The sequence below is a fragment of the Salmo salar genome, chromosome ssa16 (genome assembly GCF_905237065.1).
Source record: "Salmo salar chromosome ssa16, Ssal_v3.1, whole genome shotgun sequence".
NCBI lineage: Eukaryota > Metazoa > Chordata > Actinopteri > Salmoniformes > Salmonidae > Salmo > Salmo salar.
Window position 1 is genome coordinate 79,001,157 of NC_059457.1, and position 60,948 is coordinate 79,062,104.

The 60,948-nt window shown below is 44.0% G+C and overlaps 4 protein-coding genes across 5 annotated transcripts; 1 reads left to right on the forward strand and 3 right to left on the reverse strand.

The window, feature by feature from the left end:
• Positions 1–698: 698 nt before the first annotated feature.
• LOC106574867 (serine/threonine-protein kinase 16) lies at positions 699–11,509 on the reverse strand. Its single transcript, XM_045698049.1, has 7 exons — positions 10,897–11,509; positions 9,838–9,964; positions 9,377–9,596; positions 9,032–9,165; positions 8,594–8,810; positions 8,217–8,338; positions 699–2,569 (listed from the first exon to the last, which is right to left on the reverse strand). The coding sequence occupies exons 2-7, from the start codon at positions 9,921–9,923 to the stop codon at positions 2,431–2,433; spliced, it is 918 nt and encodes a 305-aa protein (XP_045554005.1). The 5' UTR covers positions 9,924–9,964; positions 10,897–11,509; the 3' UTR covers positions 699–2,430.
• An 872-nt stretch (positions 11,510–12,381) lies between these two features.
• Positions 12,382–19,682, reverse strand: tuba8l2 (tubulin, alpha 8 like 2). Its single transcript, NM_001139686.1, is given in 4 exon segments — positions 12,382–13,904; positions 14,088–14,236; positions 14,373–14,595; positions 19,596–19,682. Coding segments are annotated over 4 exon segments (1,350 nt in total). The 5' UTR covers positions 19,599–19,682; the 3' UTR covers positions 12,382–12,929.
• A 12,146-nt stretch (positions 19,683–31,828) lies between these two features.
• On the reverse strand, positions 31,829–35,945 carry LOC106574868 (nuclear receptor subfamily 4 group A member 2). Its single transcript, XM_014150994.2, has 8 exons — positions 35,684–35,945; positions 35,433–35,542; positions 34,315–35,207; positions 33,753–33,882; positions 33,454–33,605; positions 33,116–33,318; positions 32,795–32,973; positions 31,829–32,696 (listed from the first exon to the last, which is right to left on the reverse strand). The coding sequence occupies exons 3-8, from the start codon at positions 35,200–35,202 to the stop codon at positions 32,440–32,442; spliced, it is 1,809 nt and encodes a 602-aa protein (XP_014006469.1). The 5' UTR covers positions 35,203–35,207; positions 35,433–35,542; positions 35,684–35,945; the 3' UTR covers positions 31,829–32,439.
• A 440-nt stretch (positions 35,946–36,385) lies between these two features.
• Positions 36,386–59,964, forward strand: LOC106574870 (glycerol-3-phosphate dehydrogenase, mitochondrial). Of its 2 annotated transcripts, XM_014150997.2 has the most exons (18): positions 36,386–36,488; positions 38,214–38,326; positions 40,008–40,016; positions 40,893–41,064; positions 41,450–41,574; positions 41,859–41,956; positions 45,251–45,414; positions 48,266–48,430; positions 48,544–48,688; positions 49,500–49,693; positions 50,081–50,215; positions 50,662–50,837; positions 51,659–51,790; positions 52,002–52,160; positions 53,884–53,996; positions 56,393–56,471; positions 56,611–56,709; positions 57,692–59,964. In XM_014150997.2, the coding sequence occupies exons 2-18, from the start codon at positions 38,225–38,227 to the stop codon at positions 57,815–57,817; spliced, it is 2,193 nt and encodes a 730-aa protein (XP_014006472.2). In that variant the 5' UTR covers positions 36,386–36,488; positions 38,214–38,224; the 3' UTR covers positions 57,818–59,964. The 2 variants fall into 2 exon arrangements, with proteins under 2 accessions (XP_014006472.2, XP_014006473.2); XM_014150998.2 differs by lacking the exon at positions 40,008–40,016.
• The last annotated feature ends 984 nt before the right edge of the window (positions 59,965–60,948 follow it).

The following is a 60,948-nucleotide window of genomic DNA, read 5'->3' on the forward strand; positions in this document are numbered from 1 at the left end:
GTGAATATAAAGGTAGTGGACCAATGGGGGGTCCCTCTCCTCAACCCGTAAACACAGTCTGTGTGTAATGAATACTGTCCCAGGGGAGTCTGGACTATGGGTGGGCCGACCTGTATGGGGGTGTATTTGGTTGGGGAAAACGTTAATTAAAGTGTAATGAATTCCTCTAGTGTTAGTGTGTGTTTTCTTGTGTCAGTCGTTTCTGCTGTGGGTTATGTCTGTGAGGTTTATGACCGTCTGAGATTGATTAGGATGAGGAGTGAGGTACGACGTCACTTTGACCCTAGTGATCCACAGGGCTGTAAATCCAGGCGCAGTAAACAGTTTCTGATAATTGTTTCATACCTTGTAGTCCGCAAGACTGTGGCTGTGCGTACACACACTTAAAGCAACATATAGCGCTGTGGACACAGCTACAAGCTAAAGGTTATCTGGCCTGCACTCTGCACATTATCCATGCCTCTGTCATTGAGCTTCCAGCGCCACCTTCTGGTTCTCTCTGGCATCACGCTCATCCTCCTTTCTTCACTGCTAACAATCCCATAAGTGAAGTTTAAACATGTAATTGTAATATAGAACTTTAATTTCCAATGAAAACTGCTGGCCCTGCCCTTTTTATCAACAGCAAGGGAAGGTATTTGCAAATGTAATGTTATCATGGAATGTGGATGTATTGGAGGAAAAAGAGAAAAGACCAATCAGAATCAGTACCATTTTATTCCCTGGTGTTTATCAGAGTAGAGGTTTTGCATATGTTCACATATTGAGTGAGTCTTTCTCAGATCTACAGGTCTGGCCAAACTAAGTAAGACAACATTTTGAGACCCCGACTCCCTCTGCTTTGACCAACGTGTAGGACACGGCTCCCCCGTGTGGAATAAAAGCCACATTACAACGTCAAGAAAGTCAGCCCCTCAGACAACTCTAAAAGTATGTGAAAAGGGCCTCTTATATATAACAAATGAAGATGTACCACAAATGTAAAAAAATAAATTAAAAAAAGCCTATAAAACATCAATCTTATGAGAAACAAGCAAAGCCTTCAGTGTTGTATTAACAGTATTATGCAATTCCCTATTATTTTATCACAATATCTCAAATTCCTGGATGAGCTGAATTAGGCTACAAACAGTCCGAAATGGTCAACAACAACCATTTATAGTTCCAGTACATTCTACATTATTCCACTAAAATCATCAATAATGCCTGCATTCCAACTTCATTGGCTTACTTAGAACATTCATATAGCATATACATAGACAAATAAATCATTACTCCTTAAATAGATGCACACACAAAAATAATAGTTTAAAAAGAAACCATTAAAAAGTTCCTATCAAGCAACTGTAGTGAGAGTTAACTGAGCAAAACCTGTAGTGAGAGTTAAAACCAGATTAACTTATCTTCCTACTGACACTCAAAACAGAATCATGTGAGGTATTGCCAAACACATACAGGCCTAAATGAACATGTCACAAATGGAAAATAGAGAATTGTTACAGTATAGCATTATGTGATGATGACAAATAAATACAGTTATGATGGACTTGAGAGAAGTTCAGATGTGATAAGGATGAATCAAGCAGACCTGGGTTCAAAATACTATTTTAGGTATTTCAATTGCTTTTCAATACATTTCAAAACAATCAGATAACCGTTATTTGAAAAAACAAGTAGATGAATATTGGAATGTATTTGGAAATACACTTGGAAAGTATTTGAAAACACTCAAATACACTCCCATGCATTTAACCCAGGTATTTGAAAATAGTATTTGAAAATACTTTCAAATACAATTTGGTCGACTATTTGGTTTTTACAAATAACCATTCAAATACTCAAATAAATAAATAACATTTGGGCTGTGTATTTGAAAATACTCAAATATACAGAAAAAGTATTTAAATAAATACTCATGTATTGAACCCAGGTCTGGAATCAAGTTATTATTAAAATCCCTTTGAAGCTGATATAAGATATGGCCGAGTACATTTCCATGGAGACCGTCTGTCTGGAATTTACCATAGGTCCTTTTCCTGGTCCGGTGCCCACTTCAACCGTAGTGTCTGATGATAGTTTAACCCATGGGGTTTCCTATTCACTAGCAGTCATAAAATGGCTCCACCCAAATCCCAATGTCCCCAAGGGGAGCTGGATGTGGAGTTGACCGACACTGTGTAGGAGCATATTGTTGTACATGCATATGGAGGACAGTGAGGACTTGTGACGCAAGTCTATGTGGTTTCAACTGCAGAATAGCAGGTGTGTGTGTATGGGGTAGGATCCCCTGAGCTTCTAAGACTAGAGGAAAACGACGAGGTCAGGGTCGCCATTACAACAGTCCAGAGGTCATAAAGTTCAAAGTTCATCACCCACAGATGTTGGAACCAGAGAGGAACCAGGCTTGCCATGGTTCCTCAATCAGGAGCATCATACCATATTGGTCTGTGTGTTGGGGCTGGAACACGTCATGTCCTGTATCTGGTCCAGGATCCAGTTGACGTCGGGTCTTTCCTGGGGGTTGGACACCATGATGGAGCTCAGCAGGTTCTGCAGGCCTTCAGAGTAACTGGAGGGAAACAACAAAAACACCCATAAGACACTGAGAAACTACCAGAGCAACTGGAGAACAAATATATACTGAGAAACTACCAGAGTAACTGGAGAACAAATATATACTGAGAAACTACCAGAGTAACTGGAGAACAAATATATACTGAGAAACTACCAGAGCAACTGGAGAACAAATATATACTGAGAAACTACCAGAGCAACTGGAGAACAAATATATACTGAGAAACTACCAGAGTAACTGGAGAACAAATATATACTGAGAAACTACTAAAGTAACTGGAGAACAAATATATACTGAGAAACTACCAGAGTAACTGGAGAACAAATATATACTGAGAAACTACTAAAGTAACTGGAGAACAAATATATACTGAGAAACTACTAAAGTAACTGGAGAACAAATACACTGCTCAAAAAATAAAGGGAACACTAAAATAACACATCCTAGATCTGAATGAATGAAATAATCTTATTAAATACTTTTTTCTTTAAATAGTTGAATGTGCTGACAACAAAATCACACAAAAATAATCAATGGAAATCCAATTTATCAACCCATGGAGGTCTGGATTTGGAATCACACTCAAAATTAAAGTGGAAAACCACACTACAGGCTGATCCAACTTTGATGTAATGTCCTTAAAACAAGTCAAAATGAGGCTCAGTAGTGTGTGTGGCCTCCACGTGCCTGTATGACCTCCCTACAACGCCTGGGCATGCTCCTGATGAGGTGGGGGATGGTCTCCTGAGGGATCTCCTCCCAGACCTGGACTAAAGCATCCGCCAACTCCTGGACAGTCTGTGGTGCAACGTGGCGTTGGTGGATGGAGCGAGACATGATGTCCCAGATGTGCTCAATTGGATTCAGGTCTGGGGAACGGGCGGGCCAGTCCATAGCATCAATGCCTTCCTCTTGCAGGAACTGCTGACACACTCCAGCCACATGAGGTCTAGCATTGTCTTGCATTAGGAGGAACCCAGGGCCAACCGCACCAGCATATAGTCTCACAAGGGGTCTGAGGATCTCATCTCGGTACCTAATGGCAGTCAGGCTACCTCTGGCGAGCACATGGAGGGCTGTGCGGCCCCCCAAAGAAATGCCACCCCACACCTTGACTGACCCACCGCCAAACCGGTCATGCTGGAGGATGTTGCAGGCAGCAGAACGTTCTCCACGGCGTCTCCAGACTCTGTCACGTCTGTCACGTGCTCGGTGTGAACCTGCTTTCATCTGTGAAGAGCACAGGGCGCCAGTGGCGAATTTGCCACTCTTGGTGTTCTCTGGCAAATGCCAAACGTCCTGCACGGTGTTGGGCTGTAAGCACAACCCCCACCTGTGGACGCCGGGCCCTCATACCACCCTCATGGAGTCTGTTTCTGACCGTTTGAGCAGACACATGCACATTTGTGGCCTGCTGGAGGTCATTTTGCAGGGCTCTGGCAGTGCTCCTCCTGCTCCTCCTTGCACAAAGGCGGAGGTAGCGGTCCTGCTGCTGGGTTGTTGCCCTCCTACGGCCTCCTCCACGTCTCCTGATGTACTGGCCTGTCTCCTGGTAGCGCCTCCATGCTCTGGACACTACGCTGACAGACACAGCAAACCTTCTTGCCACAGCTCGCATTGATGTGCCATCCTGGATGAGCTGCACCACCTGAGCCACTTGTGTGGGTTGTAGACTCCGTCTCATGCTACCACTAGAGTGAAAGCACCGCCAGCATTCAAAAGTGACCAAAACATCAGCCAGGAAGCAAAAGAACTGAGAAGTGGTCTGTGGTTACCACCTGCAGAACCACTCCTTTATTGGGGGTGTCTTGCTAATTGCCCATAATTTCCACCTGTTGTCTATTCCATTTGCACAACAGCATGTGAAATGTATTGTCAATCAGTGTTGCTTCCTAAGTGGACAGTTTGATTTCACAGAAGTGTGATTGACTTGGAGTTACATTGTGTTGTTTAAGTGTTCCCTTTATTTTTTTGAGCAGTATATATACTGAGAAACTACCAGAATAACTGCAAAACAAATATATACTGAGAAACTACCAGAGAAACTGCAAAACAAATATATACTGAGAAACTACTAGAGCAACTAGAGAACAAATATATACTGAGAAACTACCAGAGTTACCGGAGAACAATATATACGGAGAAACTACTAAAGTAACTGTAGAACAAATACATACTGAGAAACTACTAGAGCAACTAGAGAACAAATATATACTGAGAAACTACCAGAGTTACCGGAGAACAATATATACGGAGAAACTACTAAAGTAACTGTAGAACAAATACATACTGAGAAACTACTAGAGCAACTAGAGAACAAATATATACTGAGAAACTACCAGAGTTACCAGAGAACAATATATACTGAGAAACTACTAGAGTATGAGCAATCGAGGGAGAAGGGCCTTGGTCAGGGAAGTGACCAAGAACCCGATGGTCTGACAGAGCTCCAGAGTTCCTCTACGAAGATGGGAGAAACTTCCAGAAGGACAACCCTCTCTGCAGCACTCCACCAATCAGGCCTTGATGGTTGAGTAGCCAGGTGGAAGCCACTCCTCAGTAAAAGGCACATGACAGCCCGCTTGGACTTAACCAAAAGGCACCTAAAGGACTCGGAACATGAGAAACAAGATTGTCTGGTCTGATGAAACCATGATTGAACTCGTTGACCAGAATGCCAAGTGTCACGTCTGGAGGAAACCTGGCACCATCCCGACGGTGAAGCATGGTGGTGGCAGCATCATGCTGTGGGGATGTTTTTCAGCGTCAGGGACTGGGAGACTAGTCAGGATCGAGGGAAAGATGAACGGAGCAAAGAACAGAGAGATCCTTGATGAAAAGCTGCTCCAGATTGCTCAGGACCTCAGATGGGGTGAAGGTTCACCTTCCAACAGGACAACAATCTAAAGCACACAGCCAAGACAACGCAAGAGTGGCTTCGGGACAAGTCTCTGAATGTCCTTGAGTGGCCCAGCCAGAGCCCGGACTTGAACTCGATCTAACATCTCTGGAGACACCTGAAAATAGCTGTGCAGCAACACTCCCAATCCAATCTCATAGAGCTTGAGAGGATCTGCAGAGAGGAATGGGAGAAACTCCCAAAATACAGGTGTGCCAAGCTTGTAGCGTCCTACCCAAGAAAAATCGAGGCTTTAAATCACTGCCAACAGTGCTTCAACAAAATCCTGATTAAAGGGCCTGAATACTTACGTAAATGTGACATCAGTTTCTTTCATTTTTTAAAATAATACATTTGAAAAACTTCTAAAAACCCATTTTTGCTTTGTCATTATGGGGTATTGTGTGTAGATTGATTGGGGGGGCAATTTTATCCATTATAGAATATGGCTGTAATGTTACAAAATGTGGAAAAAGTCAAGGGGTCTGAAAAATTTCCGAATGCAGTGTATACCGACAAACTACCAGAATAACTGGAGAACAAATATATACTCAGAAACTACTAAAGTAACTGAAGAACAAATATATACTGAGAAACTACTAAAGTAACTGGAGAACAAATATATACTGAGAAACTACCAGAATAACTGCAGAAGAAATATATACAGTTAAAGTCGGACGTTTACATACACCTTAGCCAAATACATTTAAACTCAGTTTTTCACAATTCCTGACATTTAATCCTAGTAAAAATTCCTTGTCTTAGGTCAGTTAGGATCACCACTTTATTTTAAGAATGTGAAATGTCAGAATAATAGTAGAGAGAATGATTTATTTCAGCTTTTATTTCTTTCATCACATTCCCAGTGGGTCAGTAGTTTACATACACTCAATTAGTATTTGGTCGCATTGCCTTTAAATTGTTTAACTTGGGCCAAACGTTTCAGGTAGCCTTCCACAAGCTTCCCACAATAAGTTGGGTGAATTTTGGCCCATTCCTCCTGACAGAGCTGGTGTAACTGAGTCAGGTTTGTAGGCCTCCTTTCTTGCACACGCTTTTTCAGTTCTGCCCACAAATTTTCTCTAGGATTGAGGTCAGGGCTTTGTGATGGCCACTCCAATACCTTGACTTTGTTGTCCTTCAGTCAGGAAGTTAAAGCTTGGTCGCAAATGGGTCTTCCAAATGGACAATGACCCCAAGCATACTTCCAAAGTTGTGGCAAAATAGCTTATGTCTTGAGATGTTGCTTCAATATATCCACATAATTTTCCTTCCTCAGGATGCCATCTATTTTGTGAAGTGCACCAGTCCCTCCTGCAGCAAAGCACCCCCGCAACATGATGCTGCCACCCCCGTGCTTCACGGTTGGGATGGTGTTCTTCAGATTGCAAGCCTCCCCCTTTTTTCTCCAAACATAATGATGGTCATTATGGCCAAACAGTTATATTTTTGTTTCATTAGACCAGAGGACATTTCTCCAAAAAGTATGATCTTTGTCCACATGTGCAGTTGCAAACTGTAGTCTGGGTTTTTTATGGCGGTTTTGGAGTTGTAGCTTCTTCCTTGCTGAGCGGCCTTTCAGGTTTTTGTCGATATAGGACTCATTTTACTGTGGATATAGATACTTTTGTACCCGTTTCCTCCAGCGTCTTCACAAGGTCCTTTGCTGTTGTTCTGGGATTGATTTGTACTTTTTCGCACCAAAGTACGTTCATCTCGAGGAGACAGAAAGCTTCTCCTTCCTGAGCGGTATGACAGCTGCGTGGTCCAATGGTGTTTATACTTGCGTACTGTTGTTTGTACAGATGAATGTGGTACCTTCAGGCATTTGGAAATTGCTCCCAAGGATGAATCAGACTTGTGGAGGTCTACAATTTTTTTTCTGAGGTCTTGGCTGATTTCTTTTGATTTTCCTATGATGTCAAGCAAAGAGGCACTGAGTTTGAAGGTAGGCCTTGAAATACATCCACAGGTACACCTCCAATTGACAAAAATTCTGTCATTTAGCCTATCAGAAGCTTCTAAAGCCATGACATCATTTTCTGGAATTTTCCAAGCTGTTTAAAGGCACAATCAACTTAGTGTATGTAAACTTCTGACCCATTGGAATTGCGATACAGTGAATTATAAGTGAAATAATCTGTCTGTAAACAATTTTTTGAAAAATTACTTGTGCCATGCATAAAGTAGATGTCCTAACCGACTTGCCAAAACTATAGTTTGTTAACAAGAAATTTGTGGAGTGGTTGAAAAACAAGTTTTAATGACTCCAACCTAAGTGTATGTAAACTTCCGACTTCAACGGTATACTGAGAAACTACCAGAATAACTGGAGAAAAAATAAACTACCAGAATAACAAATATATATACTGAGAAACTTCCAGAGTAACTTGAGAAAAAAGACATACTGTAAATTGTATAAATTCCATACAACCTATGAAAAGGTAAGATGAAAAATGCTTAAATCTATCCAATCCTTTTAGATCTGCAGGAGTGCCAAGGTGGTAGGCGCCTATTTGGAATCAATAAATTCTAGTTTGCTAGCCTTGAAAGCTGAGAGGGTGATGGATTGAAGAGTAACTAGGGGTTGACTAGCCAGGGGACTGACTGACCTGTAGGGCTGAGGGATGGTAACTGGGTTAGGGTAAGAGTTAGCTTGCCATGGGGACTGACTGAACTGCAGGGCTGAGGGATGGTAACTGGGTTAGGGTAAGAGTTAGCTTGCCAGGGTGACTGACTGACCTGCATGGCTGAGGGATGGTAACTGGGTTCTGGACAGCAAGGGCCACACTGTCTCCCTTCTGGAACACCATGTCATAGGGCCCCTCCAGGAACATCATGCTGTACAGTACACAGCCCAGAGACTGGAGAGAAAGAGAGAGAGAATACTGTCTCTACAAGGTCAACAAACACCAGGCATGATGGAGACAGAGAGATAGCAACCCAACATGTTGACTACATGGATGGAGTCAAAACAGCATCGCACAGTCCAATGGTAAAGACAATCTCTGTTATGACAAATTGGTCTATGTTATATGGCTTGTACAATACTGAGTTTCCACCGACCAAACTAAAGTGAGAAGGATGGGGGGGGGGGGTAGTACTCTAGTGTGCGTTACCCAGATGTCTGTACGGTCATCGATGACGCAGTGGCTCTCCACATTAAAAAGCTCAGGGGCGCGGTACGATATAGTACACCTCTGAGCTGCCCAGTCCTGTACTGTCATGGCCTCCCTGGTCCCCTTGACCTCCATCCTGGAGCGGTTCATAGAACCCAGGTCCATCAGCAGCGGCCTGTCATCCTCCTCTAGGAGTACATTGGTAGGCTTCAGATCTCTGATTGAGAGGAGAACAGGAGAGATAAAGAGAGGGGTAGAGATAGAGAGCCTCATTCTAATTTGAACCACTAACCATAATCGTGTGTGTGTGTGTGTGTGTGTGTGTGTGTGTGTGTGTGTGTGTGTGTGTGTGTGTGTGTGTGTGTGTGTGTGTGTGTGTGTGTGTGTGTGTGTGTGTGTGTGTGTGTGTGTGTGTGTAATAGCAGTAGCAGCCTGTACCTGTGTGCGTAGCCTCTGTCATGCATGGCCTTCAGTCCAGAACAGATGCCCTGTAGGACCTTCAGGATGCGTCTCTCTGGCATGAAGCTGCCCTTGTCCCTCAGCTTCTCTAGCACTGACCACAGACTGCCCTTCTGTAGGAGCACCCACACCCAGGCGTGAATACAAAGACGCATACTTACACACTTTTTCATTTCCACGCTGTAAAACAGTATATCGGCAGATGTATCGGTAACTTTTGACTCTCCCCCAAAAAAACAGTATCGGAACCCCAAAAAAATGGCCGGGCTCTAATACACACATACAGGCGTGAGTACATAGACATGCGCACACACGTACACGTACCTGAACGTAGGGCAGCAGTATCCAGGCCTCACTCTTGCCCCCCCTCTCTATGAAGGTGTGCCCTGCCAGGCCCAGGATGTTGGGGTGGCTGAAGAGACGGTGCATCTCCACCTCCGTCTGAGCCTCTTGGCGACCCTCCCGGTCATGGCACAGGATCCTCTTCAGGGCGTAGAAACGCCCGTCCTGCACCCCCTCCACCAGGTCCACATAGCTGAACCCTCTGGGATGAGGGGTGGAGGGAGGGAAGGTAAAAGAGAGAGAGAACGAGAGAAAATAGGGAACGACAGAGGGGGTAGATAACGAAAGCAGGAGAAAGTGAAGAGGCAGACAAAACCTGAGTCCTGATCAGTAAGATGTAACGTTACAGAAGACTGAAATACAAATACATGTGTGGGAGGGACAGGGATGATCGTCTGCCATGTAGAATAGGTAATAGTGTTCACTGATGTGGACGGTTTTACCCTTCATCTAGTTTCTGGATGAAGTAGTATCTTTTGTTGTCGATGGTGATGGAGCCGCGGGAACAGATACACAGGGTCTGACCCATCCTCTCTGGGGCATAACTCACCACACCAACACCTAGATGGACTGAGAGAGAGACACACAATCCATATTTATTTATTTTCCATTTTGTACTTTAACTATTTACACATCGCTACAACACTGTATACAGACATATGTCATTCAAAATGTCTTTATTTTGGAACTTGTGATTTGGCAATGTAAACATGTTTCCCATGCCAATAAAGCCCCTTAAATTGAATTGAGAGAGAGTGAGAGATGGAGTGCATACGAGGTAAAAGACAAGGTTTAGTGGAATTGAAAGTGAGAGGTCAAGTGGAAAGCCATGGGAGAGAGAGGGCAGGTATGGGATATATTTGTGTAAAAAACATACTGAAACATGAAATCCAGTCCATTCCACTATGTCCACGGATTGATGCAGTGTCAATTTCACTTGTCATAAATTATTCACTGTCACCTGTGCAATTGATAATAATTTGGCGGGTGTTTATATTTGTCCTATTTACGCATGCGTAAATAGGAAATGTGTTTTTTGCATATCACACTCTTCCTGAGACAACCTTGGAGAGTGGGGTTACGGCCAGGGTCTGACATTATCAACGGTGACCCTGGCGAAAGTATGACTAAGTGCCTTGCTCAAGGTCACATCGGCAGATTTGTTGACCTTGTCGGCTCGGGGATTCAAACGAGCAACCTTTCGGTTACTTCCCTAGCCGCGCTACAGCGACTCTTGGTTGTGATCTGCCCAAGTTATGCGTTTTGGTTCTTTACAGCAGTAGCAACACCACAAGCAAATATACTTTCACTAAACCTTTGCAAAAGTGTACGATTTTGTTTGGTAACGTGGCACACCGGTAGGAGAATACAAGCTAACGACAAGAGGGCAGCATGCAGATCAATCCTGATGAGCCAATATTATCTAATAGAGATATTGATAAACTGTGATGAAAATACATGGGGATATTTACGTTTGTTAGCAGTGGATATATAAAAATTACCTTCTGTTATCGTCCTGGTTTTTTTCGGCTGGCTACTTCCGTGTACATAAAACGCGTAATGATGACGCAGGCCTGTGATCTAATGTTACGTCCCAAACTGGGAACTCGGAAAAATACAAGGTAAAATCATGACGTCGATGATCTTCAGGTCGCTCTCTAGATTTAGAGCTCATATTTTTCCGAGTTCCAAATTGTTTTGAACACACTGAAGGCGGCGATTTCCTAGTTACTAGTTGTTTCGAACTTGGCACCAATCGAAGTGTCTAGTATATCGACAAGATAGTAAAGTGAACACTAACAATGGAAATACATGTCCTCAAAGACGGAAGGCAGGCGGGAGGAGGCGAAATAATTCTATGTAGTACAAGTGCATATACGCGTGTGAACAGGCCATGGAGATATAGCTGTCTTTGTATCCGTGCCACTATAGCGTCTGTGACCGCATGGGAAGCGCCATTTTAAAGTACTAAATTCTCTTAATCTTTGTTGATTGTGCGTAACTCATAGGAATCTCTACCCAGTTGACTACGTTAAAATGATGGAAGCCCTCAATGGCAATTCCCATGCTCCATCTATGACAGGCACAAGTCCGATAAAGTATTTTCTCGTGCCCACAAGTAAGCGTTTCCCCTTGGATGTAAGATAAAAAGGACTCAATATGGCCACCTGCAGACATTTGGTCTAGTGCTACGTGTACTCTACATCTGTTGTTTATGAAGCATGTGACATTTTGAAGCATTTTTTTCACCACAAAGTTGCCGAAATGCCACGTGCGTCCACAGTGCATTCGTAACAACCTAACGACATTTCTATTCGATCAAATAAGCCTCACGTAGCAAATTAGTTACATGTTTTGTTGACCAAACTGGACACTCATTGACCTCATTACAAAAAGTCCTCACTTTGTGGCCTTATTTCCAGGGACAGATTTTGGGCCGAATGAAAGTTCTCGATTCAGCTCTTCCTCTGGCCAAATCAAGTATTTGATTAAACCAGAGCACTACACAGTGAAATTAACTTTGCTAAGGTGGGTCTCAAATCGAAATGAGTTTACCATCCATGTATCCACTTGTCACCTTTAGGCTATTCTGTTCTAAATTAACTAGTTTCACATTATGAAAATCCTTCCACGTTTGTCTACACTACAGGTTTTTATCATTGAAGACAGTTTCTCCTCACCTTCTCAAAACACATTGAGGATAAAGTCAGAAGGGAGAGGCCCCTGGCTTTCTCATCCAATGAGGTTTGAGAGTCCACATGAGTATGCAATTAATACATCGCTGTTACCTCGACCATAATCTTATTTCAAGGCACCCTGTGGCTACATTTATATCCCAGGAATTCTCTGCTACTTACCAGGCCATTTGTGGCCGATTGCACAGACTGATGTTTTATGTTGGCCGTTTAATAGTAATTTAGACCAAGTATAATGAAACCTGGGGTCAGGACTGGAGGCAGTTGTCATTGAAAGAGGTGAAAACAGGATTAACTGAGATAAAACAACTTTATTTACAAAGGAGGGGATACAGCCACAACAGTAACCTGATGTGATAACTCTTAAAACAACAGACATGGCAAAGAAAATAATAGAATCTGTAGGGATAAAACCAATAAATTATTTTGGGGTAACTTAACATGCAATGCAAAATAATCCTCCAAGATAGAGTTACTGAATTACATTCATTAAGACCCAACACCATGGGGTTTAGTTCACTAGTTTGTTTTCTGATTGGCAGTAACTTTAGTGTTTAGGATAGATCTGAAAGGACAGAAGTACCATGAACTTAAAGGAAACATTTTTATGGAGACAGCTTAATCTTCAAGGTTCTGTATGGTTCCATAGTCAACCTTCGAGGAAAAGATTATCAGACATGGATGGATGTGGGGTCTTTGGTGAAGAAAACATGATTGATGACATTCGACAAGGGAAGGAGCAGGCCGTTTCCCACTTCATGGTCAAGTAAAGGCAGTTCTATCTCTCAGTGATACGTAAGCCGACCGAGGACCCATCCCTCCTTTGAACTCCTCTTCTCCTAATACTCCTCTCCCTCCTCGTCCTCCTCAAATGAGTCGATTCCTACCTCTTCATAGTCCTTCTCCAGGGCAGCCATGTCTTCCCTGGCCTCAGAGAACTCTCCCTCCTCCATGCCCTCACCCACGTACCAGTGCACGAAAGCCCGCTTGGCGTACATCAGGTCAAACTTGTGGTCGAGACGAGCCCAGGCCTCAGCGATGGCTGTGGTGTTGCTCAACATGCACACTGCTCTCTGGACTTTGGCCAGGTCACCCCCTGGCACCACAGTGGGTGGCTGGTAGTTGATGCCCACTTTGAAACCTGTAGGGCACCAGTCCACGAACTGGATGCTTCGTTTTGTCTTGATGTTGCCGATGGCCACGTTGACATCCTTGGGCACCACGTCTCCGCGGTACAGCAGGCAGCACGCCATGTACTTACCGTGGCGAGGGTCGCACTTCACCATCTGGTTGGCGGGCTCGAAGCAGGAGTTGGTGATCTCAGCCACAGAGAGCTGCTCGTGGTAGGCCTTCTCGGCTGAGATGACAGGGGCATAGGTGGCCAGGGGGAAGTGGATGCGGGGGTAAGGCACCAGGTTGGTCTGGAACTCTGTCAGGTCCACGTTAAGGGCACCATCGAAGCGGAGAGAGGCGGTGATGGAGGAGACAATCTGGCTGATGAGCCTGTTGAGGTTGGTGTAAGACGGGCGCTCAATGTCCAGGTTTCTACGGCAGATGTCGTAGATGGCCTCATTGTCAACCATGAAGGCACAGTCGGAGTGCTCCAGGGTGGTGTGGGTGGTCAGGATGGAGTTGTAGGGCTCCACCACAGCTGTGGACACCTGGGGAGCAGGGTATATGGCAAACTCCAGCTTGGACTTCTTCCCGAAGTCGACTGAGAGACGTTCCATGAGCAGGGAGGTGAACCCAGAGCCGGTACCACCTCCGAAGCTGTGGAAGACCAGGAACCCTTGGAGCCCTGTGCACTGGTCAGCCTGTCAAGACAGAAAACTCATCAACATGTTTTCTAGAAGGAAAGTCCAAGCTCTGATAAGACCCATTTAGGCTAGATTTATGCAAGTCAAGGCTAAAACCCTTTCTCGTAAAACATTCATGAAAAATCCATGAGTTATCCTAATATCACCATTGAATCTATTAAATCTGACAGTGTCACTCACCAGTTTACGGATCCTGTCCAGCACTTGGTCGATGATCTCCTTGCCGATAGTGTAGTGGCCACGGGCATAGTTATTGGCTGCGTCCTCTTTCCCTGAGATCAGCTGCTCGGGGTGAAACAACTGGCGGTAGGTACCTGTCCGCACCTCATCTGAGAGAAAGGGTAACAGACTAGGGTTAGTCTGTTGTTTTGAACTGTACCACCATATTGATGAAGACCTCTTCCTACACATTCCCAGTGTCAATCAGTCAGTGCATTTTCTCTGCCAGATCCCTCCAATACTCACCAATGACAGTGGGCTCCAGGTCTACAAAGATGGCGCGGGGCACGTATTTCCCGATGCCCGTGGCGCTGAAGAACGTGGTGAAGGAGTCGTCAGTGCTACCGACCGCCTTGTTGTTAGGCATGGTGCCGTCCGGCTGGATCCCGTGCTCCAGGCAGTACAGCTCCCAACAGGTGTTGCCCATCTGGACTCCAGCCTGACCCACATGCACAGAGATACACTCACGCTGGAGAGACCGGGAAATAGGGTTAGTCAAACAATTAATTTATGGTTTCTTTGAACAGGTACAAAACATTGACTACACAAGGATCTGATGCATTGACAGCAGTCTGCACTGGATGGAGTAACACTTGGTTTTCAATCTAACCAATGATAAATGGAGCACCGCTCCAAACCACTCAGTGCATAGCAGTCTGAGGTCGATTAAGGATTTGGGCATCCATTTTATCACTTGTTTTACTGCCATTTCTCACCACCAAGTGGCAGCACTAACCAGTGGTTCCCAAACAAGGGTACTAGGCTCCCCGGGGGCGCTTTGCCTATACACGGGGTACTTGAGAAGACTGGTAGAATGCACATGGGGGGGTACGTCAGGCAGGGCAAAATTCAATTGTTTGTACAGTAACAGAAAAAGGTTGGGAACCACTGCCCTACACTAAGAGGAAACAAACCTAACCTGCCCATGTTTGAGTGACAAAGGACAGGTGAGCCTGAAAATAGTGGGCGGTATGATCTAGCTAGTTAAAAACAAGCCACCGGAGTTATGAGTCGTGTGTATATTTGCATGGTGACCCAATTTGTTTGCAGTGTGTTGACTTGGGACCATGACTGCACTTCCTAGCATGGCTTAGCAATGAGTCGATCATCTGACCTACTTTAATACTGAACTGTATGCAGCTACCATCTCAGAAGCTAGCCACGTCTCAGTGTCTGACTACCGGTATTGACATAACCATTAATCTAGTCTAAACCATGTAACTGATCTACACTGTGTAGAAAACATTAACACCTGCTCTTTCCATGACAGACTGACCAGATGAAAGCTATGATCCCTTATGACACTGGTATGGTAGTAGATGCCAGGCACACCGGGTTGTGTCAAGCACTTCAACATGGTGTATAAAGAATGAGCCACCACCCAAAGGACATCCAGCCAACTTGACAACTGTGGGAAGCATGAGTCATGGACCAGTATCAGTGTGGAACGCTTGATACTTTGTAGAGTCTATGACCTGACGAATTGAGGCTGTTCTGAGGGCAAAAGGTGGAACACAATTATAAAATGTTTTGTACACCCACTGTACTTTACATTAACACAGGAGTCTGGACACTCCTGATTAGTGGATTCGGCTATTTTTGCCACAAGTTGCTGACAGGTTTATAAAATTGAGCACACAGCCATACAATCTCCGTAGACAAACATTGGTCTTACTGAAGAGCCGACCGAGGACCAATCTGGGGCCGTTTTTCACAGTTTGGGCTAGGCCCCTTCGTTTCAGTGAAGGGACAACGAACGCTACAGCATACAATGACATTCTAGATGTTTCTGTGCTTCCAACTTTGTGGCAACAGTTCGGGGAAGGCCCTTTCCTGTTTCAGCATGATAACGCCCCCCGTGCACAAAGCAAGGTCCATACAAAAATGGTTTGATGAGATCGGTGTGGAAGAACTTGACTGGCCTGCACAGAGCCCTGACATCAACCCCATCGAACACCTTTGGGATGAATTGGAACGCCGACTGCGAGCCAGGCCTAATTGCCTAACCTCACTAATGCTTGTGGCTGAATGGAAGCAAGTCCCCGCAGCAATGTTCCAACATCTAGTGGAAAGCCTTAGAGTGGAGGCTGTTGAGCAGGAAAGGGTGGACCAACTCCATATTAATGCCCATGATTTTGGAATGAGATGTTCAAAGAGCAGGTGTCCACATACTTTTGGTCATGTAGTGTACACATTTTGTAGAGAAGGCGGCTCTTGATATCTACATTCACTAAGAACCAAACAGAAGGTTGTGTGCGTGCAAGAAATGAGTCAATTTTGCAATGCAGTATTGGCAGACGCCAGGACAGTTGATGCTAGACTGCAGTGACACCATCCAGTCGATAAGACTATAGCATTAACAAAATTAACATCCATGCTGAATGTGTTACCACAAGGTGCATCCCACTAGTCCATTACAGCCTCTCCTTCTATTCCTCCTGTCATTTAGGCTCCACACCCCTGAGGAGAGGATGCCACTAGATTTGAGACACACCCCCTCATTGGAATGCCCCCTCATTGGAATGCCAACTTGGACCGAGGTCATTAGAGATTATACAATTGGTAATTTGTTTAACATTACAGCTTCGCAAGGAAGCAAAGTCTGATTAGACATCACTAGACTCAAGGCCGAACTGGGAGGTTTGGCAAGTGGCCATCCTACCCCCTCAACGCGTCATTGAGCTAGCGAGTAGTGACAATGCTAACAGGAGCTGACGAGTCTGCGTCAAGGCCAAAAGGCCCTCCACACCCTACTGAAGTATTTCCAGCACACAGCGAACAGGACGAGGGGAAATTACCACCAAGGATGAGTGAAGCTGATAACAAGCTTATCATTTCTGAATAACAGCGCACCAGAGGCCGAGCTGGCTACCTACACTCACACCACCAGTCTCTCCAAACTGGCTTACTATACAGAGAGATGGGAAATGGGGAGCGAGACATTCAAGAGAAACGAGAAAGTCAAGGAAGATAAGTTTGAGACAGTGACATGCCAAGAGGACGAGTCTGGGAATGTTGTGTGGTTTTGTGTGTTGGCAGTAGTTATGAATCAGAGCGTTTTGAGAAGGCCCAGCTAGAAACAAGACCACCTGCCACAGTAACAGGATAACAGACACCTGCTAGGCTTTGCCCTCTGGTAGAATAGAATTTACCCCTTAAGCTAGTTTAACTTTCAGTTGTATCAAGGGCAATTATTTAAAAATGGAAGAATCCGCATAATGGGAATAGGACTTCCTTTTATGAACTAACTCAGTAAAATATTTGATTTTTCCCCCCAGTATAGTAAGAGGATGTGAAGGAAACATTAGAAAACCTCAATTCAATCCAGATCTGAATCTACTACAGGGAGGTCCTTGTGACATCAAGGTCTTTCACCTGCATGTTGCTACACCCCTCCACACATATTGTACTACTGTTATGACTCCACTCATGTATAGACTGGGGCCACTACTGTCACAGCCATTTCTCCAGCCTCCTAGTTTGACAGAACAAGCTGGGTAGGGTGGATGGTGGGGGAGGGGCGGTGACACAGGGATGCGAGTGTGTGCCTAGTTTAGGCATGACAGCTAGGTCAGCACTGCAGCCAGCTATTTAAAGGGAGGTGTCAATCATGACCCCCATCCCCCTGCTCTGTGTGTAGCCCCTCCAGACCCCGGTCTACTCCACTGACCCGTTTCTCTGTGGGAACAACTACATGGTGTCCTGAACCTCTAGTTCAGTCAGAGTTGATGTTCAGGCAGTCCCTGGTTCATACCAGATTTAAGAAACTAACCTCCACCATGTTGCATTTATCAGGGGTTGCCCTGATTTGCTAAGCCACACACACTTGAAACCCTGTAGTTAAGTTTAGTGTAGGCCTATGTCGTTTGGGGCAAGGGGTAACTGCTCATGACGTAATAGGCCATTTATGTTCATTGTTACCAAATAGGCCAGTCAGGTACAGTGCTAGGTTATGGTATTCATTTCCTGTATTTTGAACTCATGGTATGACGATAGACTGTAGAGTACAGTTTAGATTAAGAAATTGTGCAACTGCAAGTCCGCTGAGACACTTGGCACCAACATGGCTGATGGACTAACCGCTTGTGGCTTGTTCAGTAGCTAGGAAGCAACCCCCCTCCAGCTTCCTGTTCTGTCCCCTATGGGGCTCTTTTAAAGTGCAAAGAGGGCCTTGTGATATGCGGGAAGACATATGGCTTGGAATTCACACCCAAACAAAGAGTCACCTCTCCTTTCATAACATTCAAATTAGATGGCAGGTGTCAAAAGAAACTCCCCATGCCATGGTAATCTTTAGTCATGAGCAAAATTAAGAACAGGCGAGTGCACTGTTTGAAGACACTGCATTATGATCCGAGTAGTACATTAACTGGAATGGGTCATAGAGGCCCTTTCACCCACATTTAGTAGTATAGACCTTAACCCCATGATCAGACAGTCTGCCATGTGCTAGTCAAATGCTGATCCTTTGGGCTCTGCATCACTCCTAACCTCAGATTTCCTTTCAGGTCAGATTACTGAAGGTTGCCCCTATCACAACTAAGCATGTATGCATAGTCAAAATACTTCTGAGAAGTCTAAATCTAATTTCTTGACATATTTTATGATGAAATCATATGGGCAGGATGTGAGGTAATAAAATGTGAGCCATGTCGTAAAAACATCCATGTGGCAACTTGTTGTCCCAAAGTAACATTTTCCCACCAATTACAATGAATCGTTTTTTTTACTCATTGTAGATGTAATCTGCCATACTCGGGTAGAAGGTAGATTTGTTGTTCATTAGTAGTCGTTGCCATTTGTTCGGACAGAACAGCACTACATAGACAGAACGTTCCCAGTTTTGCGCAGTAGACTAGAGCAACAGGAATAGTAGCTGACTAGGCCTACAGTCACCCATCAGAATACACACGGACCCGTGGGAGCCACATCAGCATTTAAAGCCAGCAGAGCAAATAAACACACCCATAACCACACTGGTCCCACGGCCACTGTATATGGAAACGGTAACTCCTTTAACCATTCAAAATGGCAGGAAGCTGCTTCACGCGCCAAGAGACAACGTTTTGATAATGCAGATACTCGTGAACTGATTCATTGATATGAAATAGGACAATTAAGGCTCAGGTGACTCAATTTAATAATTAAATGCATTCTAATAATAGTTGTCTACTGCGCCAGTCGTGTTTGAATTGAAAAAACAAAACGCGCGCTAAGTTGAACGCGCAGCAAAATGGATACTCCTATCATGACGCACCATGTTATCAGAGAAAAATAATATTCTATAAAAACAGGTGGGCCGTAGCGTAGGCTGTACCTAGAAGTATTATACACAGTAATGTTTATGCGATACAAGATGGACTACAAAAACATTAGAAATGTAGCCTAATTCATACAACTATAAACCGTTGCATTATTACAACCTATGCGTCGAAAGCAATGTTGGAAAAAAATAAATAAAAGTCTTACCATTTTGATTCTGTTTGTCTTCGTTTCCGTAGAAAAATAAAAGTGTTCGTAGTATAACCTCTCACAGTGAACCTATAATGGGGTCTCCGTGAGTATGTTTTAACTGCGTGTGTTACTGCAATCTGTTTTATAAACTGCAAAGGGCGGGGGTGGAGTTTTGGACACGCCCTCTTCTCTCATAGTTCGAGTTCGTTTTACATGGCCCGGTGCCCCGGTTAGACGGAGTTGGATATTTTAGACCATTCCATTGGCTCTTAACTGAAATCCCCAGTCACCGGGGCACCGGGCCATGCAAAACGAACTGCTCCATACACAGATTAGACCTCAGGCTAGGTAGGAAAGTACAGGACTGAAAAGATTAGCTGTACCAAAGATGATATATTATATTGACAAGATAGCCGAGTGACCGCTTTAACAATGTAATTACATTTCCTCAATGATTGAAGGCAGGCGAGACCATTCTGGCCAATGAGAGGGCGCGTGACCAACACGCACAACTAAGTTGTTGTCGGAATGCCACGTGCATCCACTTAAATCAGTACAGACTAAACATTACGAAACTTCTATTCGACCAAATAAGCCCCACGTAATTCAACACTCGCTTATAGACCCCCATACAAAAAAAAAGGTTTATATCACGTGGACAGATTTTGGCCAGAGTAAATCTTCTCGCTTCACCTCTTCCTCTCTGTCTTTGCGCAATGAACTGCCGTCGGGTTTTGTTGCTCCTTGTTCGCCACTAGATGTCAGACTTGTCTAGTGTTCTGCTTGCTGGTTCTTGCCATGACGAAAACGTTCTTTTGTCTGCAACAAAATAGGTCAACGTTGTCCCTGGGATCCCACTGATCTGAGGTCAGGTATGTATTTTCCTCCCTAATTTCTCCATTAGGAATTGAGGAGAGTAAAATGATCCTAGTTCTGTATCTAAGGGATCATTTTTGGAGCTGTCTTTCTGTGCATGAACAATGTGGCAGTTGTGATTCCAGTAACATCTTTTTCTGTGGTTAATAAATGAAAGTTGAGAGGATGCACTTTTAATACTTTAACTTTGTTGCAGTTGAGCTCAGTTTTATCTCTCCTATCAAAGTGGTTAGCTGTGCTATAGGCCCTGGCCCCTGAGGCATTAGAGGACCCTTCTCTCTGGCTTTTGGCTATGAATGAAAAAGTTATAATCCTCAAACAAGGCCTGAATTCCTCCAGATAGGCTTTTCATCCTGAATCCACCCCCCCTGTATTTGGAGATAGACAGAGCGATAGATCAAAATCTTTTTCATGTGCATCGTTTTTCCCTCCTACGGTGGACACTACGGGGCTAAGGATTTCTTTCCCCTTATCTTATGTACTGGAGTTAGACCGTAACCCACTGGCCATGGGTTTAAACTCTAACCCACTGGCCATGTGTTTAAACTCTAACCCACTGGCCATGGCTTTAAACTCTAACCCACTGGCCATGGGTTTAAACTCTAACCCACTGGCCATGGGTTTAAACTCTAACCCACTGGCCATGTGTTTAAACTCTAACCCACTGGCCATGTGTTTAAACTCTAACCAACTGGCCAAGGATTTAAACTCTAACCAACTGGCCAAGGATTTAAACTCTAACCCACTGGCCATGGGTTTAAACTGTAACCCACTGGCCATGGGTTTAAACTCTAACCCACTGGCCATGGGTTTAAACTCTAACCCACTGGCCATGGCTTTAAACTCTAACCCACTGGCCATGGGTTTAAACTCTAACCCACTGGCCATGGGTTTAAACTCTAACCCACTGGCCATGGGTTTAAACTCTAACTCACTGGCCATGGGTTTAAACTCTAACCCACTGGCCATGTGTTTAAACTCTAACCCACTGGCCATGGGTTTAAACTCTAACCCACTGGCCATGTGTTTAAACTCTAACCCACTGGCCATGTGTTTAAACTCTAACCCACTGGCCATGTGTTTAAACTCTAACCCACTGGCCATGGGTTTAAACTCTAACCCACTGGCCATGTGTTTAAACTCTAACCCACTGGCCATGTGTTTAAACTCTAACCAACTGGCCAAGGATTTAAACTCTAACCCACTGGCCATGGGTTTAAACTCTAACCCACTGGCCATGTGTTTAAACTCTAACCCACTGGCCATGTGTTTAAACTCTAACCAACTGGCCAAGGATTTAAACTCTAACCAACTGGCCAAGGATTTAAACTCTAACCCACTGGCCATGGGTTTAAACTCTAACCCACTGGCCATGGGTTTAAACTCTAACCCACTGGCCATGGGTTTAAACTCTAACCCACTGGCCATGTGTTTAAACTCTAACCCACTGGCCATGTGTTTAAACTCTAACCCACTGGCCATGTGTTTAAACTCTAACCCACTGGCCATGTGTTTAAACTCTAACCCACTGGCCATGGGTTTAAACTCTAACCCACTGGCCATGTGTTTAAACTCTAACCCACTGGCCATGGGTTTAAACTCTAACCCACTGGCCATGGGTTTAAACTCTAACCCACTGGCCATGTGTTTAAACTCTAACCAACTGGCCATGTGTTTAAACTCTAACCCACTGGCCATGTGTTTAAACTCTAACCCACTAACTATGGGTTTAAACTCTAACCCACTGGCCATGTGTTTAAACTCTAACCCACTGGCCATGGGTTTAAACTCTAACCCACTGGCCATGGGTTTAAACTCTAACCCACTGGCCATGTGTTTAAACTCTAACCCACTGGCCATGTGTTTAAACTCTAACCCACTGGCCATGGGTTTAAACTCTAACCCACTGGCCATGGGTTTAAACTCTAACCCACTGGCCATGTGTTTAAACTCTAACCCACTGGCCATGGGTTTAAACTCTAACCCACTGGCCATGTGTTTAAACTCTAACCCACTGGCAATGTGTTTAAACTCTAACCCACTGGCCATGTGTTTAAACTCTAACCAACTGGCCATGGGTTTAAACTCTAACCAACTGGCCATGTGTTTAAACTCTAACCCACTGGCCATGTGTTTAAACTCTAACCCACTAACTATGGGTTTAAACTCTAACCCACTAACTATGGGTTTAAACTCTAACCCACTAACTATGGGTTTAAACTCTAACTCACTAACTATGGGTTTAAACTCTAACCCACTGGCCATGTGTTTAAACTCTAACCCACTAACTATGGGTTTAAACTCTAACCCACTAACTATGTGTTTAAACTCTAACCCACTGGCCATGGGTTTAAACTCTAACCCACTAACTATGGGTTTAAACTCTAACCCACTGGCCATGGGTTTAAACTCTAACCCACTAACTATGTGTTTAAACTCTAACCCACTAACTATGGGTTTAAACTCTAACCCACTAACTATGGGTTTAAACTCTAACTCACTAACTATGGGTTTAAACTCTAACCCACTGGCCATGTGTTTAAACTCTAACCCACTGGCCATGGGTTTAAACTCTAACCCACTAACTATGGGTTTAAACTCTAACCCACTGGCCATGGGTTTAAACTCTAACCCACTAACTATGTGTTTAAACTCTAACCCACTAACTATGGGTTTAAACTCTAACCCACTAACTATGTGTTTAAACTCTAACTCACTAATTATGGGTTTAAACTCTAACTCACTAACTATGTGTTTAAACTCTAACTCACTAACTATGGGTTTAAACTCTAACCCACTGGCCATGTGTTTAAACTCTAACCCACTAACTATGTGTTTAAACTCTAACCCACTAACTATGTGTTTAAAATCTAACCCACTAACTATGGGTTTAAACTCTAACCCACTAACTATGGGTTTAAACTCTAACCCACTAACTATGTGTTTAAACTCTAACCCACTAACTATGGGTTTAAACTCTAACCCACTGGCCATGTGTTTAAACTCTAACCCACTGGCCATGGGTTTAAACTCTAACCCACTGGCCATGGGTTTAAACTCTAACCCACTAACTATGGGTTTAAACTCTAACCCACTGGCCATGGGTTTAAACTCTAACCCACTAACTATGGGTTTAAACTCTAACCCACTAACTATGGGTTTAAACTCTAACCCACTAACTATGGATTTAAACTCTAACCCACTAACTATGGATTTAAACTCTAACCCACTAACTATGGGTTTAAACTCTAACCCACTAACTATGGGTTTAAACTCTAACCCACTAACTATGGGTTTAAACTCTAACCCACTAACTATGGGTTTAAACTCTAACCCACTAACTATGGGTTTAAACTCTAACCCACTAACTATGGGTTTAAACTCTAACCCACTAACTATGGGTTTAAACTCTAACCCACTAACTATGTGTTTAAACTCTAACCCACTAACTATGGGTTTAAACTCTAACTCACTAACTATGGGTTTAAACTCTAACCCACTAACTATGGGTTTAAACTCTAACCCACTAACTATGGGTTTAAACTCTAACCCACTAACTATGGGTTTAAACTCTAACCCACTAACTATGGGTTTAAACTCTAACCCACTAACTATGGGTTTAAACTCTAACCCACTAACTATGGGTTTAAACTCTAACCCACTAACTATGGGTTTAAACTCTAACCCACTAACTATGGGTTTAAACTCTAACCCACTAACTATGGGTTTAAACTCTAACCCACTGGCCATGGGTTTAAACTCTAACCCACTAACTATGTGTTTAAACTCTAACCCACTAACTATGGGTTTAAACTCTAACCCACTAACTATGGGTTTAAACTCTAACCCACTAACTATGGATTTAAACTCTAACCCACTAACTATGGATTTAAACTCTAACCCACTAACTATGGGTTTAAACTCTAACCCACTAACTATGGGTTTAAACTCTAACCCACTAACTATGGGTTTAAACTCTAACCCACTAACTATGGGTTTAAACTCTAACCCACTAACTATGGGTTTAAACTCTAACCCACTAACTATGGGTTTAAACTCTAACCCACTAACTATGGGTTTAAACTCTAACCCACTAACTATGTGTTTAAACTCTAACCCACTAACTATGGGTTTAAACTCTAACTCACTAACTATGGGTTTAAACTCTAACCCACTAACTATGGGTTTAAACTCTAACCCACTAACTATGGGTTTAAACTCTAACCCACTAACTATGGGTTTAAACTCTAACCCACTAACTATGGGTTTAAACTCTAACCCACTGGCCATGGGTTTAAACTCTAACCCACTAACTATGGGTTTAAACTCTAACCCACTAACTATGGGTTTAAACTCTAACCCACTAACTATGGGTTTAAACTATAACCCACTAACTATGGGTTTAAACTCTAACCCACTAACTATGGGTTTAAACTCTAACCCACTGGCCATGGGTTTAAACTCTAACCCACTAACTATGGGTTTAAACTCTAACCCACTAACTATGGGTTTAAACTCTAACTCACTAACTATGGATTTAAACTCTAACCCACTAACTATGGGTTTAAACTCTAACCCACTAACTATGGATTTAAACTCTAACCCACTAACTATGGGTTTAAACTCTAACCCACTAACTATGGGTTTAAACTCTAACCCACTAACTATGGGTTTAAACTCTAACCCACTAACTATGGGTTTAAACTCTAACCCACTAACTATGGATTTAAACTCTAACCCACTAACTATGGGTTTAAACTCTAACCCACTAACTATGGGTTTAAACTCTAACCCACTAACTATGGATTTAAACTCTAACCCACTAACTATGGGTTTAAACTCTAACCCACTAACTATGGGTTTAAACTCTAACCCACTAACTATGGGTTTAAACTCTAACCCACTAACTATGGGTTTAAACTCTAACCCACTAACTATGGATTTAAACTCTAACCCACTAACTATGGGTTTAAACTCTAACCCACTAACTATGGGTTTAAACTCTAACCCACTAACTATGGGTTTAAACTAGTTTCTTTCTCCTTTCTTCCTTTAATATAGCCCTTGTCTATATAGCATTATGTATATGCTGGTATGGTGGATTTGTAGCATCTATAGCAAGAAAATGTTTCTTTGCAGCCTAGCCACATAATGGGACATTAATTACTGAACAACATGAATGTGAACCTAAACTGATGTCTACAACATGAATGTGAATGTAAACTGGTGTCTACAACATGAATGTGAACCTAAACTGATGTCTACAACATGAATATGAATTTAAACTGATGTCTACAACATGAATGTGAACCTAAACTGATGTCTACAACATGAATATGAATGTAAACTGATGTCTACAACATGAATGTGAACGTAAACTGATGTCTAGAACATGAATGTGAACCTAAACTGATGTCTACAACATGAATGTGAACGTAAACTGGTGTCTACAACATGAATGTGAACGTAAACTGATGTCTAGAACATGAATGTGAACGTAAACTGATGTCTACAACATGAATGTGAACGTAAACTGATGTCTAGAACATGAATGTGAACGTAAACTGATGTCTACAACATGAATGTGAACGTAAACTGATGTCTAGAACATGAATGTGAACGTAAACTGATGTCTACAACATGAATGTGAACGTAAACTGATGTCTACAACATGAATGTGAACGTAAACTTATGTCTACAACATGAATGTGAACGTAAACTGATGTCCCATAGGTGGGCTATTGTGTGCCATGTAATCACTGACAGTGTTATTTTACTAAAGGGCCAGTCTCCTGTTATTTCACATTATCCCCCTCTGCAAAGGCTGACTTCAAAACAGTTTATTCCGAGTATTTCACCCTCACAATGGCTTTGAGGCGTTTACATCTCAGAGAGGTTTCTTCTGCATCTCAGTGTATTCTTTCTGTATATATTCTCTCAAAGCAGAAATAGCATCCACATATTTTTAAGCATCAGCAACCACTTTCAAGCCACCACCTCTATCTAACCAGGAAGAGAGGATGAGAAAACAAGATCCCCAGTGTAGGGTTCATATGTCAAAGGTCAATGAATAGGCCCAAAGGCTTCAAGAGAAGAAGAAGATGGGGCATATATTTGTTCTATGATAGAGGGCACCCAGTTCCAAGTTCATCCTTTCATACATGTGGAATCATCTACCTGCAGATACAGATGCTGAAACAGACCAACCAGGTAAAGCTCTTTGATTCCCAGTCTTCATCTCATGCTGTGACTACACTCTTAGAAAAACCCTTTGAAGAACCCTTTTTGGTTCCAGCTAGAATCCTATTGGGTTCCATGTAGAACCCTTTCCCCAGAGGGTTCTACATGGAACACAAAAGGTTTCTCCTATGGGGACAGCCGAAGAACCCTTTTGGAACCCTTTTTTCTTAGAGTGTACACATTGCTTATGGGCAGATTCCTCCCACGAAGTGTTGTGTGTTCTTGTAACAGGCAAAGCGTTAGAAGTAGTGCTGTTCTCACTGCAGACATGTTTGTTGTTGTGGATTTCTGAACCAGTCACTCCTGAGTCATGTTGTCAACAATTCTATTTGTCATGGTTTCCGGTTAAATCTGAAGAACAACACCCATAGGTTGAATACCATCTGGGGTCCCCACTTCTCCTGCCTTACCAGGGTCTCCCTGTGAGGAGGACAAATTAACCTTTTACTGCAGTGGGCCAAATCAGGGTCAGGACCACACAAAGTGTTTCTTGGTAGTCTTAAACAAATCTACTTTGAAGCAAGTATACACCTCACACACATGGTTATGTGTCACGCCCTGATCTGTTTCACCTGTCCTTGTGCTTGTCTCCACCCGCCTCCAGGTGTCGCCCATCTTCCCCATTATCCCCTGGGTATTTATACCTGTGTTTTCTGTGTGTCTGTTGCCAGTCCGTCTTGTTTGTTCAAGCTTACCAGCGGTTTGTCTCAGCTTCTGTTTTTCCCCTAGTCTCTCTTTTTACTCGTCCTCCTGATTTTGACCTTTGTCTGTCCTGACCTCTGCCTGAGTCTGCCTGCTGTCCTGTTCCTTTGCTCCACCTCTGGATTACCAACCTCTGCTTGACCCTGAGCCTGCCTGCCGTCCTGTACCTTGGATTCTGCTCTGGATTATCAACCCCTGCCTGCCTTGACCGGTCGTTTGCCTGCTCCTGTGGTTACAATAAACATTGTTACTTCACAGTTTGCACTTGGGTCTTACCTTGATTCCTGATAGTTATGGGCTTAAAAAAACAAGTCACATGTACTATGTCAGATATAGAGTTCAAATATACTACATTTTCAGTTTGCATCCCAATATTACACTTTTTATCCATCACAGAAGACTGAAATACAACAACTGTTTCCATAGAAACTGGATTTTCTGCAGTAAAAATAAAAAATATTAATTATGAAAAATATTTATAACCTTCCACCCGTGAGGCCACTAGAGGGAAATTTGATTGCAGGAAAGGGCAGACATTTTTTTTTGTGGATTTCTGAACCAGTCATTCCTGAGTCATGTTGACAAATCTCATTGTTTTTACGGTTAAATCTAATGAACAGCATCCATGGGTTGAATACCATAGTGATCTTACTGCTTCACAGTCATGTCCAGGTCTGCTGGTCTGGACATTGGAGAGATAGAAAACCTATTAGCAGTGATGTCTATGTGGTTAACTGACCAGAATACATTAGCCAGTTAAACACCCCAGTGCTTGTACCTGCCTCAGGCAATGCCTAGTAGGATCATACTGCTAAACCACTAACCATAGGGAGACACTGGGGGAGGGGGATCTGTCCTGCACTGTGCAATAATACACTCTGAGAGAGACAATGTAGGTCACTATCAGAAATCAAAATGTTTTGTTCATAATGAATTAACAGGGTCTAAGTAGATTTGCTGTGCTACTAAAGTATTTCCACTGCAGCACAGGGACAATGTGATTTCTGATTTCTCTGCAGTGCAGGTTGGAGGAGCTATCAGAGTGAGCTCCCTAATGGAGCCAGGTCAGAATCCTGTCCTGTGCATACAGATTGAGATATGGAAGGTTGTGTCCCCTGCAGTCTGGCCAACCTCTGGTCAAATAGAATCACTCCTCCCTGTGGACCCGCCCTCCTATTAGACAAACCGAGAAACTCTGGGTCTGTGTTTGACCTCACACACACCAGCTCACTCTCTGTAATGGATAGATTTTTTTTTTTTTTGTGTGTGTGTGTGTGTGTGTGTGTGTGTGTGTGTGTGTGTGTGTGTGTGTGTGTGTGTGTGTGTGTGTGTGTGTGTGTGTGTGTGTGTGTGTGTGTGTGTGTGTGTGTGTGTGTGTGTGTGCGCATAACTACAAAGATACAAAATGAGGATCAGATTAAACATCGAGGCTATTGGATGGCTGGTTGGCTGCTCCATTTACTGTGTGATGCATATTAATCTAATGTGGAAAAACCTGTCTCTTTGATCAGGTACCCTGCTATATAGAAATGTGGGTAACGATTAATTAGAATTTGTTTAATTGCTACACAGTCCCAGGATATCGGTTGAAGTACGCAAACATGCAATGAATGTAATTATTACAATCTGTATCTCGTAATGAAACGGATCATCAAGGGTTTGAAAACAAGAATTATTTTGGGAAAGAAGTGGTGTATTTACACCAGACAGTCAAGCAGGATGGGCTTGTGTATTCATCCTATACTCCCTGGTTCCCCCAAGTGCTGTTGTCCAATCCAGTGATTATATTTCAAGTGTCCTATATAAGTGTCCTGACTTCATATTAGCTCGGGTAACCCAAACATTCACGTGTATCAAGTATTACAAGGTAGGATTTGACCCATTAAGAGTAATTTTAATCCTTTCCAATTATCTTCAATTGTCTGGATAACCATTAACACTAGAGTAATTATAAACGATGCCTTCTCCTTGCTTACCAATCATAATCAAATCCTTTCATGGCTGTTTGGTTGAAAATTCATCTTCAGAAAAAGTCATATTGTGGTAGTAAGAGAAGTAAGGATGTCTGTGTTTGTAAAGTATCTGAAGGTGCCTCCTGATTCTCAACTAAAATGATTCAGTGGCAAGGTCGGACTGGATATAGGGCAATTCTGGTAAATTCCAGATGGCCTGGTCCTTCTTTAGCCCAGTGGGCCTGTATAAATAGTTTTTTTTGCACAAAAATATCATCATTTGGCTAGTAATGGGGGCCTCAAGGGACAAAATGGTCCGGTGTTAGAAATGTCCAGAATGATTTTTTTTGTCCCAGTCCGTCCCTGTTCAGTGCATTCACTTGGTTGTCTTCACAGTTCTAGGATTTCTATAATGATTTAAACACATTGAGATTGGGGTTTGTCCTCAGGGTGAGGTAATGCTTTTTAATTGTTGGAAACTCTAGGGATGCACAGTTGCTTGCTAAGCCAATTTAAATCCCAGTAGGCAATTCCACAGAAAATACACTGTAATGCTTGTAGGGGTTTGGTAACCTAAACATTGAGAACATTGAGAAGCAAGACTCATTCTAATGTCTTGACTAACCTTGATCAAGCTCCTCATATTCATCACTCCAGACTTTTGCCTTGTTTCATGTCTCAGAACATCGACTTGGATAGAGGCTTGGGTTGTTTGTGTTCAGCTCCCTATCTGCTATAGATGAAATCCTGGTATTTTCACACATGCAGGAGGGCCACTACGGTGGCCTGGGTGCAGGGGAGTCTGGGCTGGCCGTGATAAGGGCTTAGGGGCTTTGAAGGCAGCTTTACACTGAGATCAAGGTGGGCCACACAGACCACAACAGAAGTGTTCAGACCCCTAGAAATCCCTATAGAGTTTTACTCCTAAAATAAGCTATCGTCCTTACCAGAATGGCATGGCACTTGAAGGGTCACACAAGCCTAGAAAATAGCTGTCATGAAAAAGTTGTGGTTAATAACTGATTATTGTCCAATGGATTACGTCAAATCAATTTTGAATGGAACGGTCTGTTTGGAATCTTCCTCCTTCAACATCAAAACTTTTGCTTTCCCCAAACACCCTCCCCCCCACACACACCTACACACACGCATTTACCATTCATGATGTTGTTGGCCTGGCTGAAAGGTGTTTGATGCTAACAAGAGCCCATCCTTCTGGGATGGCCCCTGCCTGCCACTCTTCATCCACACCATTATCATAAATGTGACATTTCACAGATAATATTGATTACTTTATCTTAGCATTTCAGCCTGCATGACAGGCTGGTGCAGAGAGCAGCGTTTCTATTGATCTCCAGCCTATTAAACCCTCTTGTGAGTATAATCGTTGTTATAAGACCTTTTACTGCCTATAGAATCAATGGTTCACATTTCCAGACAGGACAGAAGAGATGTCATATTTGAAAATCTGCAATTTTCATCTACATGCCCTCCACCAATGTGTAATAGGCATTTTCTATCATTCCCTGGAAGAGAGACTGTACATATAGGGAGCTGAAATCATACCTATATAATGCTATTTAGTTCTTCTGTGAAATGTTTAGTTCACGACAGAATGTGTTTACTTACATGCCAACACTGAAAAACATTGGCTTGCATGTTTCTTTAATGCCAATCCTATCCTGAGGGTTTGGTTTGGAAATGTCATGTAGACTATTGTATAGCAGGTCAATTCACACACTCCAGCAATTTGTTCCTACGGTCCATAACGTGAGTCTTATTTAATCTTTCTTAGTTCAGTTGGTTGCGCATGGCGCTTGTAACGCCAGGGTAGTGGGTTCGATTCCCGGGACCACCCATATGTCAAATGTACGTCGCTTTGGATAAAAGCGTCTGCTAAATGGCATATATTATAAAAACACTAAAAGACAACGGTTTGACAATATTGTTATTTGATTGACATTCTGGTTCATGATAAATCCATGTGTAATAACAGAGCACGTAGTCAATCTTCAACTCAACCTCTACTGAGGAGAATGAGCTTTCCTCGTCTTGTTGCCGGAGAATCACACTTAGTAGAAAAATAGGCTATAACATTCACTTCACTGGAGAGGAAACTGTGTAGGAGAAAAGTTATTTCTATGAGAACTTACAGTATGATGGGAATAGGTAACATTTTACATTAGGTCTGGTTATACAATTTGGTTTAATTTTATTGTCGTTATCTGGAATTTATCGTCTGACCATCTGATGACAAATATTTGATTCCCATCTGTTACACTAGTCCTTAATCAATCAATGATTGTCAGACAAATCTGTGGACAAGAAAAATAGGAAAATATTTAGTAGTCGACTATTTAATATTAACAACATATTTCCCCATTATCATGTTTGATGATTTCTGACGATATTTCAGCAACTAAAATAAAGTCAGAAATCCTTATAAATTGCCATCATAAATAATTGTTCATTTAAAAGTGTAATAAACGGAATTAATTTTATTTTGAATGGAAAAACCTGACATTGTAAGCCCCTGACCAATCAAAATGACGAACACATTTACAAACGTTAGATTATTTAGCAGTATACGTTATTAATTCAAATGCAATATAACCACAGTCCAGGTGTGACAAGACAATAAATAGCCTACATAAAACATCTCCCATAAATGATTTGATAAAAAATAAATCTGTATACGTTCCAGGCATATATGTTCCATATACATTATCCAGTGTCTACATACAACAACATAGTTATCGAAAATGGTTAGTTATCAAATGAAAATACTCACAATTCAAAGCAAGACCAAATAGTTCAACACATCCATGTTCTTCAGAAATCGACGATATTGTAATATTGTCTAACTCTTCATACTGTTTAAATTAAAAACATCTTAAATGTTGTGTTGTCTCTTTTTTTATCTGGCAATGCAGACATGTAGGCCTATAAACGTGATCAAGCGCTCTTACGAAGAGAGGTACAAAAACAATGGAAATAAATGAGAGAAAATGCATAATGCGTGGTATAGGGAACTCAAAAACTGTCATATTAACCTCGCCTATCTGACACGATGAAAAGATATATGGCACCTAAAAGGGCAACGTATCGAGGAAAAGCTTGTCTATTATTGCAGGTGGAGGGACCAAGTCTTCCAGTTTCAAGTAGAATATCCTCTGCAGACCTTGTGTACATAGCGTGCGAAGTTCAGGCAGCTTTCCCAAGAGTTTTGACAAGTGATTTGGTCGACTGACACTTCCATCGTTAAAAGTCACTTTGTCTTTCAAACAGTTCACCATCTTGTTCTGAAGTTCCTCTGCTCTCCTGGGCTCCTTCAGCCCATGTCTCTCTGAAACAATGACAGGGTGCAATTCGTTTCAAAACGTAACCCAATGGCATTATAGGCGCATAGATTCAGAACTTAGGGATAGGGTTTTATTAGCCTACCTGTTACTGTGGCAAGGGCGCATATGCAGGAGAATGTTGCAACGTCTATATTCATACTTTGAAGGTTTGCAGAGAACTCCACTATGGTGTCAATCCAGTCTCCAAAGCCGCGCCTACACTGAAGCCTGTGCAAAACCAATCCGTTGCAGAAGATGAGCTTCCCTTCCTCAGGGTTGGACCTGTAATATGATAGAATCGCATGATTAGGATTCGGATACCGACTTGGCAATAAGATCAAATGGATACTATCGCGCGTCATTGTTGTGCGTAAAATTACTATTTATATATGTGCAATTTTTGATATGCTATTGTATAAGATACCTGTAAGCCAAACGCAGAACGAAGAGTTCCAGGAAGGCTGATTCGAAGAGGAGATCTTGGTCCGGTCTCGGCAGATCGGTAAAACCTGGGATCTTTTGCGCCCAGTCTCGGATAATCTCCATGGAGACGGTCAGGACGTCGTAGAACTGCTGCACATGTTGCGTGTCATCTCCGGCGATTTGGCTGTCAGCATTATTCTGGAACTAGAAAGTGATGTTAAATTGAACTCATAAAACCAATGCTCAACGGTATATTTTGAAAACGTATTTTATGACTTATTTTATGAATAAACTGGTGCGCAAAGTGATGTGGATTGCATGACCGAGGCTCGTACTTACTCGGGAGTAGTCCAGTCGAGACAATGAGGGGTTGGAGTCCACATGGGCCCTCACTAGCGCGCTAAGGATGCTGACAGGTGACAAAGGGTCTTGAATTTTATGTTTGGAGGGTAACCGGCCACGTCGACCCTTTAAACTGGCAGTCCTGACGACTGAATAATGAAAAACATAAATTAAGTTGTTTTGTATAAATAATTACTATTATGCTTTGAAAAACACATTCTGCTTACAAATAATGTGTAAATACATTTCAAGTAAATGCGTAAAGAATGCGTTTTAAGAAGTAGAACAAACCTTACCTTCTTTGACCATTCCCGTGACAAGGCACTTTTGGAAACGGCAGTATTGGCACCTGTTTCTCCGGCGTTTGTCAACTGCACAGTTTTTCCCAGCTAAACACACATATTTGGCATTTTTCTGGACAGTGCGCTGTGAAGAAACACAGAGGAGAACACCTTAGTTGCCATTCGATGCGTTTCCACCTGAAGCTTTGATACATTGATCAAAGATAGCCATTAAAATACTTTTGCCACGCATATTGACAATGGGAAATGAACAGCCAGGGCGGTGCAGTCTTACCACCTACTCTCCCAGCTGCATAATGCATCACAGCAGCGGACGAGGCAGACAGTGGGTAAATATAATTCCGTGGCTACTCATAATATTAAGTTGACCCTCTCCCAGTCCTCTATTGGCATGGCAAGGAGATGAAGGTTCTTGATTTTGAAGGGATTGTATCAGGAGCCAATAAACAACACAATGAATCAGTAGCCTAAATATTAAAATACATTTAAATGGAATGTTAGTTGACCGTTAGTTCTAAATGTAGAACAATCCCCACAGATATTTAATGTAACATACCTTGAAGAATCCCTTACAGCCCTCGCAGGTACGCACGCCGTAGTGCTGACAGGCGGCATTGTCCCCACACACGGCACATAAAGAATCGGTGTTGGTGGGAGATCCTTGGCTAGGAGGCGACGGTGCTTGGTTATCCATAAAGTGATGTCCCTGACCGAGCTGGAACGAATAGGGGGAACCCACCCTGTGCTGTTTCCTTAAGGAGCTGGAACCAAAGATGCCCTGGCTCTCCAATCCATGATACCTGCCTGAGGTATCCGGGTTCACGGACACCTGGAGGGATCCGTCAAATCTCATCTGGCACGTCGACAAAGGACTACCGGTTTGGGAATGCTTGAGAGAAAACAAGGATAATCTGGATATGGCATTTTTCCGCTGCTCCATCCTGTGCGCCACCGCCAAGTAGTCCTGGTGAAAACTGTACAGAGATCCAGAATCATCCCACGCATGGCTGGGTGGACTCTGGAATGTATGTGTGTGTGGAGAGGGGGGCTTGTAGTAAACGGACCCGGAGGGAGTGACCATCTCATCGGACTGATGCGGCTGGTGGTGGTGACTCTGCTGGTGGTACATGGGGATGTCCTCAACTTTGATGGATGACTGCTCCCCCGGATGGGGCATTTGGAATAGACAAGGGGGTTTGACGTCATAGTTCGAATTGTTACAGTAGCTGTCCACGAAAACACCGACATTTGGAAGATTGGTGATAGTGGCTGATGTGATTTCTGTGTTTGTCAGGTCCATGCTAAACTTGACAAACTCGGGCGTTAGGAAGTCGCAGTTATGGCTGTGGTGCTCTCCAGCGGCTTGGAAGCTGCTTGCGCTCTGTTGCGAAGCGGGACTAGCTCCTTGAGGTGACGATCCGCACTGAGCCTGGACGCACGGCATAGCTGCTATAATGAGAGAGGGAGACATATACTTATATAAATCGATCTCCTTGTCAAGCCATAATCCCATCCAATGCAGATGCATTGCACGTAAATTAGAATGTTTGCGTAAAAGCGCACGAGACGTATATGATTAGCCTATTCTGTCACCACTCTCTAGAACAAGTGCCAACAGTAAAATCATTGCATCTGTAATAGGCGCAACGTCTCTAACATTATTTGTAGTCTTACCTTCAGTTGTATGACTATTTTCAAAGACACAATGTCCGAATCACTTCCTGGAGTTATGATAATATCCACTCCCTGGAGTTATGATAATATCCACTCGATGTTGCTCCCTGCTAAAGAATTCGAAAAAAATCTGTCACAAAAATCACAAACCTGTAAAGATATGAATTTATAAGCAGGACATTACTTTCTGATCACATTAACGTTATACTGTTGAAAACAAAATATGAATTTGAAGACAATTAAACCAATACCTTAAACTGTCACCCGGTGCACCATAATACATCAATTTAGAGGATTACATCTTCTCTGCTGTATCCATATCCAAGTGCAAATGCAGTATTGTGAAGAGAACGGGGCAGATGGCCATGCACCTCCCCAACTGGCTACTAGACTGGCCGCGGTTGACACAGACAATGTGCCTTTGTTTATGTGGCTCGGAGTCGGAATACCGCTGCCCACGTGCCAAAGACACTGGACGTCATCGAGCATTACGCGCACCAATCCCTTCCAAGGATGGATGTTTTAGATACAACTGTAAACGCACGATAGCGTACAGAATCTAATAGAATAGAATAGAATGTTTAAAAAAAATGTTGACATCATCATACAAGAATGATAAAAAAAACATCACATAATAATACACATGAACGCATATGGGTTGGCGAAATGCCTGATGAAAACATAGCAAAAACACAAATAACAATCTCACCTCAATTCACAACTAACTTAATAATATGCATAGTTGCATTTACAGCAGCCTACGCCAAATATAGAGGCATGTACGAAGATACTAAACAACAATCATGTAAAATCATAGTGGCACCATAGTGACCCCGCACTATTGAGGATGGGGATTCCTGAGGAAAAGTTGTGCAATTTTGCCCTTCACCTACCTCATTATTATAGCATCGCCCTCTCCAACCTGATTGGATAATTGTGTTATCCTATTGGTCTACTGATATGTCAGTCAACTAATCTTTGCTTCCTGGTTCTCCTGGCTGTCAGAGTTGTATCACCGTTCTCCCGGCGTTATCATCAATTGAACATAGAAAATCAGTAAGTGAACGATTTAGAATAAATATTTGTGCCCTTTTTTTATTGTTATATTGTTAATATGAAGAGTTGAACGACTGGCAGCCAGCCAGAAAATATCATGGCGAACGTCAATGCGGCATTGTACGCATTGCTAGAACCCTTTCTCCAGTGCACCTTCAACGTTTTCTGTTCTGTTACGATGATGATACGGCATTCAGTTTTATTTTACACCGTTCTATAGAATAGAAACACTGTGAAATATAGTTATAATTTCTTCCTGTTGCATTTGCATTGGATAACCAGTATCACCGAAATAGGGATGGATTGACTTTTTAACATTTTTATGTAACGTATAAGAATTGTAACAAATGCTAAGTTAGTTTGTCCTCTAAATTCACGTTGTCGTGTTTGTGTAAACACTCGGAAACTTCATATGAGTTGCTGTCACTGCTCTTGTATGTGTATTTGTTGTCATTAACTACAAGTCTCAAACTAAGATGTTGTCTTCGAGTGATTTACTGTATGTAATGTGGATGGTGGCGTCTGTATCTCGCATGATCATGTCTCTTCCTCATGTGGTTCCCTGCGTAATTTCTTCATTTTTTGTCATTCAGTTGAGTAAACGGCTGCTGCCATGTGGGATTTGGCCCTGTTGTGTTACGTTGGAGATGTGTCACCAGGAAGTAATGCCATTCTGAAACCAATAATTGACTTGTCTCTGCGTGGGCTGGGCTGTAAAACCCCTCCCCATTCATTTCCCCTATACTGAATCATGCTGAGTATTAATAATAAAACAAATAATACAAAAATATGTTTTATTTTCACGTACACTGGATAGGTGCAGTGAAATGTGTTGTTTTACGGGTCAGCGCTAGTAGTATAGAGCACCTTGCTTAATAACCTTTTGGTTACTGGCATAACTCTAACCAGTACTGTAGGCTACCGGCCACTATAACACATTCACTGGATCAACACGATGATGTCATGCTACATGTACTTTTTTTCTTATTATCATATATTTGATTTTATGATCCATCTGATGAACACATAATACACAGGTAATAAACACAGAACGCAGCTTTGTCTCATCCAAAAGGATTTGCCTACCTACATTCATGACAGATAAGAAAATGACTTTTTTTTAAAAATTCTCCTTATCCTATGAGGGAAATCATTACCTCGGGCCTAGTGAAACGAGCTGCTGGTGTGCATGCATACACCACTATGATGTTTGCTCAGTTGTAGATTAGAATATATTGAAAAATATGTCTTTTAAGCAGATTGTCAGAATGATGGAGAGGAAGTGTCCGTCATGTCACGGCACCTGAGTGGGTGAACCAGGTGTCGTCTTAACTCACTACAGACCCTGGTTCAATTCCAGGCTGTATCACAACCGGCCGTGGGTTAGGGTTTGGCTGGAGTAGGCCGTCATTGTATTAACTGACTTGCCTAGTTAAATAAAGGTTCAAAAAAATGATTAACTGTCAGACAAGTAAGAATGTTAAAGAAAAGTCAGCTGTCATCCAAGTGTCTCACACAGACACTCCCAGGGCTCCCACACTCTCCTCCACTACTTCTGCCTGTGAATCCCATGCCCCCCCACCCCCACATTGTCCATCAGCACCTGGCCCTAGCCGATTGGCTCTTTGCCCTCCTGTCACGCCCTCTCCACATGATCACCTGTCATGTCATTGCAATATAACCCAGTGTGTCTAACTCAGTCCACTGCTGTGTGTTGTGCTGCAGGAACAGCATCAATGGCGTTCCGGAAGGCCTTGAAAGGGACAGCTATCATCGGGACCGGGGCTGCCGCTGCTCTTCTGGGCCTGTCACAACTGTCGGAATACAGAAAGACACAGGTAGGCCTGGGACATTTGAGACATTGAGATGATGTAGTAGTTGCATTTCACACATTCTGCTTGTGTTGTTGTTTTGTAAACTTGTTTTTCTGATACTTGTCTGGATGTTGAGTTTGTATGCTGCATTGAGGACAATAACATTTTCTAATCTCATCTTTATGTTGCCAAGGTTGTGCTAGTCTGTTTCTAAAGTCAGGACCTGTAAATTACACCTCAGAGTCCCTATGCAGCAGGTTATAGATAGTAATGAGAGTGGGAGAGTGTCTGCCAATGGCAGGGCAGGCTCCTGGGAGTCTACTAGGGAATGCTGGGACAGCATCTGACAATGGCAGGGCAGGCTCATGGGAGTCTACAAGGGAATGCTGGGACAGCATCTGACAATGGCAGGGCAGGCTCCTGGGAGTCTATAGGGAACGCCCATCTGGGCAGCAGGTTGGCATTTATTGGGATGACTAATGTACTGGAGGCAGCTCTGCAGAGTGCTCACTAGCTGGCACACACCTTAACCATAACCTTAACCACACTGCTAACCCTAATGCCTAACCCTAACCTTAAATTAAGACCAAAAAGCACATTTTTATTTTCATGCATTTTTACGATATAGCCAATTTTGACATTCCAGCTGGCCTATCTAGGGGAAATGGCTCGGTTCTGCCTCCAGGACAAGATTCATGACAATAAACGTCAACCTGCATCTGGGCATGTCTTATCAAGACTGAGGAATGTGTTCCACTTTTATTCAACACTATGCTGCTTAGGTGGGACTGCTGTGTAGAGTGAAGTTGACCTGAATGTGAAGACAGTCAATGGGACTGCTGTGTAGAGTGAAGTTGACCTGAATGTGAAGACAGTCAATGGGACTGCTGTGTAGAGAAGTTGACCTGAATGTGGAGACAGTCAATGGGACAAACCCTGATCATAAAATATCTTACTTTCTGTCGCAACTTGCCATAAACTGCCTTATGAAGTGGTAAGATGGACTTTAGCTATGTGATGTGAGTAGTTCTTATGCCTTGTTTCATTTGCGTAAAAAAAAAGAAGGGAACATGACTTATGATGTTTGTTTAGTACAGTGAAATAATCAAATCTATTTTGGTGACAAACAAACCCAAAAACGCTGAGGCGCCATGGGAGTCCTGATTTTTATTTCATTATTTTTCATTTATTCAAATCTGATGAAGCTCATGTGGATCATATAACATAGCGTCTGAAACTCCAGGGAGCTGACAAAATACACCTCCATGATGTTTCCATGGCGACGCATCACTTGATATTATTAATAGGGCAACTGCTGTGTGAAAAAGCATTAGACTGGTCCCGGATCTGTTTCTGCCGAACATGTTTGACATGATAATGACTATATTGACAGCACAAACCGATCTGAGACCAGGTGACCGCTGCATCGCTGTAGACCGGGGATTGAAATAGCCAAGGAGTCGCGTGGGTAACATTAGAAAGAGAGAAACAGGTGCATCTCTTGACCTTTGAACCTAGTCAGCGCCACAGATATAAATACGTCTTACAGTATATCTTCTATTTCAATGGTCTGTTATTACTAGTGACATACCAGGTCACTTGTCTAAAGCATCTGACCCTTTGTGTGACCCTTTGTCCTAATGTGAACTTTGATTTCTGTATCCTGGTATAATATCTTGTCCCCCTCACCTTCCTCCCAAACAAGAATAAATGGGTAAGCAAAAGTGAAACACCTCCGAAAAAATGATAATAATCTGCAATCAGGCATGAGGACGACGGTGGCCGTCCCTAACTAACCCTGCTAATTGGATAAATATGTCTGTTGGGTCTCCTCTGTGACAAGGGCACAATCTCTTTCTCTCTTTCAGCTTGAACGTTTTTCTGTTTTCTGGCGGTGGGCGATTGGACATTTGCATGACATCCACTGTCTCACTGACTCCATGTACTCAACGTGATTGCAGGGCAGACTGCCACTTAATTGTCTGTGGGTGTTTTAAATATGCACGTCCATGGAAATAGAAACTAATTATTTGATCTTGTTTGCTGTTACGGCCCTAAATTACAAATGCCCGGGTTTCATTCACAGATTTGCAAGTCAAATGGACCAAGTGGCGTCGCAGCAGCTCGATGTAATCATTTCGAGAATAAAATGCTAAATTTCATTACGACAGCCATCCTTGACTGGCTTGTCCCCATGATCCTTGAGTTCAGAACAGACTTGACTTGACTTTGTTCTTTTTTCCCCTGAGTTCTTTTGTGCTTTTGCAAATCAGACACCAGGAATCATTGTTATTATCTAAGTACTGCAAGCAGGGGTCTTTCTGTATGAATATGATTGTGGGTACAACCCTTACCGATATGGGTACCTGATGTTGTTGTGACCATCGATATCTATGGTCGTGACGATGTTGCTGTGACAATGTAGACACATCGACCCCAGAGGAGATTATCCAGGCTGTAAGCTCATTGCTTTATGCTTTCACTAATCTCTGAACCCAGAGCCAAACCTTGATGATGTTCACAGTCTGTCACAAAAGACTGTGCCTTCACAGAAACAGATGTAACTGTGCCTGTACTGCATGTTGTCCAGGCACGGCTGGCGTACGTAGCGGCGGAGGGGGAGTTAAAGCAGCCGTTTAAAGATGAGCTCCCAACCAGACAGGCTCAGCTCTCCACCCTGCAAGACACTGAGGAGTTTGACGTCCTTGTCGTAGGGGGAGGGGCCACGGGCTCCGGATGTGCCTTAGACGCTGTCACACGCAGTGAGTCCCCATGAACTGCACCATTTTGGAAAACCTTTTTGGTTGGGGTCAATTACATTTCAGTTCAGTCAATGTGCAGGAGAGTCGAGGCTATTCTTCTCTCAATATTATGAGGCCCTCAATGCAATATGCATGCCTTGCCATTTTCCCTTCATGCATATTACACGACAGGAGAAGCACATGGAAGTCATAACCTACCAAATGCCTCCTGAATAACTGACTCTGAGGGTGAGTCCAAAATGGCACCCTATTCCCTATATAGTGCACTACTTTTGACCAGAACCCTATGAGCCCTGGTTTAAAGTGGTGTACCATATAGGGAATAGGGTGATATTTCAGACTGTCTAAATCCTGGTCTTGTCTTAATTTGTCTCTGCTCTCCTAGACCTCAAGACTGCCCTGGTGGAGAGGAATGATTTCTCATCGGGGACCAGCAGCCGGAGCACCAAGCTCATCCACGGGGGAGTACGATACCTCCAAAAGGCCATCATGAAGTTAGATTACGAACAGGTAAACGGCTCGTTTTTCCGACGCTGCCTGACATTTGGTTCCCTCTGTGATCACATTGCTTTGTTTTCCCCCGTTGTGGACATTTTATCATTGAAAAGAGTGAGAGGTTGGAAGATTCAGAGGGTTGTAGGGCGCTAGGTGTTTCCCATAATCCTTCCTTGGTCTGCTATTGTGTGAATGCTACAGGCATACTCCTTCTCTTCTACCAACAAGTACTGTGTTATGTGTTAGATGTTATCCACCCATTTTACTGACCTCTGAACCCCTCTTTCCCCTGTTCTCAGTACATGATGGTGAAAGAGGCTCTCCACGAGCGCTCCAACCTGCTAGACATCGCCCCTCATCTGTCTGCCCCACTACCCATCATGCTCCCTGTTTACAAGTAAGACACGAGTCTTGTTTAAAACATGTATACACATTTTAAATGTTCAATCGTATACAAGCCAGATGGCCATTCTGTATAACAGACGGCTAGTTATACCAGGTGTATTTACATGTTACATCTAATGGTCACCTCGAATGGTCACCTCGAAGGGTCACTGACTGTCACTCTGGATAAGAGCATCTGCTAAATGACCAACATATAAATGTAATGGCTGACTGTACACTGTCTACTGGGCTGGTTTAAAGATGTTGTACTGTACTGTCTGTTTATAGATGGTGGCAGCTGCCGTCCTAAATCAAATCAAACGTTATTTGTCACATGCGCCGAATACAACAGGTATAGACCTTACTGTGAAATGCTTACTTACAAGCCCTTAACCAACAGTGCAGTTCAAGAAGAGTTAAAAAAAAATATTTACCAAATAAACTAAAGTAAAAAGTAACACAATAAATTAACAATAACAAGGCTATATACAGGGGGTACCGATACTGAGTCAGTGTGCAGGGGTACAGAAGTAATTTGTACATGTAGGTAGGGGTTAAGTGACTATGCATAGATAATAAACAGCGAGTAGCAGCAGTGTACAAAACAAATGGGGGGGGGGGTCAGTCAATGTAATAGTCCGGTGGCCATTCGATTAATTGTCCAGCAGTCTTATGGCTTGGGGGTAGAAGCTGTTAAGGAGCCTTTTGGTCCTAGACTTGGCACTCTGGTACCGCTTTCCATGCAGTAGCAAGAAAACAGTCTATGACTTGGGTGACTGGAGTCTCCGACAGTTTTATGGGCTTTTCCCTGACACCGCCTATTATAGAGGTCCTGGATTGCAGGAAGTTTGGCCTCAGTGATGTACCGGGCCGTACGCACCACCCTCTGGAGCAGCTGCCACACCAGGCGGTGATGCAACCGGTCAGGATGCTCTCGATGGTGCAGCTGTAGAACGTTTTGAGGATCTGGTGACCCATGCCAAATCTTTTCAGTCTCCTGAGGGGGAAAAGGTTTTGTCGTGCCCTCATGGACCATGATAGATCGTTGGTGATGTGGACACCAAGGAACTTGAAACTCTCAACCCGCTCCACTACAGCCCCGTTGATGTTAATGGGGGCCTGTTCGGCCCACCTCTTCCTGTAGTCAGGAAGTCCAGGATCCAGTAGCAGAGGGAGGTGTTTAGTCCCAGGGTCCCTAACTTAGTGATGAGCTTCGTGGGCACTATGGTGTTGAACGCTGAGCTGTAGTCACTGAACAGCATTCTCACATATGTGTTCCTTTTGTCCAGGTGGGAAAGGGCAGTGTGGAGTGCAACTGAGATTGCATCATCTGTGGATCTGTTGGGGTGGTATGCAAATTGGAGTGGGTCTAGGGTATCCGGGAGGATGCTGTTGATGTGAGCCATGACCAGCCTTTCAAAGCACTTCATGGCTACGGAGCGGTAATAATTTAGGCAGGTTACCTTCGCTTCCTTGGGCACAGGGACTATGGTGGTCTGCTTGAAACATGTAGGTATTACAGACTCAGTCAGGGAGAGGTTGAAAATGTCAGTGAAGACACATGCCAGTTGGACCGTGCATTCTTTGAGTACACGTCCTGGTAATCCATCTGGCCCGCGGCTTTGTGAATGTTGACCTGTTTAAAGGTCTTCCTCACATTGGCTACAGAGAGCGTTATCACAGTCCTCCAGAACAGCTGGTGCTCTCGTGCATGCTTCAGTGTTGCTTGCCTCGAAGCGAGCATAAAAGGCATTTAGCTCTTCTGGTAGGCTTGCGTCACTGGGCAGTTTGTGTCTGGGTTTCCCTTTGTAGTCCGTAATAGTTATCATGCCCTGCCACATCCGACGAGCGTCAGAGCCGGTGTAGTAGGATTCAATCTTAATCGGGTATTCACGCTTTGCTTGTTTGATGGTTCGTCTGAGGGCATAGTGGGATTTCTTATAGGCATCCGGATTCGTGTCCCGCTCCTTGAAAGCGGCAGCTCTAGCCTTTAGCTCGATGTGGATGTTGCCTGTGATCCATGGCTTCTGGTTGGGATATGTACCTGCGGTCACTGTGGGGACGTCGTCGTCGATGCACTTATTGATGACTGATGTGGTGTACTCCTCAATGCCATTGGATGAATCCTGGAACATATTCCAGTCTGTGCTAGCAAAACAGTCCTGTAGCGTAGCATCCGCATCATCTGACCACTTCCGTATTGAGCGGGTCACTGGTACTTCCTTCTTTAGTTTTTGCTTGTAAGCAGGAATCGGGAGGATTAAATTATGGTCAGATTTGCCAACTGGAGGGTGGGGGAGAGCTATGTATGTATCTCTGTGTGTGGAGTAAAGGTGCTCTAGAGTTTTTATTTTAATTTTATTTTTTTCCCCTCTGGTTGCACATGTGATATGCTGGTAAAAATCTGGTAAAACTGATTTAAGTTTGCCTGCATTAAAGTCCCCGGGCACTAGGAGCGCCGCTTCTGGGTGAGCATTTTCTTGTTTGCTTATGGCCTTATAGAGTTGGTTGAGTGCGGTCTTAGTGCCAGCATCGGTCTGTGGTGGTAAATAGACGGCTACGAATAATATAGATGAGAACTCTCTTGGTAGATAGTGTGGTCTACAGCTTATCATAAGGTACTCTACCTCAGACGAGTAATACCTCGAGACTTCTTTAATATTAGACATTGCGCACCAGCTGTTATTGACAAAAAGACACACACCCCACCCCTTGTCTTACCAGACGTAGCTTCTCTGTTCTGCCAGTGCATTGAAAATCCCTCCAGCTCTATATTATCCGTGTCGTCGTTCAGCTACGACTCGGTGAAACATAAGATATTACAGTTCTTAATGTCCCGTTGGTAGGATAATCGTAAGTCATCAATTTTATTTTCCATTGATTGCATATTAGCAAGTAGAATTGATGGCAGTGGGAGTTTACTCGCTCGCCTACGGATTCTCAAAAGGCAACCCGATCTGCGTCATCTTTTCCTCCGTCTTTTCTTCATGCGAATGACGGGGATCTGGGCCTGTTCCCAGAAGAGCAGTAAATCTTTCGTCAGACTCGTTAAAGGAAAAAGCTTTTTCCAGTCCGTGGTGAGTAATCCCAGTTCTGATGTCCAGAAGATATTTTCGGTCATAAGAGACGGTAGCAGCAACATTATGTACAAAGTAAGTTAAATAATAAGGTACAAACAACGCAAAAAAACGAACAAAATAGCACAATTGGTTACGGGCATGTAAAACGTCAGCCATCCTCTTCGGCGCCATCTTAGATGAATTACTGGACTGGTGTAAAGATGTTGTACTGTACTATCTGTTTATAGATGGTGGCAGCTGCCGTACTACTGGGCTGGTATAAAGATGTACGACCTGGTAGCTGGAGGCCAGTGTCTGAAGAGCAGTTATGTCCTCAGTAAGAGCAAGGCTCTGGAACTCTTCCCAATGCTGAAGAAAGACAAGCTGGTGGGAGCCATCGTCTACTATGATGGTGAGTATTTCTCATTATTATCTTCATTGAAAGGGCTTTTTAGTCCAGGAGTAGGTTTAATCTGGGTCCGGGGAACTGGTCCAAAATGTATTACACTCACCGTAAGTCTCTCTGGATAACAGTGTCTGCTAAATGACAAAAATGTATAAGTGTTGCTGGACATACCAACACTTCAGTCAGTAATGCTCCAATAGGATGGTAATAACCTTCTCATTTATCAAGATGCCTCTCTTCTGTTTGCTAAGTGGGCTATGTCTAGGGCCGGTTTGCCATACATTAAGAATTCATATTAACCTACACTGTTATTAAACAAAACTCGTGTTCATAAAAAATACTGCCTTTTTCCCAACAGTAACAAAATCATTTTTCCTTAGTGTGGGTGTGATTGAATGTGAGTCAACAACAAGACAAGACACAAGGCAGCCGGTGGCCATCAGATCTCACATGTCCATTGATGCCTGAACCAATGCATCCTCGAGCAGCTTGTGCTCTCTATGTGCCTTGGGCCGAGGCTTTGTAGTGTGTGCGTGGCCTGGATTGGCACGGAGACGACCAATCAGATGTTCCGGCTCTATCTGGGTGTACTCTGTGCAGGGAATGTCCCATTAGTTGACTGGAGGCCTCTCTTTTTCAAACCAACAACAGCCAACTCTGTGTCTGAAGGCTATCTGAATCAGTCAGTCTACATTTAGATTCGACTAGGTGTCTCCTAGAGTGGAAAGACGACCTCTTCTCTGAGGGGGATAATATACCAGGCCAAGTACCTTTACAACAGTTCATCACATTTACTCACTTGACTTTCTAAGGAAGAGTGAGGCGTGTTGAGATTTGTTTTTAGCGTTTTGTTTATTTTAATGCGTTTTGTTTATTGCTCATTTGAAATGTGCATAACATATTTGTAGCTTAACATTTCTTCCAGGCAGAATGTTTGTGTATGCATTGTCTCTGGGAGTGCTGACTGTCCTACAGCAAACAGAGAGAATATTCGGAGGGGTTTTGTGTTGGGTTGAAGCAGCATTGTTGGGTTGGTTTGTACCCCTCCCCCCAGGAGGCTGAGGGGGTCTTTTCTCTCCAATTATTCCGTCTGGAACAATCACGGCCGTGACATTTCAAAAGCTGACCTTCTCTGCTACCGCGTCTCAGAGAAGAGGAGAGCAGTACCGTGGTCTGACTGCCTCTGTCTCCTCCTGTTCTTCACCCTGCCGGGTGGGATCTTAGACATCACCAGCGTTACTCATTTCCCAGGAGACCAGTGTGGTCACACACACACACACACACACACACACACACACACACACACACACACACACAGGAGTTCTCATTCTTACTAATTCATTCTGCACAAGTGTGTAATTACATTTTTTCAGCAAGCAACCATGAACTGGTTTGTTAGACGTATCATATTTTGAGATAACGACAGGATCTCCAGTCATACCTTCTGCTGCCCAATGTGAGGCATCAGCCCAGCCAAGCACACCCCAGCCCCACTCCAGGCCATGTCAGCCCTGCCCACCCCAGCCCCACTCCAGGCCATGTCAGCCCAGCCCACCCCAGCCCCACTCCAGGCCATGTCAGCCCAGCCCACCCCAGCCCCACTCCAGGCCATGTCAGCCCACCCCAGCCCTGCCCACCCCAGCCCCACTCCAGGCCATGTCAGCCCACCCCAGCCCCACTCCAGGCCATGTCAGCCCAGCCCACCCCAGCCCCACTCCAGGCCATGTCAGCCCACCCCAGCCCTGCCCACCCCAGCCCCACTCCAGGCCATGTCAGCCCACCCCAGCCCCACTCCAGGCCATGTCAGCCCACTCCAGGCCATGTCAGCCCACCCCAGCCCCACTCCAGGCCATGTCAGCCCACCCCAGCCCCACTCCAGGCCATGTCAGCCCACCCCAGCCCCACTCCAGGCCATGTCAGCCCAGCCCAGCCCCACTCCAGGCCATGTCAGCCCAGCCCAGCCCCACTCCAGGCCATGTCAGCCCAGCCCAGCCCCACTCCAGGCCATGTCAGCCCAGCCCCACTCCAGGCCATGTCAGCCCACCCCAGCCCTGCCCACCCCAGCCCCACTCCAGGCCATGTCAGCCCACCCCAGCCCTGCCCACCCCAGCCCCACTCCAGGCCATGTCAGCCCACCCCAGCCCTGCCCACTCCAGGCCATGTCAGCCCAGCACTGCCCACCCCAGCCCCACTCCAGGCCATGTCAGCCCAGCCCAGCCCTGCCCACCCCAGCCCTGGCTGTCTGTCCCATCCCACAAGCTCTCTCAGTCTAGTGATTTGAGTAGCACCAGGAGGCATGGCTTAGGACCAGGCCTTGAGGGCAGCAATGAACAAAATGCCCCTGCAAGGGATTCCCACACATTAGATACACCACAGCCACACTGCACTTCAAGGCTCAGTTCCAAATTCTTAAAGATGTAATATTTAACTTTTTGGGCAACCTGACCAAATGCACATAGAAATGTGAGTTATAGATCTGTCATTTTCATTGAAAGAAAGTCTAAGAAGCAGTAGATCAGTTCTGTGTGTGCTATTTCTATGCTTCTATTCTTAAGTTTAGTTTTTGCGTCTTTCTACTTTAAGTTTTGTACACCAGCTTCAAGCAGCTGAAAATACAATATTTTTGTTTATGGAAAATATATTTCACAGCGGTTTAGATGGTACAATGATTCTCTACACTATAATTGCTTGTTTTGGCACATAAACTGGAATTAGGCTAACTTTTAAAAAAAATTCACAACCAGGAAATGGCGGAACAATTCTGCATAGAGCACCTTTAAAGAAATCTTCCTTCTTTGTTTCTATTTCTCTTTGACCCCCTCCTATCGTCTCTCACCCCCCACCCCCCCGGCTACAGGACAGCATAACGATGCTCGTATGAACCTGGCGATCGCCCTGACAGCAGCCAGACATGGTGCTGCCATCGCTAACTACACAGAGGTGGTCCACCTGCTGAAGAAAACAGACGCAGGGACGGGCAAGGAGAAGGTCTGTGGGGCGCGCTGCAGGGACGTTATCACAGGTACACACACACACACACACACACACACACACACACACACAAAGACACACACACACACACAAAGACACAGTATGACAGTGGTTTTTGACTGAAACTGTTATGATCTCTCACAGGAAATGAATTTGACGTCAGAGCCAAATGTGTCATTAACGCCACGGGACCGTTCACTGACTCTCTGAGGAAGATGGACGACGGGAAAAACACTAACATCTGCCAGCCCAGTGCTGGGGTTCACATAGTTATCCCTGGTTATTACAGGTACAGTACAGGGACAGCCCCACACCTTTACACCAGGGACAGCCCCACACGGTCACACCTTCACACCAGGGACAGCCCCACACGGTCACACCTTCACACCAGGGACAGCCCCACACTGTCACACCTTCACACCAGGGACAGCCCCACACGGTCACACCTTCACACCAGGGCCAGCCCCACACTGTCACACCTTCACACCAGGGACAGCCCCACACTGTCACACCTTCACACCAGGGACAGCCCCACACTGTCACACCTTCACACCAGGGACAGCCCCACACTGTCACACCTTCACACCAGGGACAGCCCCACACTGTCACACCTTCACACCAGGGACAGCCCCACACCTTCACACCAGGGACAGCCCCACACGGTCACACCTTCACACCAGGGACAGCCCCACACGGTCACACCTTCACACCAGGGACAGCCCCACACGGTCACACCTTCACACCAGGGACAGCCCCACACGGTCACACCTTCACACCAGGGACAGCCCCACACGGTCACACCTTCACACCAGGGACAGCCCCACACTGTCACACCTTCACACCAGGGACAGCCCCACACTGTCACACCTTCACACCAGGGACAGCCCCACACTGTCACACCTTCACACCAGGGACAGCCCCACACTGTCACTACTTCACACCAGGTAAATTACGTCATGAATTTAAATTCAACTCATGAATTGAAATTGTTAATTTATTTTTAATGAGGGAATTTCAATTCAGCAGCGCAGACCAACCAGGTCTTCCTAAATGTAGTTGTCATTTCCATAGCCCCTCCTCCCTCTGCCCTGTTCTTGTAGTCCTGACAACATGGGTCTCCTGGACCCGGCAACCAGCGACGGCCGTGTCATCTTCTTCCTGCCCTGGGAGAAGATGACCATAGCCGGGACGACAGACACGCCCACTGACATCACCGCCCACCCCATCCCCAGGGAGGAAGACATCAACTTCATCCTGAACGAAGTCCGCAACTACCTCAGCCCTGATGTAGAGGGTATGTAACCCCCAAACTACCTCAGCCCTGATGTAGAGGGTATGTAACCCCCAAACTACCTCTGTCATAGAGGGTATGTAACCCCCAAACTACCTCTGCCGTAGAGGGTACGTAACGTTGACTTTGGAACAGTACAGTAGCTAGTAATTGTTTTAAGTGCTGGAGACACTACAGGGTTGATTTTCTGATTGTTTAGCTTGATATGGGTTTGCCATTAGATGTAACACCTGTCCGATGCCTCTGTGCCTCAGGTAATGATCTGTCATCACATGCAGATGAGATTCCCTGTGTTCTCTGACTGGTTCTAGGACCTCTGATAAGATGTGGTCATCTGATTTAATAGAACCTTGTGTGTAATACTGACTGTCCTCACCCTGTGGTCCTCAGTGAGGAGAGGAGACGTCCTGGCAGCGTGGAGTGGTATCCGTCCTCTGGTCACTGACCCCAACTCTAAAGACACCCAGTCCATCTGCAGGAACCACATAGTCAACGTCAGCGACAGCGGCCTGGTCACCATTGCAGGTCAGTACCTACTCTGAAACAAGTGGTATCCTGATGAAGTGCTATATAGCTGTAATAGTTTCTAGGTCGTTCGTAGCCGTCAATGGCTCTTAGCCTATAGACCTTTTCCTGCTCAAATTGGATAGGTCATGTCCTGTATTCTGTCTGGCCCTGTATCTGATAATAATGATGATTATCTGGTGGGTGTTTGTATTTGTGTATATTATATGCATGTGTGAATTGGAAATTTGTTTTTTGCATATGCCAACTCCTTCTGAGTCACCCTCAGCAATTAGGGTTAAGTGCCCTGCTCAAGAGCACATCGACAGATGTTTCACCTTGTCGGCTCAGGGGTTTGAACTAGCGACCTTTCGGTTACTGGCCCAACGCACTAACCGCTAAGCTACCTGCCCCCTATTGTATCTGGTGTGTATGTGTGTAACATGTGGATGATCCCATCACCCCAGGGGGGAAGTGGACAACATACCGCTCCATGGCAGAGGAGACCCTGGACGCCGCGGTTGCAGCCCACAGGCTGGGGGGCGGGCCCAGTAAGACAGTGGGCCTGGTGCTGGAGGGGGGCCAAGACTGGAGCCCCACCTTGTACATCCGACTGGTGCAGGACTACGGCCTGGAGAATGAGGTGGGGACAGGCCCTTCCCATAAACATTCCGTCTTTAGCCGCATTTTGGATCTACAGGTCTAAATCAGTCCCTGATTAGAGGGGAACAATGCAGTGGAACTGGCTTTGCGGTCCAGAGTTGAGTTTGAGGGCTGTAGTCTAGACCAGTGTACTTTTAGAAGTCATTTTTGTACGAGGTAGGAAAGCGCTCCGCTTCCTATCTGTGTTAACTTCTCATTAGAGAAAGCCTGCCACACCATTAGTGTTTTCTAGAATATTCCAAAAGGTCAGTGCTCATATTTTGACAGCATTTGACCTTTTGGTGAGAGAGCTAAGCCAACCATCTGAATAGCAATAACCCCTTGTTTTGTCCAAACGCAAGATAAATCATAGACATAACTGTATCTACCCATCACCCACCTCAGCATATCCAAAACATTGGAGCTGTCTGCTGAAAGATCGTATCGATCCATAAGGAGTTGCCTTTGGACAGCTGCCTGCTGCGTTTCACAATACTCTCTCAATACTGTCTTTGGCAAAACGCTGTGAGTCATATTCAAACTCATGGAAAACAGGAAGGAAAACGCCTCACACTGCTCATGTCCCCAGGTGATTTATTTCTAACAACGTTTCTGCCCTTAGGTCTTCATGGGGCATAATCAAACAAAACCATGAACTGAGCTTTAATCAGGAAGTGTCACCCTAAACCTTGTTTCGTTGATTATATGGCACCACACAATGGCCTCTCACGACACAAGAGCAATGTCATTTTGTCTTGGTAAAACCTTAAACAAGGATTGCTGTTTTGATTGAATAGTGGCCTGTTTCCCATCATTCCACAGGTTGCCCAGCACCTGGCGGCGACGTACGGGGGGAAAGCATTCGACGTGGCCAAGATGGCGCGGGTCACTGGGAAGAGGTGGCCCATCGTAGGGAATAGACTGGTCTCTGAATTCCCTTACATTGAGAGTGAGGTACAGTATGTTTTCTGTTGAGACTACTACAGGATACTGCATCAGATCTGTAAAAGACTGCATGTTTATGTTCTCTTGATGCGCACACACACACACACACACACACACACACACACACACACACACACACACACACACACACACACACACACATCATGACCATAGACAATTACGTTCTATTATCTATCCAATTGAAACACCCCCCTTCCAGGTGAGGTATGCCGTTAAGGAATATGCCTGTACGGCCATCGACGTGATCGCCAGGCGCACACGGCTGGGTTTCCTCAACGTGCAGGCTGCTGATGAGGCTCTGCCACGCATCGTAGACATCATGGGCAAGATGCTGGATTGGAGCGACACAAAGAGGACGGTACGTCACAAACTGTTGTTCCTGTCTACTAGACTGTAGTTCTAATGACTGTCAGGCAGTGTTACAGAAACTATTTTAGAACACCTTGTAAATAACATATACAAACAACAAAATACTTTTTACGTTTAAAAATAACTTTCCTTAATATCCATTTTTAACTCAAAGATGAATTATTGCCTCTGTATTTCCTGTCCAGTAAAGACTTAGGACCTGTTTTAATCTAACCATTGTTTTAATGATTCAGTGACTCCAGTACATTCTCACTCACAGGACTAATAATAATGTTTTGATTGAATAGGACCAACCCTAAATCCATGTGCTGCTAGTCAGTTTGTAGGAGGGCTGGAACTGTTGTTAGGTCAGAGTATAATAGTAGGATCTACGCCCTTCCTGGATTTCCCTCTCCAGGGGTGTGGGTGTGTTTGTGTGTGTGTGTGAGTGAACCTTCCCCCAGTTCTGCTATTCCTCTTGTCCTGCTCTTTACGGGTTTGTGGGTGTGTGTGTGTGTGTGTATGTGGACACCCCTTCAAATTAGTGGATTCGGCTATTTCGGCGACACCCGTTGCTGACAGGTGTATTACATTTAGCACACAGCCAAGCTATCTCCATAGACAAACATTGGCAGTTGAATGGCCTTACTGAAGAGCTCAGTGACTTTCAACGTGGTACCGTCATAGGATGCCACATTTTTAACAAGTCAGTTCGTCAGATTTCTGCCCTGCTAGAGCTGCTGTGGTCAACTGTAAGTGCTGTTATTGTGAAAGAGGAAACATCTAGGAGCAACAACGGGTCAGCTGCGAAGTGGTAGACCACACAAGCTCACAGAACGGGACTGGTGCGTAAAAACCGTCTGTCCTCGGTTGCAACACTCTCTACCAAGTTCCAAACTGCCTCTGGAAGCAACGTCAGCACAAGAACTGTTTGTCGGGAGTTTCATGAAATGGGTTTCCATGGCTGAGCAGCCGAACACACCATGCACAATGCCAAGCGTCGGCTGGAGTGGTGTAAAGCTCACTGCCATTGGACTCTGGAGCAGTGGAAATGCATTCTCTGGAGTGATGACTCATGCTTCACCATCTGGCAGTCTGATGGATGAATCTGAGTTTGGCAGATGCCAGGAGTATGCTACATGCCCCAATGCATAATACCAACTGTAACATTTGGTGGAGGAGGAATAATGGTCTGCGGATGTTTTCCATGGTTGGGGCTAGGCCCCTTAGTTCCAGTGAAGGGAAATCTTAACTCTACAGCATACAATGACATTCTAGACGATTCTGTGCTTCCAACTTTGTGGCAACAGTTTGGGGAAGGGCATTTCCTGTTTCAGCATGACAATGCCCCTGTGCACAAAGCAAGGTCCATACAGAAATGGTTTGTTAAGATCGGTGTGGAAGAACTTGACTGGCCTGCACAGAGCCCTGACCTCAACTCCATCGAACACCTTAGGGATGAATTGGAACGCTGACTGCGAGCCAGGCCTAATCACCCAACATCAGTGCTGACCTCACTAATGCTCTTGTGGCTGAATGGAAGCAAGTCCCCATAGCAATGTTCTAACACAGTGGAAAGCCTTCCCAATAGAGTGGAGGCTGTTGTAGCAGCAAAGGGGGGGACCAACTCCATATTAATGCCCATGATTTTGGAATGAGATGTTTGACGAGCAGGTGTCCACATACTGTTGGTCACGTAGTGTAACTTATCCTCACTACCATGGTTTGTTTAGGAGGAGCTGGAAGCTGCTAAGAAGTTCCTGTACCTTGAGATGGGCTACAGGTCCCGCTCTGAGCAGCTGACCGGGACCACAGAGATCACACTGGACACACAGGAAGTGGCAAAGTACTCTACTTCCTGTCTACTCTCTACTTCCTGTCTACTTTACTCTCTATTTCCTGTCTACTTTACTCTCTACTTCCTGTCTACTTTACTCTCTACTTCCTGTCTACTTTACTCTCTACTTCCTGTCTACTTTACTCTCTACTTCCTGTCTACTTTACTCTCTAAGGCAGGGGTGTAAAACTCCATCAGCACAGGGCCATATTGAAAAAACACAATGAATTTGCAGGCCATACATAGCCAGTTTTTTTTTACAAAAAATGTGTGCATATAACTGATCCAAACTAGTCATTGTTTTATTAGAAAAAATATGACCCTTTACAATGCCCACTGATGTACATAGGATGCTGTATATAGCATTTTTAACATATTAAAACAAAAGAAGAGCTCAGTAATAGTTGTCCAGCCTTTTCTGCTATGCTTGCGAATGTGCATAATATGCTGCGTCCCTAATCAAAACGTTTTTAATAACAATTACATAAATGTAGCTAGGTTGTTGTAACATTTAAACTTAAAAACATGTGTTCCATTTTTTGAATGCAGCATTGCTGTATGGTGCACTCAAAATGTCTCGTAGATGAGTAGTCAGCCTAGGCTCAATCCAAAGATTAAGACAGACTATTTATTAATTGTATAAAATAAAAATCTTTAATGCATACCAGTCAGGGAAGGAGCTTAAAGAATAAATGGTTAGATGTTTCTTATATAGTAGGAGGTGATCATACAATCATACTGTTTACACAACAGTTCTTTATACAAGCAACAGTTCCAGAACACAATGGCCTTGTGTTAGGGTGCAGACATACCAGGAGTCTACTGTATGAAAGGCATAACGTCACAGTCCAACACAGAACATATCCCTTGAGAAGTTACAACAGCTCACCCAAAATTGTGCCGCCACGCTGTAATAGGTCTCCATGTTCCTCCTTTGCATGTAGTTTTGTCGCAGGTTTACTTTTTTGGTCATTCATTGTCAAGCTTTAAAAACACAAAGCCAAACACAAAGCCAGCTAGGACTGTGTTATGTGTCTGTACACCTCTGCTGCGCTGTAAACGGCACGAAAGCGATGCAATTGATGTTGAATTTACAGATGTGAGCGCTTCAGACTGATTTCATAAAGTAGATGACTCAACTGTTGACTCATTTATACTCGCTTGTGTGTCCTATTGTCCTTTAGTAGTAATGTTCAGTAAACCACTAATGAATCTTTTAGTAGTAACGTTCAGTAAACCACTAATGAATCCTTTAGTAGTAACGTTCAGTAAACCACTAATGAATCCTTTAGTAGTAATGTTCAGTAAACCACTAATGAATCCTTTAGTAGTAATGTTCAGTAAACCACTAATGAATCCTTTAGTAGTAACGTTCAGTAAACCACTAATGAATCCTTTAGTAGTAACGTTCAGTAAACCACTAATGAATCCTTTAGTAGTAATGTTCAGTAAACCACTAATGAATCCTTTAGTAGTAACGTTCAGTAAACCACTAATGAATCCTTTAGTAGTAATGTTCAGTAAACCACTAATGAATCCTTTAGTAGTAATGTTCAGTAAACCACTAATGAATCCTTTAGTAGTAACGTTCAGTAAACCACTAATGAATCCTTTAGTAGTAATGTTCAGTAAACCACTAATGAATCCTTTAGTAGTAACGTTCAGTAAACCACTAATGAATCCTTTAGTAGTAACGTTCAGTAAACCACTAATGAATCCTTTAGTAGTAACGTTCAGTAAACCACTAATGAATCCTTTAGTAGTAATGTTCAGTAAACCACTAATGAATCCTTTAGTAGTAACGTTCAGTAAACCACTAATGAATCCTTTAGTAGTAATGTTCAGTAAACCACTAATGAATCCTTTATGTTATAACTTTTTGACGATCAAGAGGACATGTTCTGTAGGCTACAGCAATGACTCGTTAGAACCCAAACTTGGCATGGACATTTAGCCTACAACAGGTTTAAACTTTCGGTCTGGTAGAAGATTTGGTCAGTGCCATTAGTGATGACATGTTACAGCGCACTGGCTGGCTCGTGTGTGGGTCCGGAACAAGCGGTGTGTGGCAATGCACTGCTGTTTGGCGTGTAGCACGTTCACAGTGCTTGCTGTGACTTATAGTTGCAGCTGTATGGAAGCGGAACAAAATGAATTGACAACACAAAAATCATTGCGCAGGCCGGATAGAAATTTGTCACAGGCCGGATTCAGCCCGCAGGCCTTGTTTGACACGTGTTCTAAGGGAGAAACTGACTGGATTGAGTTTGAACCCTTGGTATATCAGGGGTCCATCTCAATCCAGTCAGTTGCTCCCTCCCATCTGACCTTCTTAAGTCACTCCCCTTGAGATGTCGCCACGATATGAGATGCAGATTGCGTTAATAGCTCTGTTTGATTGACAGGTACACAAACCGGTTCCACAAGTTTGACAAAGACAGTAAAGGCTTCATCACCACAGTGGACGTTCAGAGGGTCTTACAGGTCAGAACCTTTCACAACTCTCTTTGGAATCTTTTTCCATGAGTGCTGACTGGGCTCATGGAAACTGTGTGCAAAGATCATTGAGCTGTGGCGTCATTTCCTGATATTTTGCCTTGCTGTTCTCTCTCGCCCCTCCCAGAACATCAGTGTCCAGATTGATGAGAATGCTCTCCATGAAATCCTCAACGAAGTGGACCTCAACAAGAATGGACAGGTGGAGCTGAACGAGTTTTTACAGGTAGGTGGTTTGTTTTTGTGTGTGTGCATATGGTCTCTCCTCCCCTGTCCTCCCTGCACTGATAAGAGGACTCATTAATTCTCAGGCCCATGGTCAATATCTGCCCCCTCTCCCATCTCTGCTCTCTTTCTCGCTCTCTCTCTTTCTTTCTTTCTTTCTTTCTCTCTCTTTACCATGAGAAGCTGAACAAACAGACCAGGCTGGAGAACATGATAATAGACTCCTCAGGGAGAAGGATCAATTACCCCTCAGACACACACACACACACACACACACACAGAAACACACACAGACACACACACACTAACACTCGGCTACAGAACAGGCAGATGCTCACATTAGTTTTACATGATTCCAACATTGTAATTAATGGAGAATAGGGGATTTTCATGTTCTGTTCGCTGGGTGTTTTTTCTCTTCTGCGAGTGGCAAGGCATGACAGACCCTCCTATGAAGGGCGCTGTAGGTGTGAAAGCCTAACTGGGAGTATGTTCTCTCCTGACCAGATCCAGATCATTACAGTCCAAAACGTATGACAATGACTCCAGGTAATGAGGGTGAGAGAGAGCTACAGTACTTCCAGGTCGTTAGTAGTCATCATGTGATCAATTAGGAAGTATAATGTGTGAGGACCATAGAATACCTTTTATTACAAGTACTGTTGACAGGAGATGACTTTCCATGGTCAAGTAAGAATCCCAGAATGGTTTGGGGTACTGTAAAACCGGTGTACTACTACTACTACTACTACCACCAGTGTCAGTAGTATTAGTGCTCTGTCCAGACACAGTCTGACTACCCCTGGAGCTTAGATCAGAACACGCTCCAGCATTACAATGCATCTTTATCCCTGTCTCTCTCACGCATACATGCATGCATGCATACAGCGTATCTCGTTGCGTTAGTTTGATACCTTGCATTACATCCACAACTCTGCCACAGTTTCCTCATCCTCTATATTCCCTCTGTTCCCTGCTCCCAGCTGATGAGTGCTGTGAAGAAGGGCCAGGTGTCTGACAGCAGGTTGGCCATCCTGATGAAGACCGCTGAGGAGAGCCTGGACCTGAGGGGACCTGTGACTGTGGACCGCAGTGGAGGAGGGGTGTGAGGGGAACCCGTCCGCACCGCACCACCACGCCGCACCGCGCCGCACCACACCGCCGCACCGCACCGCCACGCCACACCGCACCACCGCACCGCCACGCCACACCACACCGCCACACCGCACCGTAACGCCACACTAACCAGAGCTGTGGTGCTAAGAATGACAATGATGAAAGGGATGATATTGTAAACAACAAGAGTACAAACTAGATTGTATCCTAATTTAATCTAGGTGAGTATTTGTCAACCCTGAATGTTTTATTGTGGTTAAGAGCATTGGGCCAGTAACCAGAAGGTCAGTGTGTCTTTGAACAAGGCACTTAACCCTAATTGCTCCTGTAAGTCACTCTGGATAAGAGAGTCTGCTAAATAACTCAAATGTAAAATATAGTTTGATGTTAGACTTTTTTTATAATTCTTTGTATTGATATTTTTATGGAGGGAGACAGGGACTATCTGGCCAGTTTTCCATCACACTGGATTCTCACTACTACAAAGTCAACAGTTTGACAGTCAGTGCCTCTGACATAAAGCTGTAACTCACAGTTCATACTGTCTATAATCTTATCAATTCTTCGCCTTATATGGCTTTGTAATATAGTTTATTGTTATATTATTCAGTCTTGTTTTTGTTATCGGTGTCTTATGGATGTCCACATTTCACTGGAACTATACTTTGGATGTGGTTCTTATGCCCTTTCTCCAATACCAGAACCAGTTCTGCCTGATTCCGCTTGATTCTGCCTCGTTAGGGACAGCCGGCATTACAGGACCATGCAGTTTATTCACACTCAGCTTAACGTTTCCACGTCTTCATTTCTGACTTCAGCGTGTTACTTTACATCACTGTTCCTCGCCGCAGTGCCATTGCATATTTAAGCAATAAGGCCCGAGGGGGTGTGGTATATGGCCAATATACCACGGCTAAGGGCTGTTCTTATGCATGACGCAACGCGAAGTGCCTGGATACAGCCCTTAGCCATGGTATATTGGCCATATATCACAGACCCCCGAGGTGCCTTACTGCTATTATAAACTGGTTACCAACTTAATTAGAGCGGTAGAAATAAATGTTTTTTGTCATACCCGTGATATACCACAGCTGTCAGCCAATCAGCATTCAGGGCTTGAACCACCCAGTTTATAATGGCCAATATACCACTGCCTAGGTCTGTTAGTCACGACGCGAAGTGGAGTGCTTGGATACAGCCCTTAGCTGTGCTATATACCTCTAACCCCTGAGGTGCCTTAATGCTTTATAAACTGGTACAGATAAGTTACCAACATAAATAGAACAGTGAACAAGGATATACCCTTGGTATATTGTCTGGTATACACACAGCTGAAATGCTGTTTCGGCTAATCAGCACACAGGACCAAACTGCCCGGTTTATAATAAGGCTTTTTTCCTGGCACCCCGGTGACAACGACATTTCTATATCTGCTGCCTGCTAGCATACACTGGTCTGTCTCATGCACCTTAAATAAATGACTCCAGCTTTATCCTTACTGTTTTTAAAATCATGGCAGAATGAATGCTTTTTTACTACTGTTATTGCTACGTCATTATATATTTTTTTAATTAAAGATATTTATTCATTGTTTGTTATTCACTCCTTCCATCTTCCAATGAACTTGATAAGATAGCTAGAGGTATGAGTGGTGATGAGATGTACGTCTAATGCTGAGAGGATTAACGGCACAATCTGGAACTTTCATTTCCAGTCAAATGTGCTGCCGCTGCATTTGTTTGTAAAATGGAGGTGACCACAGTTACATTTGCAGAAAGTTATAAATTGTGCCTTTTTAAGTATTGTATGGAAATGTCTCTTCACTGTCTGTATCTGTCTGCAGTGCACCTGAGCTTGTACAGTATTTGTACTATTACTAAGTTAATACTTGCAGTTCTGCTGATTATTTGCGGTTTTATAGAGTGAAGCAGTTGAAGGGGAATTTATGATCTGTGCCTTGCTTTCAGACACGGTATGACGTCATATGAATTGAACCTATTCCAACTCATTCCTCTATATTTTACAGATTTGAACTGTCTTAATGTTGCAGTTATTATAAAGCATGTAAAGATACTAATTTTCTTTCAAAATATTATAGAATATGTATTTTACGAATGGATTAAAGGAACATTTCATTTTTTGATAGTGTTCTGACTGGTTTTTAATTATTTTTTATTTCACCTTTATTTAACCAGGTAGGCTAGTTGAGAACAAGTTCTCATTTGCAACTGCGACCTGGCTAAGATAAAGCGTAGCAATTTGACACATACAACACAGAGGTACACATGGAATAAACAAAACATACAGTCAATAATACAGTAGAACAAAAGAAAACAAAAAGTCTATATACAGTGAGTGCAAATGAGGTAAGTTAAGGCAATAAATAGGCCATGGTGGCGAAGTAATTACAATATAGCAATTAAACACTAGAATGGTAGATGTGCAGAAGATGAATGTGCGAGTAGAGATACTGGGGTGCAAAGGAGAAAGATAAATACAGTATGGGGATGAGGTAGGTAGATAGATGGGCTGTTTACAGATAGGCAATGTACAGTGATCTGTGAGCTGCTCTGACAGCTGGTGCTTAAAGCTAGTGAGGGAGATATGAGTCTCCAGCTTCAGAGATTTTTGCAGTTCGTTCCAGTCATTGGCAGCAGAGAACTGGAAGGAAAGACAACCAAAGGAGGAATTGGCTTTGGGGGTGACCAGTGAGATATACCTGCTGGAGCGCGTGCTACGAGTGGGTGCTGCTATGGTGACCAGTGAGCTGAGATAAGGCGGTGCTTTACCTAGCAGAGACTTGTAGATAACCTGTAGCCAATGGGTTTGGTGACGAGTATGAAGCAAGGGCCAACCAACGAGACTGTACAGGTCGCAATGGTGGGTAGTGTATGGGGCTTTGGTGACAAAACAGATGGCACTGTGATAGACTGCATCCAGTTTGTTGAGTAGAGTGTTGGAGGCTATTTTATAGATGACATCACCGAAGTCGAGGATCGTAGGATGGTCAGTTTTACGAGGGTATGTTTGGCAGCATGAGTGAAGGATGCTTTGTTTTGCGATTATAGGAAGCCGATTCTAGATTTAATTTTGGATTGGAGATGCTTAATGTGAGTCTGGAAGG

Bases quoted from the DNA above. Each gene is read 5' to 3' on its own strand.
- LOC106574867 (XM_045698049.1), bottom strand. From the start codon at position 9,923: ATGGGTCAGACCCTGTGTATCTGTTCCCGCGGCTCCATCACCATCGAC. The intron at 9,166-9,376 runs GTACGTGTACGT...GTGCTCCTACAG, and splicing joins TACTGCTGCCCTACGTTCAG to AAGGGCAGTCTGTGGTCAGT. The intron at 8,811-9,031 runs GTACAGGCTGCT...CCTCTCAATCAG, and splicing joins GACAGAGGCTACGCACACAG to AGATCTGAAGCCTACCAATG.
- LOC106574868 (XM_014150994.2), bottom strand. From the start codon at position 35,202: ATGCCGTGCGTCCAGGCTCAGTGCGGATCGTCACCTCAAGGAGCTAGT. The intron at 32,974-33,115 runs GTATCTTATACA...ATCATATTACAG, and splicing joins GTTCTGCGTTTGGCTTACAG to GTCCAACCCTGAGGAAGGGA. The intron at 32,697-32,794 runs GTAGGCTAATAA...TCATTGTTTCAG, and splicing joins CGCCCTTGCCACAGTAACAG to AGAGACATGGGCTGAAGGAG.
- LOC106574870 (XM_014150997.2), top strand. From the start codon at position 38,225: ATGGCGTTCCGGAAGGCCTTGAAAGGGACAGCTATCATCGGGACCGGG. The intron at 48,431-48,543 runs GTACACACACAC...GATCTCTCACAG, and splicing joins CTGCAGGGACGTTATCACAG to GAAATGAATTTGACGTCAGA. The intron at 56,472-56,610 runs GTCAGAACCTTT...CGCCCCTCCCAG, and splicing joins ACGTTCAGAGGGTCTTACAG to AACATCAGTGTCCAGATTGA.